General features: G+C 48.4%; 1 protein-coding gene across 1 annotated transcript; it reads right to left on the bottom strand.

Annotated features, from left to right (window-relative positions):
• Positions 1 to 22,804: 22,804 nt before the first annotated feature.
• On the bottom strand, positions 22,805 to 44,306 carry LOC144175638 (cytoglobin-2-like). The gene is made up of 2 exons (XM_077704689.1): positions 43,848 to 44,306; positions 22,805 to 22,963 (listed from the first exon to the last, which is right to left on the bottom strand). Exons 1-2 carry the CDS (start codon positions 44,304 to 44,306, stop codon positions 22,805 to 22,807), a joined length of 618 nt encoding a protein of 205 aa, XP_077560815.1.
• Between the last annotated feature and the right edge of the window lie 27,783 nt (positions 44,307 to 72,089).

The following is a 72,089-nucleotide window of genomic DNA, read 5'->3' as shown; positions in this document are numbered from 1 at the left end:
TGAGGTAGTTCAGATGCGGCATTGAAGTACCCCATGGGTCCAGAATGATCCCCAGCAACTTCATTTCGTTGACTCGTTTTAAGCTTATTCCATCCAATCGGATTTTCGGCAACCGGCGCACCATGCTAACTCGTCCGTTGGGTAAAAGCATGTAGGAACATTTGCTCACGTTAAGCGTAACCTTAACGCTTGTGGCCCATTCCTGAACCGTCTCTAACGCAAGGTTGGCAACGCGTTCGATTTCGCGACGCTGGTTTCCGGAAACCACTAGAACGGTGTCGTCAACATATGCCTGAACATACACATCCTCTGGAAATGGAGTGTCGAGAAGGCCATGAATTAAGATGTTCCAGAGAAGGGGGCTAAGCGGAGATCCTTGTGGGCTACCAATGGAGGCGGAAGCGGAGACATCCTCGGTATGCGTACGATAAACCACCTTGCGGCAAGAAAGAAAACACTGAAGCAGACAGTACAGGTTGCGTGGGCAAGTATGTCGGCGCAAAAAATTCAAAACAACGGGATGCCAAACCGAGTCGAAAGCGCCCTGAAAATCCAAAGAAATTAGAACTGAATGCAGCATCCTTTTGCGACGATCCTGGAATGCCAATCAAACTGTAGAGAGCCGATGTAGTGCTTTTGAGATGAGTAAAACCGAATTGCGACCGATGTAACAGGTCATTGCTGGCTAAAAAGAAATATAAACGGGAATGCAATAGACGCTCCAGCACTTTCCCAAAAACCGAATTCATAACAATAGGCCTGTAAAAGAGAGGATTACCCGGAGGACGCCCCGGCTTCGGCAGAAAGACCACGCGCCCCTGCCTCCACGAGACAGGAAAGTGGCCCAACCGCAACGCCGAATTAAAAACAAAAAGAAAAAAGGTAGGGTGCATAGAGTAAAAAGATTTAAACATAACGGTGTCAATTTGTCTAACCCAGGTGCTGTACGTAATTTAACGGAGCGAATGACAGCCAGTACCTCAAGTTCAGAAAATGGAAAATCATCGCGACAACCTGGATAGGGTGACAACGCTAGATTTCTTTCCTGGGCGTGCTCCTCAGTGTCCAAATTGGGATCGTCCTGCCTAATCTGCGCATCGAGCAAAGCCCTGGCAGACTCTTCAGGAGATGTCGTACGACTTCCATCCTGGCGCAGAAGGGGAGGGATGAGGATAGAAGAACGGAATTTTTGAAAAGCAAATTTAAAGGGGTCCGAATACAAGAATTTGCGAGTGTTCTCGTCACAGAAAGCACGCAGGTCCGAATCCTTTGCTTTCTCAATTGCACACCTGTATTTTCGCAAAGCTGAATAATAGATATCCCTCCGCACTAACCGCTCCGCCGGGTCTCGTTCGCGCTGAAACCGGCGCCGCAGGGATCGGACAAACGATCGCTTCCGGGCAATGTCCTCGCTCCACCACGTCTTTGCCTGAGGATACCGCCTAACCCTCCACTCATATATCTTATAGAGGGTATTGAAAACATCATAGAAGTGTTGTAAAATTAAGTCTAGAGTCCGGGAATCCGCGATCTGACAATTCGCCACCTGCCTAAACCATCGAACACGTTCCAATTCTGATAACACGCGCTGTTCACCAGTCGGGGTGAGCCTGTAAAATAGGCCTGTAAAAGAGAGGATTACCCGGAGGACGCCCCGGCTTCAGCAGAAAGACCACGCGCCCCTGTCTCCACGAGACAGGAAAGTGGCCCAACCGCAACGCCGAATTAAAAACAAAAAGAAAAAAGGTAGGGTGCATAGAGTAAAAAGATTTAACCATAACGGTGTCAATTTGTCTAACCCAGGTGCTGTACGTAATTTAACGGAGCGAATGACAGCCAGTACCTCAAGTTCAGAAAATGGAAAATCATCGCGACAACCTGGATAGGGTGACAACGCTAGATTTCTTTCCTGGGCGTGCTCCTCAGTGTCCAAATTGGGATCGTCCTGCCTAATCTGCGCATCGAGCAAAGCCCTGGCAGACTCTTCAGGAGATGTCGTACGACTTCCATCCTGGCGCAGAAGGGGAGGGATGAGGATAGAAGAACGGAATTTTTGAAATGCAAATTTAAAGGGGTCCGAATACAAGAATTTGCGAGTGTTCTCGTCACAGAAAGCACGCAGGGCCGAATCCTTTGCTTTCTCAATTGCACACCTGTATTTTCGCAAAGCTGAATAATAGATATCCCTCCGCACTAACCGCTCCGCCGGGTCTCGTTCGCGCTGAAACCGGCGCCGCAGGGATCGGACAAACGATCGCTTCCGGGCAATGTCCTCGCTCCACCACGTCTTTGCCTGAGGATACCGCCTAACCCTCCACTCATATATCTTATAGAGGGTATTGAAAACATCATAGAAGTGTTCTAAAATTAAGTCTAGAGTCCGGGAATCCGCGATCTGACAATTCGCCACCTGCCTAAACCATCGAACACGTTCCAATTCTGATAACACGCGCTGTTCACCAGTCGGGGTGAGCCGTTTGATGGTAGGAAGCTGGTGCGAGTGCAGTGAGAAAACTATGTATCTGTGATCGGAGAGCGTAACCGAGTCGCAGACACTCCACCTGATTGCAAATTCCGTCATCGGTTGTGTAAATATAGTGAGATCGATCCACGCTTCTGAGTAATCCATCGAGCATGTGGGTTTTGACTGAGGATCATTCGCTACAGTTAAGGAGTGAGACGCCAGGAATTGTAGCACCTCAGCCCCTCTGGGATCCGTGACAGTTCCTCCCCATAGCGGACTCTTCGCGTTAAAATCCCCACCAATGACCACGTGCTGGGTCGTTGTCGCTAACAGCAATTGGGAAATTTGGTCTAATATGATATCAATCGGGACAGAAGGGGCTGCGTAAACAGCAATTAACAGAAAAGAAAAGGATCTAGAGGAAAATTTCACAGCCAGGACAAATTGAGAGATGAAAACCGGGAAATAATCAAAGGGAACCGATTTCAACAAAACCAATACTTTGGGATCTGTAGTTTGTGATACCTGCGTTATTGCATTAGGCAAACCTGGCAGCGACCCGGACCTCACGCAGGGGTTTCCGACAATGGCAATGTTAATATCAAAAGCATCTATGTAATCAACCAACTGCGAAGTAGCGGCTCTCATATGGTCCAAATTAGCTTGTAGAAAACGGAGTCCTTCCAGAGTAGCCATAATATACACACACACACACAAAAGGAAACTAGGAAACTAGGAACCAAGAAAAAAAAATTGAAAACTAATGGCTAACGGGAAACTCGCTCTGCTGCAGGTGCCTCTCCGTAATCCGTGCGAGCACGCAAGCGGGCGACCCAGGCAGACACAGAGGAGCAGGAGCTCGCGGCGAAGTAATGATTAAACGGCCTTCTCCACCGGCTACACTCGCCGCAAGTGTACCCCTCATGCTCAGCCAGAGTGCAGGCAGCAGACACATGATCCCCGGCACAATTGCTACAAACAGCTTGAGATGCAGGGCATCGTCCTGTCACATGTCCCTGTAAGAGCAGGTGCCCAGCGGAGCTCATTTGAGCTTCGCCGCACGTGCCTGTGCCGACTGGTTCCACTCAGTTCGGCCTTGCACGGCACGACCTCCTAAAGAGAGAAGGTCGCCGGTGGTTAGCGACACTGCATAGCCGGAGCTTCCACGCGCAAGTTGTACCCAATCTTGACGAGGCGCTGAAAGGCCACGGAGAGTGGTCGTTAACGGTGGCTTCCGGTGGCCTGGTCGACCGCCGGTCGTAGTACAGACCTTGCTGCGCTGAGCAGGGTTACAGCGCAGTTGACAATGCACCCAGCCGCCCTGAGTTTAAACTTGACTTATGGAACGATTGCAAGGCCAAGTTGACCGAGTGAACATCTGAGGCTGCAGACAGGTGTGGAGGCCTCCATTATGGCCGTGCTCGGTTGGCCAGTGAATTGACAAACCCTAAAGAAGGCGAGATTACTCATCAGTGGCTCTATATGGAGAACAAGCTGATCAATGTTTCCATCCAGGCGGGTGAAGAGTTGTAGGGGACCAAACTTTGCTAGTTGGGAACTGGAGTAACTTTGAGATCTATGAATATATGGAGGGGGATCATCATCAGCATTCCCGAGGATAAAGAAGGCTTTTTGCTTCGTGGTCTAATTTTGATGGAATTTCGGTGAGTTCGTTCCGATTTGTGGCTTTGGTGTTAAGGATTAGGTTGATAACGCATCAGTGCTTCTCTGTGCAGCGGTGGGTTGTTGTAGAAGGGTTCCTGTTTAAAGAAAACAGCGCTGTTCCGAGGTTAGGCTTAGGCATTGCTTGGAGGTTCAGGCTCTGGGGTCGGTATTGAACTGTTGTCGGGTGTGTTTGTGTGTAAGAGAGTTGTAGCAATAACTGATTGCGGTGCGGGTAGCAGAGCTCTTTCTCCATCCTGCAGTTCGGTGGGAACAGAGGAGGCTGCGGTTTTGGTTGCTGCGGTGGATGCAGCGGAGGCGGTTTTGGACGACAATCCCCCGGGCTCGGGGGGCGCTGCTGGTGAGGGGGGCGTTGCTCGGCAGGTCAATCCCCTAGAGGGGTGTGTTGATGCCAATCCCCCCATGGACAGCGATATGTCGCTGCACGGGGATTTTTCTTCTCTGGGCCGAAGCCTTTCTTTAATGCTGAACGATCCCCGAAACAAGGTTCCCTGCTCAGTGCGGGATAAAGTTATGGATAGCTACTTCAAATTACAGGAAATAATTGTCAATTTAATTGCAGGGAAGGCTCGAGCAGATGGCCAGGTGCTTGAGTTGCGTCGGCAGCTCGTGGCTTCGCAGGCAAGATCTCCTTCGGCAGAGGGGGGTGTTCCGGTACGGTCGCCCACGCTCGCGGAGGTGCTGGTGCGGCCGGCGGGGGCTGCGACTGTGCCTGCCCGCCCTACTTCCCCATCACCTTCCCGGTCGGCGCCAGCCGCTGGTGGGCGTGGCCCGGAGCATGCTCTCCACATCAGGCTCACCACCCCTTCATGATCGCCGGCAAGTGATATAGCTACAATGTTGAAGTCAACTTTTAACCCGTTTGAAATCGGGGTTGGACCAGTAATGTTCAGGCCGTCCCGGGTGGGCCTTACAGTTACGGCCCAGGTAAAGGAATATCTGGACAATTTGGAGCAGGCAATTAAATCTTCTCCTGCTACACGAACAGCATTGGAAATTGGAAAACCGGTTTGCCGCCAACCCCAGGTTAGGATTTCGGGGGTTGACCCTTCCATTGTCCCTGCTATGTTGTTAAACCAGATTAACACGCAGAACGAACTGGACTTGCCTGTGGAGGAATTTCGCCATCGCACTGCGTTTATGGAGCGATCGGGCACGAAGTCTCACATAGTAGAGATCTCCCCTCGTGCTTTTGCAGTTTTAATGTTGAGAGAAAAGCTGCACATTGGGTGGACCTCGTGTGCGTTCTCAGATAACTTGTATGTGCCAATGTGCTTTAAGTGCTCTTCGCTGGAACATGTGACAGGACGATGCCCTGCATCTCAACCTGTTTGTAGCAATTGTTTCGGGGATCATGTGTCTGCTGCCTGCACTCTGGCTGAGCATGAGGGGTACACTTGCGGCGAGTGTCGCCGGTGGAGAAGGCCGTTTAATCATTATTTCGCCGCGAGCTCCTGCTCCTCTGTGTCTGCCTGCGTCGCCCGCTTGCGTGCTCGCACGGATTACGGAGAGGCACCTGCAGCAGAGCGAGTTTCCCGTTAGCCACTAGTTTTCAATTTTTGTTTTTTTTTTCTTTTTTCCTAGTTTCCTAGTTTCCTTTTTTTTGTGTGTGTATAATATGGCTACTCTGGAAGGACTCCGTTTTCTACAAGCTAATTTGGACCATATGAGAGCCGCTACTTCGCAGTTGGTCGATTACATAGATGCTTTTGATATTAACATTGCCATTGTCGGAGACCCCTGCGTGAGGTCCGGGTCGCTGCCAGGTTTGCCTTATGCAATAACGCAGGTATCACAAACTACAGATCCCAAAGTATTGGTTTTGTTGAAATCGGTTCCCTTTGATTATTTCCCGGTTTTCATCTCTCAATTTGTCCTGGCTGTGAAATTTTCCTCAAGATCCTTTTCTTTTCTGTTAATTGCTCTTTACGCAGCCCCTTCTGTCCCGATTGATATCATATTAGACCAAATTTCCCAATTGCTGTTAGCGACAACGACCCAGCACGGGGTCATTGGTGGGGATTGTAACGCGAAGAGTCCGCTATGGGGAGGAACTGTCACGGATTCCAGAGGGGCTGAGGTGCTACAATTCCTGACGTCTCACTCCTTAACTGTAGCGAATGATCCTCAGTCAGAACCCACATTCTCGACGGATTACTCAGAAGCGTGGATCGATCTCACTATATTTACACAACCGATGACGGAATTTGCAATCAGGTGGAGTGTCTGTGACTCGGTTACGCTCTCCGATCACAGATACATAGTTTTCTCACGGCACTCACACCAGCTTCCTACCATCAAACGGCTCAGCCGGACTGGTGAACAGCGCGTGTTATCAGAATTGGAACGTATTCGATGGTTTAGGCATGTGGCGAATTGTCAGATCGCGGATTCCCGGACTCTAGACTTAATTTTAGAACACTTCTATGATGTTTTCAATACCCTCTATAAGATATATGAGTGGAGGGTTAGGCGGTATCCTCAGGCAAAGACGTGGTGGAGCGAGGACATTGCCCGGAAGCGATCGTTTGTCCGATCCCTGCGGCGCCGGTTTCAGCGCGAACGAGACCCGGCGGAGCGGTTAGTGCGGAGGGATATCTATTATTCAGCTTTGCGATAATACAGGTGTGCAATTGAGAAAGCAAAGGATTCGGCCTTGCGTGCTTTCTGTGACGAGAACACTCGCAAATTCTTGTATTCGGACCCCTTTAAATTTGCTTTTCAAAAATTCCGTTCTTCTATCCTCATCCCTCCCCTTCTGCGCCAGGATGGAAGTCGTACGACATCTCCTGAAGAGTCTGCCAGGGCTTTGCTCGATGCGCAGATTAGGCAGGACGATCCCAATTTGAACACTGAGGAGCACGCCCAGGAAAGAAATCTAGCGTTGTCACCCTATCCAGGTTGTCCCGATGATTTTCCATTTTCTGAACTTGAGGTACTGGCTGTCATTCGCTCCGTTAAATTACGTACAGCACCTGGGTTAGACAAATTGACACCGTTTATGGTTAAATCTTTTTACTCTATGCACCCTAACTTTTTTCTTTTTGTTTTTAATTCGGCGTTGCGGTTGGGCCACTGCCCTGTCTCGTAGAGGCAGGGGCGCGTGGTCTTTCTGCCGAAGCCGGGGCGTCCTCCGGATAATCCTCTCTCTTACAGGCCTATTGTTATGAATTCGGTTTTTGGGAAAGTGCTGGAGCGCCTATTGCATTCCCGTTTATATTTCTTTTTAGCCAGCAATGACCTGTTACATCGGTCGCAATTCGGTTTTACTCATCTCAAAAGCACTACATCGGCTCTCTACAGTTTAAGATTGGCATTCCAGGATCGTCGCAAAAGGATGCTGCATTCAGTTCTAATTTCTTTGGATTTTCAGGGCGCTTTCGACTCGGTTTGGCATCCGGTTGTTTTAAATTTATTACGCCGACATACTTGCCCACGCAACCTGTACTGTCTCCTTCAGTCTTTTCTTTCTTGCCGCAAGGTGGTTTATCGTACGCATAGCGAGGATGTCTCCTCGTCCGTCTCCATTGGTAGCCCACAAGGATCTCCGCTTAGCCCCCTTCTCTGGAACATCTGAATTCATGGCCTTCTCAACACTCCATTTCCAGAGGATGTGTATGTTCAGGCATATGCTGACGACACCGTTCTAGTGGTTTCCGGAAACCAGCGTCGCGAAATCGAACGCGTTTCCAACCTTGCGTTACAGACGGTTCAGGAATGGGCCACAAGCGTTAAGGTGACGCTTAACGTGAGCAAATGTTCCTACATGCTTTTACCCAACGAACTAGTTATCATGGCGCGCTGGTTGCCGACAATCCGATTGGATGGAATAAGCTTAAAACGAGTCAACGAAATGAAGTTGCTGGGGATCATTCTGGACCCCTGGGGTACTTCAATGCCGCATCTGAACTACCTCAAGACAAAAGTGGAAATCGTCACTCAAAAATTGATGAGATTTATGTACTTGCACTTCCGTATCCTAAAGCATAAATTTCAACAGCTCTACAATCAATTGGTTCTGCCTGTAATAACCTACGCTCGCCTGCCTGGTGGCCAGAGTCGCCATCGCCTTATCTAAAATCTAAGGTAAAGTCAGTCCAGCGAATTCCTTTGCTAGCCGTCACAGGAGTGGTTCGAACGGTCCGGTCTGAATGCTTGGATGTGCCTACAGGCACGGCTGCTATTTGCGACGTGTTGCAAGCTAGGAACTGCATTTTTAAATTATTTGAGCTGCGGCAGGACGTTTCGTTTGGGTGCTTTGTTGCGAAGGCGGAAGAGGTCCAGCGGCAATTTAATCCTTGGATGTTCCATCCGGCGCAAAAGATTATTTGCCCTTTCTCACGGTTGTCCACATCTGTGGCTCAAGGCATGGCCAGGATGCTTGGAGTGCATATATACACCGACGGGGCTTTTTCCGGTAGCTCCGCAGGTGCGGCATTCGTTGCGTTTTCGCAGTCGGGAAGTATTGTAGAGGCAAGGCGCTTTAAGATTGTTCCGGCCACGAGTGCGTACAGTGCTGAAGTGGTGGCACTAAGAGAGGCCATGCTATACATGAATGATCTCTCACTTTTCTCACCGGTATTCTTTAATACCGATTGCCTGTCACTATTAAAGGCTCTTAGCTCCCTTCAGCCGGGTACTGCGAAGGTAGCGGAATTAAGGACTTTATATTTGCGCTTATCGCAAAGGGCCGACGTGCATCTCTTTCACGTAAGAGGTAACCGGAGGCTATTGGGCAACGAGGTGGCGCATCACCTGGCGGTGCGTGCGTGCACAGTAGGCGAGCAGAGAGTGGACACATATTCAAAACATGTGATCCGGTCTGCGTTGTCAGAGCAAATTAGGAAACATTGGCGATTAGATTGGATAGAAAACAATCAAAATACAGAATTGTTCAAATGGGTCCCAGATGTTTTGCATATGGCACCTGATTTCCCCCCACCAAGGCAGGTGATTTTTCTAATCACTGGACACGGCCGCTTCCCATTCTATTTACACCGAATTTCACTTCTGCCTTCTTCCACGTGTTTTTGTGGGGCGGAGTGCACCAGCATAGATCACTTCATGCAAGCGTGCGCCGGCGCAACGATGTTCCGCAATTGCTTGGAACAGGAACTTGGGTTGCAGCTCTCTCCCAGCAGCTACCCGGCCATTTTGAGGGACCGAAGGGCTGTGGAGGTATTGCGTGCCATGGTGCGCCACATCAATGAGCTTATGCCCTCCACAGATGTTTGACAGGTTGACCTCGTGGTCCCTGATGCTTGGTTTGTTTGAGCGGTCAGGTTGCTCCCCCTCCCCCAAGCGTGACGCGAGGGTTCAAACCCTTGAAGGGAGCTTGCTGCCCGCTAGTGTGCCTGTAGGGCTACGGTTCGTGCGTGCGGAATGAGCGGGTTAGCCTCCGACAGCCTTTTGGTCTGCGGACCGGCGGTCTCTTTCGCCCCCCACCCTGGCCGGGGGGCATCCGGCGTGCTTGTGCGGCTCCCCTCGTGACGCGAAGGATATGTGTCCTTCGAGGGAGTTTTACTGACCGCCGCTGCGCTTTTTGCGCAGCGGTTCGTTCGAGCGGGTAGCCGGGCGCACTGCGGCTGGTGCTGCTGGCCGCCGTGGTGCTGGGGAGCGGCTGGCTCTGTGGTTTGCTCTTGGATCTGCGCGCCTGTGGTTCTTGATGGCTGCGTGTCTGCTGCCGAGGAATTGCCGAGGGGTTGATTTGAGGTTGTGTTGAGCGGAGGAGCGGATCTGGAAATCGCTTGCTGGCTCCATTTATCATCTCATTGCTGCTGCGTATCATTGGCCTATCTATGCGGTTTCCGCAATGCTACTTGGCGGTTGGTGGGGGGATATGGCAACTGTTTCGGGTTGGGATTCCTGCACTATCTCTTAGGAGTCTCAATTCTCAGGTTTGTCTCTGTTCCCTATGTTGCCTTTTAGCCCCCTCTTCTGGCCTCGGCAATGCGCTTAATATATGGGCGCGGTTGCCTACGGTCTAGGTAATCTTTTGCTAACAGATCTGGGCGCGTTAGCCGCGTACTGCGGTCTTCATTACGGTCTGTTACAGCCCGATAATCGTACGTCATCTGTAAATCACAACTAGAGAGTTGCTTGGTAACTGGATAATATGGTTTGGTTTCGATTTCGCTCTAGTGGAAAGGCGATGACTAGCAGCTCGATGGTTATGGTTTCGGGTGACGTTTTCGAGAGTGGTCTGTGAGTTGCGCTTGATGTGGTTAATAGCTTTCATTCTCAAGCATCATTCGCATGGGATCTTCAAACACGTTAGAAGGTTCATTGTGGGGCCTCTTTGCGTCTCTTTTTGTCTTGTCTTGGCCAATCCCTACTTCGCCCTTATCCGTTGGCTCTTACCTACATTGGTCGTTTCTCCGTGTGTATGTGGTCTAGTTGATCTTTACTGGGCAGTCCTTTCTCTGGAATTTTATGGCATTTAGTCTTACCTCTTTGGGATTCCGTTTGGGTTCTTGGCAGTGGCGTTGGCTAATCCATTCAGCGGGTATGTTGATGCTAATCCCTCATTGCTGGGTAAATTAAACAGGGCGTTGGGGATTTAATCCTGGATTGTGAGGTCAGCCAATATTATTCATGCTTCCCGCTAGGTTCATGTAATAATTGCCTCATATGGTTGTTAAAGTGTTTCAGGGTTAAATTCGTGTGTGGCTTTGGGGATTGGCCAGTGGAACAATTTTTCTTTCTGATAAGTGCATAGCTGCATTTTGGGGGAGAGTTTTTAGGCGTATAATCTTGCTTAATGGTTCTGTGGAGGTTTGCTGGGCGGGGGATGGTTTTGTTTTGTTTTGTTTTTGAATTTTTCAGGGTGATGTCCATCAAACCGGATAGCTACGATGGAGGTGCGCTTGACGTTCTTCGCTGGCCTACCACCTGTTGACGTCTGCACCCTTCGAGGTGGAGCTGGCGCGAAGCCCAGGCGCGAAGCCCATGCGCGAAGCCCATGGACACAAGCACAGCTGTGGCTTTCCACAGGAAGGTCCCGACGCTGGTCCGGGCTCGGCCGCACCGCTTTTTACGGCGGCGAGCCTCGCCCAGTCCCGGTGCAGTGCCATTCCTGCTTCTGGACCCCAGGCCGACCGGCTCAGCCCCCAGAGCCAATCCTTTTCCCCGAAGTTTACGGATCCGTTTTGCCGACTTCCCTCACCTACATTGGTCTATCAACTAGAGGTTGTTCACCTTGGAGACCTGCTGCAGATGTGGGTACGGTCCGGCACGAAAATCACACTCCCTCACTCGGATTTTCAAGCGCCGATAGGAGCGCTCCGGACAGCGCAAGAGCCGCACTGCTACGGAGCCACCGTCCCTATCTCGGGGTCAACCCATTCCAGGGACCCGATCTCCTTACAGAGAAAAACTCTTCCCGGGACTCCCATCGGCGTCTCCGAGCTGGTTTGCGTTGTCGCAGCAGTTAGCATGTTCCCGGGAACTTCCCGCGCGATCGAAGTAAGCCCAGTAGCGATACGTGACGTAGCCACTCCCTGCTTTGAAATTTTTTTCAACTTGGCAGGGGAGTGCGCGTTGTGGCACAGGTGTCCGGGTATAGAGGCGGGCGTTGAGGATTGGCACCTCCTACTTCGGCGTAGCAGGGGAGTAGCAGAAATAGCAGGGGGGTCCTACTAGTCGAGTTCGCAGAATGGAATAATCTATGCATTATGAACACCTTCTCCTCCAAACTAAGGAACCGGAACTGGACATAGAGGAGCCCGTATGGGGAGCATAAAAATGGATTGTACTTCATAATCTGCGATAACACAGGCGTCGTGCAGGATGTGGAATTGCTCGGAAGGGCAATGTGTAGTGACCACTGTATGGTAAGATCTTGAATTAGGCTAGATTTGAGAATGGACCGCAGCAAGCTAGTACGTAAGGAGCCGATCACTGAGCTAACACTAAGACGCAAAATTGAAGAATTCAGGATCGCGCAGCAGAACAGATATTCAGCTGTTAATGAGGATGCAGAGTTTACGACACAGGAAGAAAGCGAGAATCTCACACCCATTATCACGGAGTGGGCTGTAGAAGTTAGGGGCACAATGGCTAGACCGATACTGTTAAACTTTCACAGGAGATGAAAGATCTATTTAGGAAATGCCAAACCATGGCAATCTCCACCGCAGCTGACAGAATAAGACTAGCGGAGGTTTGGAAGTTAATGAATAAGCGTAAGGCAGCCGACATACCGAAGTGTAATATGGAGACGACGGAACATGCGGTAACCAACGGAGGCAGCCTGAAAGCAGTGAATCGTCGTTTAGGCGTGACGAAAAATCAGATGTATGCATTTAAAGACAAGAAAAGCAATGTTATCACAAACAGGAATACAATAGTCATAATATTCAAGGAATTCTATATTGTATTCCAGGGTCATTTTTCTTTTTGTTAATTATTGCCTTTAGCTCTTTTGAGAACGGAAAACGTATATTTTAAGAGAAGAAACGCGCCCGAGTCACGCAGAATCATTAAACGACGTAGAACCCAAGCGGGAAGCTCCTTGACTGGGTCTATCTACTGAACGCCGACGTTGATTATGGGCATGGAGTTAGCCATACAGAGCATTCCAGCGACGGCGCGGCGGTGGACGCCGTGTCTTTTTAGTTCAGCCCGACCATGGAGGAAAGAAAAGCTGATCCCCACGAACTTACGACGTGCTGCCACGGGGGATTTTCCGCCACGCGAACTTCGTCGTGAAAGTTCGCTCCATGTATTTTGGCCTTAAGACGTCGGCGGCGATCTCGAAGATCTCTCGCGTCAACGGTGAAAACCGACACATGGGGTGTACCCGCCAAGAACGGGCGGGCGACTGAGCGATCGCGCCAGACCGTGATGTCCCGCAATCGCGGAATACAGGGCTGCGCTTTGTAATCAATGTGCTAATCACGAAGTGGGCTTTCAAACAGAGGCGTCATGCAGCATGGAAAGTTGGACCTGCCCTTATCGTCATACTTGCTTCGACACAGTACGACGCGCGTTCGCGAACTGCTTGCACGCCTGTGCGTCACCGCTACATCATGAACACGCGAGCGCACCGTATATTCCGTACTTTCGTACTGCGTGCTTCCGTACGTAGAACTAGTTTTTTTTTCAGACGAACATACAGCGGTGGCAGTGCGGACGCCGATTCCGGAATTATGTGCACTGTGCAGCGATGCGCACGCAATTGGCCGGACTGTATTCGTGGCCGTCCAAGGCTTTGCGCCTTAAGCTTGAGATCTTTCGCTGCTAAGACGACCTTAGATTTATCTATCGGACGAAGAAGGGTTGCCGGGAAGTAGAGGTAAGCCATTAGTTAACTTCGTATTTTTGTCTTGTGTATTTAGCGAACCAGAGTTGCTCTCTAAGTTCGCTCCGCGGAAGCGTTAGCCGTAACGTTTTTGTGACTCATTTCGATGGTTGCTTAGATTTGAAGGGCGGCTTTTGTACCCGTGTGCAAATACCATCGATTCTTGCACCATTTCAACCCATTTGATTAGTGAAGTGTGGGTAACCTAGCCGAATGTTTTTGCAGGTAAGAAGCACAGTGGCGCGAGTAGTGGCAGCGCTACACTGCACTCTTAGCTCGGCGGCTAGGGTCAGAGTGGCCGCCGTTCAGTAGCTGTGGCTACCTGCACGGCTCGAAAGAATTGCGTACAATAGGCTGAGCGATAGGAGCGTGTGTAACGCGTGGCAGACATTAAAACTACAATAATTTAAGTGACCGCAGCGCGTACAGCAGCGGACTGACATGCTGTCCAGACAGGTTTTTTGGGCAGGATGGACGGAAACAGGACGTTTCGGGGCGTACGCTCCGCACTGTTAAGGGGTAAGTACATGTGTCTACGGCGATGAGGGGCGGGAGCAACCTCCCTCAATTGGTACAGGAAACAGGTATTGTGAGCGACACAGACAAGCGAAAAATTTTACACAGGCCGCTGACGACGGCAACTGCGGCAGGCGACAGGCCGCCGCCGTCGCGGGCTTATTCCCGGCCAGAAGCAGCCAACAAGCGAGCGGCAGCAACGACGACGGAGGGCTTTGGCGGCAATGCATTATTTTTTTCCGTTTGTCGCTGTCGCCCACAATGTTTGTTGTAACCATTACGTTACGCTTTTAGCGTCGCTTTTTGGCGTCGCTGCATGTCGTTACCTCTTTATGTTCGGGCGTTCTGATCGTTCAATAACGAGCCTATTGGTTCTCATCAAATGTTGCGACCGGCCGCTTGTATGCAACGAAGCGTACTCGAGAATGAAGAAAACAGTAGCTCTATGACCCACTAGCAACTTTTCCACTCTGGACTTGTGAACGTATAATTGGCCGTACGTTGCAGTTGGCTGAGGACAAAATCCAATGCAACCTAATTGGGGATTATAACGTTACAAAAAGAGTTACCTGTACTTAAATTTTGTGCAATGTTTTTATACCGGGAACGATAGCGGGGAAAACAATATAAGAAGCTACGGACATATAAGCACTAATGGGTTTGATGATGGTTAGTGTTTAATGACGCAAGGCCAACGAGGGCAAAGAGCGCCAAAGAAGAGGTTATTTAATAAAGAGAAGTGATTACCACACAAGGGTAGGTATAACAACGTGTAAACCGAAAATAGTAAAATCAATTAAAGATAATGGTGAGGGCTGGGGTATAGGGCCGGTTTTGATTATGCGTGATAGGAAATGAGGTTTAAAAACTTGACGTCTGACAAATACTCAAACACACGTTTCACGGAAACCATTGCATCGTCACCCAGAAACATTGATGGATGTAGGGGAATATGTTGTCTGTAGAGTTCTCTAAAGTGTTTGTGAGGAGTTGTGTGAAGTGCGTTGCATGTGATTAGTATGTGCACTACGGATAGGGCCTCTCCGCACCTACTGCACTGGGGTCCAGAAGATCCCGTCAGCAGATACAAGTTCGTTGCATGGGTTGCCCTATCCGCAGCCTACCCAAGGCGACTTCCATGTGTCTGTTGTGTGAGTCAGATGTGTACCGTCCCAAGTGTGGCTTTATAACATGTAGTTTGTTGTCTGTCTGTTCATTCCAGTGTGTTTGCCATGTTCTGCGCAAGTGTTGTCTTATGTGTAAGGTAGTGTAAGGTAGTGTTGTAAGTAGTGTGTAAGGTAGTGTTGTTATGTCTACTGTGTTTCGGACTGCAGCATTGGCGGCCATTTCATCAGCCAGTTCATTTCCGCCGATGCCAGAGTGGCCTGGCACCCAACATAGTCACCTCAAGGTTTGAAGAATATGACAGCACAATTGATTTCAAGACAAGGTTAACTACATGGTTTATCGAGGACTCTCCGGATGACAATGTACGTACGACACTCAGTGAATCTGTATAGATGATGGATTTATGAATATGATGTTCAACTATGTGACTTACAACGAGAAAAATGCCATGTGCTTCTGCCGTAAAAATACTTGTCTTTACATTGATTGTTCTAGTATATGCTTCAAAATTTGGCCCATGCGCCGCAGAAGACAATGCAGTGAACGTTTTCGATGCATCGCTGAAAAACTCTGCAGCCTTGTATTTATCCTGCACATAAATAAAATGCTGCAAAATCCCACTTTTTGGTGTCCTGTTCTTATTGTATTTTAAGAAAGACAAGTCACATGCGACAGGACGACGATGCCATGGTGCTACAAGATCAGTGATAGATGCCTTGAATGTGTCTACAAAGGAGACCTCATGAATAGTGACCTCGTCCCTTACTCTGAGCGAGAAGGGAACAGGAATGGATGGGTGATTTAAAAAGAGCTTTGATGTGGATGTATCATTAAAAACCGGTTTAAAAGGATGGTTGTCCATTGATGAAATTTTAGAGGCATATAACAAGTCAACATAGGTTCGCTGGTGTGATAAGCACCATTTGTCACACTCTGCGTAAAGACTCTGTGCAGAGTTCGTGCGGAATGCGCCACAAGAGAGGCGAAGCCAAAAGTGAAGCACTGGGTCGAGCATTTTAAGTGCTGTTTTATTGGATGACCCATGCACAACACTCCCATAGTCCAATCTAGACCCCACTAGGCTTGTGAAAATACGTAACAGGAGTTGCTTATCCGTTCCATACGACTGGTGGGACAAGATTTTAAGAATGTTGAGAGCCTTTAGACATTTATGTTTCAATCGTTTAACGTGAGGGATGAACGTAAGCCTTTCATCCAACACCACACGTAAAAACTTGTGTTCCTTCCTCGCAGGAATCAATACGCCATTAAGGATAATGTCTGAGTCCCGATGGATCCCACGCCTCCTGGAGAAGACAACACAGGTGCTTTTTTCTGGGTTAAGTTTAAAACCGTTCTTGTCTGCCCAGCTGGCAAGTGTTTTGACAGCGAGCTGGACTTGACGCTCACAGATGGACATATTAGATGATTTAAAAGATACCTGGATGTCGTCTACATACATTGACTAAGAAATTGTAGGTGGCAATGCCTTCCCAAGGGAGTTCATCTTAACTATGAACAGAGTGCAGCTTAGCACTCCACCTGGTGGAACGCCGTTTTCTTGCACATGAACTCTTGAGAATGCGCTACCTACTCTCACGCGAAACGTTCGTTCGGACAAATAAATAGCAATGGTGTTGAGCATATGGCCCGAAACAAAGAAAGACATAAGGTCACTGAGGATCCCGTAACGCCAAGCGGTGTCATAGGTCTTCTCAAGGTCAAAAAACACCGTTGTGCAAAACTGTTTGTGAATGAAAGCGTCCTTTATGTATGATTCAAGGGCGACAAGTTGGTCATTTGTAGGTCGCCCCGCCCAGAAGCCTGCCTGGCAGCCCTCGAGAAGACCGTTGAACTGAAGGAAGTACACAAGTTTCTGTTTATCATCTTCTCGAGGAGCTTGCAAAGCCAGCTTGTAAGGGCGATGGGCCTGTAGCTAGCGGAAGAGGAAGGGTCCTTCCCTTCCTTCAGGAAAGCCACTACTATGGCCGCCCTCCATGAGCGAGGAATGTGCTCCGAAAGCCATATGTTATTGTATAGATGTAGGAGTGTTTCAAGGGTGTCTGAGTGTAGGTGTTGTATCATTGTGTATGTGATTCTGTATTTCCCTGGAGCTGAAGGCTTACATTTTGTCAGAGCTGCCTTCAGCTCATGAATTGAAAAAGGAGAATTGTAAGAAGTGTGTGACTTGTTGCTATCACGCAGGGACTTCTTTTCCGCAGATATTTTGTGATTCATGAAAGTGTTTGTGTAGTGTGCTGAGCTGGACACGTGTTCGAAGTGTTGTGCAAGTGTGTTGGCCTGGTCTTCGAGTGTGTCCCCTGTTGTGCTAACCAGGGGCAGGCTGTGTGTCTGTTGTCCTTTCAGCTTGCGTATATGTGTCCAGACTTTGTGTATGTCTGTGCATGAAATAATGGATGTCCAGAAGGTGCGCCAACTCTCTCGTTTTGCCTCACGGCGCAGACGTTTTCCCATCGCCTTTGCCGTTTTGAACAAGAGGAGGTTTCCCGGCGGGGGGTACCGACGAAGGATACCCCACACCTTGTTCCGGGCCTCCCGCGCCCGCCTACAGTCATCATTCTACCACGGCCTCCGCTGGTTGCGCGGAGCACCAGAGGCGTGGGGAATGTACTTATCGGCGGCGTCGAGGATGTGCGCCGTGAGTAGTTGGGAAGCTTCTTCAACGTGTAGGTGTCTAATGGTTGTGTGGTGTGGTGTGGTTGTGTGGTGGTTTGAATGTCTCTGTAAATGTACTCCAGTTTGCTCTGGCTTCATTGAACCTGTTATGGGAAGGTGAACTGTTCGGGCCTTTACCTATGTATGTTAATGTGGTTGGGAAGTGGTCACTACCATATGGGTTAGGGCCAACATCCCACTCTCGAGATGGAAAGAGAACTGCGGAACCAATAGCCAAGTCGAGGTGTGAATATGTGTTGGGTCCTATATTATGGTATGTAGGCTTGTGTTTATTGAATAGGCATGCTCCTGAGGATGTTAGAAATTTTTCTATAAGGCGACCTCGGGCATCCGTGCGAGAAGAGCCCCATAGTACATTGTGTGCATTCAGGTCGCCTAAAGGATAAATGGTGCAGGTAGCTCATCCACAAGGCCCTCGAAATACGAGCTCGAGAGCTGGAAATCAGCGGGGATGTAAACGGGGCATAGTGTTACGAGCCTATTGAAGATTATCGTACGAATGGCAACAGCCTCAAAGATGGTCTGTAATTGGATAGTGTGACACGCCAGGGACTTTCGGGCAATGATGGCCACACCACCGGAAGATGTAGCACCACCGTCCCTGTACTTCCTAATTACAAGGTAACTATTCAAAAGTTTGTATGTTTGGAATTTAAATGTGTTTCTTGAATACACATGACACTTAGCTGATTGGAGTGCACTATTTCGTACACATCGTCAAGATTTTTAAGGAGGCCTCTACAGTTCCATTGAATTATGTTTTCTCATCCTATTATTTAGTGTGACAGCTACTGGAGTGTGTATGCTTATGTGTCGTCTTTCGGGGATGTGACTCTCGTCTTTTTGGGCTTGTCTGGAGGCTTTGGCGTCGGGAGAGAGAGAGAGAGAGATGGAACTTTATTCAGGCATCCGGCGTGCAAAGGACACGATTCCCGGCCACGCAGGGCTCGGTCGCGTCCCCTCTATCTAACCACCCTAAGTCGCAAAAGTCCTAGGGCGTCGGGCTTAGACCCCGAGGCGGTTTGTCTCGGCGTCCGCTCGAGCTACTCGGAGCGCTCCCGGCCGCCACCGTCGGCCCCCGACCCCCACCTCCCGCATGGGAGGGCGGAGTGCCGGGAGGGACGGGCGGGCGCGGGTCCCCCTTTCGCCTTTGCAGAGCCAGAGCCGCCTCGAGCCGCTGGATGGCCCTCCTCTGTTGTTGGGGCTCCGCAGAGCCCACGCATTCGCGCACGTCCGGTGGGTACGGGTCCTGTGGGTCCTGTCTATCCCCCCACCGTCGCGCACTGCACAGTCACAGCCCCACATGATATGGGTCAGGGTAGCAGTTTCGCGTTCACACACACTGCACCGAGCACTCTCGTAGAGGTCCGGACACACGTGCCGCGCGAGCACCGGCGTCAGAACAGTCTCTGTCTGTAATTGCCTGAGCTTCACCACCTCCGCCCGAGACAGGTCCCGGTGCGGGAGCAGAAAAGCACGCCTCTGGTCCCGATGCCAACGAAGCACCCCGCCGTAGTCGGTGAGGGGCTCCGCTTCTTCGTCGTCGTCGATGTCAGTTGTTTCACCGCAGTCCTCGAGGGATGACGACAGCGGACGGGATGTCGCGACCCGGCACGTGGCGAGACCACGGGCCGCAGCGTCCGCCTCCTCGTTGCGGTTGCATAGTCCGGGTGCCAGCTCCCGGCCCGCGTGGGCCGGGAACCACTTGATGATCGTAGTCTTCGTGACCCCCTGCGCTGCAGCCCCCGTCGTCCGCCAGGACTCCAGGAGCCGCGCAGTGCCACCACACACCACGCCGCGAGCAAAGTTGCGGATGGCTGTCTTTGAGTCACTGAGCACCGTGCGCACACCGGGCAGGCCCAGGGCCAAGGCGATCGCCGCCTCCTCTGCCTGGCTCGCCGACCGGGCGCACACGCTGCCCGCCGTCAGTAGTTCACCGGTGGAGGCCCGCGCGGCCACCGCCACGAACGTGCACGGTCGCCCACGGCACTTGGCCGCGTCCACAAGCACCGCACCGTCGTCCTCGCTGTACTGGTGAGCCAGCGCGCGCGCGCGCGCGGCCCGTCTGCCGGCATCCCTCTCTGGGTCCACGTTCCTCGGGAGCGGGTACACGATCAAACTTCTGGCGATCTCGTCCCGAAGAGGGACCAGCTCGTCCGCCTCCGAAACGCCGCCGGCAGCCGATGATGCCGTGGGCCCTCCGCAGCCACCCGTGTCAGGAGGCTGTAGGCCCGCTCGTGCCAGGATACGGCGTCCTACGGCAGTGCTGCCCAGGCGCGCCATTTGCGATGCTCGTTGCGCCTCGCTAATCTCCGACAGGGTGTTGTGCACCCCCAGAGACAGCAAGGCCGACGTCTTCGTGCCGTTCAGGAGCCCCAAGGTCCCCGTGTAGGCCTTGCGGATGGCCGCGTCGATGCGCTGCCGCTCCCCCTTGGTCCAGCGGTGAAAGGCCCCCGCGTACGCCGCGTAGCTGACCACGAAGGCCTGCAGCAGCCGCAGGAGACTCGCCTCCCGCATGCCTCGCGAGCGGGAAGACACCCGCTTCACCAGGCGCGTCGCGATGCCCATCTTCGTCACGATGTGCTTGACCGCCGTGCCGTTGGTCCGGTTAGCGTCCATGAACATGCCCAGGACCCGAAGGCCCGAGACGTGCGGGACTGGCGCCCCGTCGCCGGCACGAACCACGATGGTGCGTTCCGCCTCCTCGGCGGCCCGCTTCCTCCACCGACCGGGCGGGGGCAGGATCAGGAGCTGCGACTTCTGCGGCGAACACCGAAGGCCCGTGCCCGAGAGCGCGGCCTCCACGGCGTCCACCGCCGACTGCAGCCCCGCCTCGACGTCGCCGTCGCTGCCGCCCGTTGCCCAGATAGTCACGTCGTCCGCGTAGATGCAGTACTTGATGGCCGGCCCGAGCTCCTCCAGTCGCCGCGCCACCTCGATCATAACTAGATTGAAGAGGAGCGGCGAGATCACCGAGCCTTGCGGGGTCCCCACGCTGCCCAGCTCGCGCTCCTCCAGCTTCGCTCCGCCGACCTCCAGCCGCGCCGTGCGCCGGGACAGGAACGAACAGATGTACTCGTAGGAACGGCGCCCCAGACCGAGGCGCGACGCCTGAGCCAGGATCGCAGAGTGCCGCACCTTGTCGAAGGCGCTCTGCAGGTCCAGGCCCAGAATCGCACGATTGTCCTTCTTCGGGAGTCCCCCGGGGGGCTCCAGGACCTCCCGCTGTAGCAGTAACATGGCGTCCTGGGTGCCAAGCTTCGCGCGGAAGCCCAGCATCGCGTCCGGGTACAACTCCTCTTGCTCCAGGTACCTCTGCCACCGGGTGTTCAGGACGTGCTCCAACACCTTGCCCACGCACGACGTGAGCGAGATGGGGCGCAGGTTCTCGATGCCCGGCGGCTTGTTCGGCTTCGGTAGCCGGATGGTCGTGGCCGTCTTCCACTGGCGCGGGAGACGGCCGCTGCGCCAGCACTCGTTGAAGTACCGGGTCAGCGACGAGATGGCCGCATCACTCAGGTTCCGGAGCGCCTTGTTGATCGCCCTGTCGGGGCCGGCGGCCGATCGACAGTTCAGGGACTGCGTCGCCTGCCTCACTTCCCACTCCTCGATGTCTCGGTCGAGGGCGGGGTTCGGCGGGCCCGCGTATTCCGGGTGGTCTTCGTGCGGGGTCGAAGGGAGGTAGCGCTCGTTCAGGCGCTTGTGCATCTCTTCTTCGCCCAGCTGCTTGGTCGCCGTGTGTAAGATCTGCGCCATGCGGTTGCGCTGATATTCCTTGCTCTTGCTCTGGTCCATTAAGTGGCGCAACAGCTTCCACGTGCCTCCGCGGTGGAGCTGTCCGTCGGCCTCGCTGCACAGCGCGAACCACTGCTGCGCGCTCAGTTGACGGCTGTAACGCTCGATCTCGCGACCGAGAGCCGCCACCCGCTTGCGCAGCGTGCGGTTGTGGCGCTGGAGCTTCCAGCGGCGCTGCAGCGAACGCCTGGCCTCCAGCAGGTGCGCGAGGCGAGGGTCCACGCTCTCCGTGTCGTTCGACGTCTCGATCTCGGTCGTCGCGCCCTCAGTCGCGGCCACCAAGTCAGCCGTCCACTTCTCCACGTCTTCGACTTCGCCCAGCTCCGCGTCCCGGAACTTGTGCCAGTCGGTCAGTCGATGCTTGATGTTCGTGCCGGCGCCGCCGCCGTAGCCACTGCCCTCGCGGGGATGGCTCAGCGGCACCGTCACCTCCACGATGTAGTGGTCGCTGCCCAGGTTGTGGCCCGTGTTCCGCCACCGCGCCACGCCGCCGTCAGGCAGGAGCGCGAAGGCGAGGTCCGGGTTGGTGTCCCGAGCAGTCGACGTCCCTATGCGCGTCGGGTGCGCCGGGTTCGTCAGTAACGTTAAGTCGGCCTCGCTCGCGTCGTCCAGCAGGCATTTGCCCTTGGCCGTCGTGCGCGTGTAGCCCAACTCCATGTGCTGCGCGTTGAAGTCGCCGCAGACGATCGCCGCGGCGTCTCCTCCTCCCACTCCGTCTCTCCCGGACTGGTGGACCGCGTCTCTGATCTTGTGCAGCAGCGTCTTGAACTTCTGCTTGCCGTGCTGCGGGTTGCTGTAGACGTTCGCGACGAAGACTGTGGTCGTCGTCGTCTTCCTCCCTTTAGCGTTCTTGTCTCGACCTCTGCTGTTCCTGCCGGCTAGCACCAGCTCGGTGACGCAGAGCTCGATGGCGGTGTCCTTGTTGCCCAGGATCTTCTCGTGCTTGATACAGGCGATGCCCTTGCGGACGAACGTGCACACGCCCTGCGCCGCCCCCTTCCCGCATGCGCGGGCGCTCGGCGGGCTGGCGTGCGCACGGTAGCCGGGCAAAGTCATCACCTTCGGGTCTTCGGCGTGCGTTTCCTGCACCGCTATCACGTCGGGAAGCTCCGACGGATCCAGCGAGCGCAGGTGCTGCTGCAGTACTGCCTTCCGACACCGAAAGCCGTTGGCGTTCCAGTGCCAGACGCGTAGCACTCCTTCTCCGCGGCGACCCCCCATTATGGCGATGGCAGTGGAGACTCGGATGCGTTGCAGTAACGTTGCACGGCGGTGTCGACGAGCGCCTGCAACCTCTCGGGGCTAATTTGCTCTTGGATCTGCTGTTGGAATTGCTGGAACTGCTGTTGCATCTGCTGTTGCAGCTGTTGTTGCTGTTGCTGCATAACTTGGGTGATCTTGTTGAGGAGACGGTGCTCGAGGTTCTCGAGATTCTTCCCCCAGTAGTTTGTGATGTTGGTCAGTTGACGGATGCGGTTGGCGTCGGGACACGTTCCTTGCGGTGCACCGCAGACAACAACGGTCCGACATCCGTTTCGTCGTCTGATGTCCTCGGAGTGCCTGACTGATCAGGCCCCTTGGACCGCGCACCGTTGTGGGCGCGCTTTGACTGACCCACAACCACCGAGGGTTTAAGGAATGCCTCGGATAGCGCAGGCGGTGCGGTGGGGGTGGGAGCTGCCGCTGGTTCTTCCGTCTCCATCTCGTCTGCGCCCTCGCCTGTGGTTTGGGACGCTGGAGCGGAAGTGGAGGATGCAGCATCGCTCCCAGCAGACGTGCTGCCCCCACAGCCGCTGCTTGCTCAGCGAGCGGCGCGGAGGCGGGTTGGGTTGCCTGAGGCAACCCAGGGGGGGGGGGGGCGGCACCAAGTCCGACTCGCAGTACTGGGTCCCCGCCGAAACCAGACGCCGCTCTGTCCCCCGGCGAGCTGCGTCGGCGTACCTCCCCAGAGGGAAAGAGGCGAACCGCTTCCGCGCCTCTGGGTAGGTGATGTTCTCTGTCACTTCCACGTTGATTATTTTCGTTTCATTTGAAATTTCCTGGAGTAGGCCGCATGTAAGCCCCTGCAGTTTGCGCAAGTGAGGTTATAAGAATTGCAATTGTCGGTGGGGTGGTCCTGCGCTGCTCATTAGGCACAGGTTGTTTTGCCGCGGCAAGAGGTTGTACTGTGCCCGAACCGCTGGCAGTTAAAGCAGCGGCGCGGGTTCGGTATGTACGGGCAAATCGAGCATCGGATGTAGCCTGCATTGATATATCGCGGAAGTGTCGATCGGTGGAAGGTCAGGATAATGTGCTTGCTGGGGATTATCTTATCGTCCCTGCGCATCGTGATTCGGCGCACGGATGTGACGCCCTGGTCTTTTAACCCTTCAAGAAGGTCAGAATCTGTTTCTGTAAGGAGATCCGACTCTGAAATCACACCCTGGGAGTTGTTCAGGCTCCGGTGGGGCGTGATCCTGTGGTCCAGGTCATGGATGCGAGTTTGGGCAAGAAGTGTGCGTGATTGTTTTTCAGTATTGAGTTCGACAAGGATTTCTCCTGTCCTGAGCTTTATGGCTTCATACTTTTCACCTAATGTGCTTTGCAGAAATTTCGAGACCAGGAATACCGACAGTGAAACGACGGGTCTCGTTGGGTCAGCTGACTCGATCGCAAGAAAACGAGAATAGTTATTCACGTTTGTTGAAAAGACAGTTGTTGCAAGAGGTGGGAATGAAACTTCGGTGCAGCCCCTTTTCGGGGGCCGATCACGCCTGGGGGGGTGTTTAGAAAATGCCATATATCGTAGTATAGAAGCAGGGGACGGGGATACTTTCTTCTTTGACTATACCCTGATGGTCAAAGAGGTCCCGGAGCTCCCTGCCTGGTGAACAGACAGGGAGCCCATCCGCCGGATCTTGACCTTGGCTCCGACGGCCACCGTTCGTGGTTTCTAACCCTCCACCTATAAACACATCGCCACGGTTGGATCCAGCTTATGTTTGGGGGCTCGGGGTCCGCAGTGTCGCCAGTACCGTCACCAAGATTGCTCAAGGTGCCCCGTGCGGGGACTAATGGGTTTGGCGCGCAGTGCGTATGCAGACAGCTGCAGGCCGCGCTGTCTGACATGACATTGGGCAAGTGGCACAATGAGCATGGCTTCATCCAAGGTCACCGCACTTTCACATCTAGCCTGGTGACTGCGCCAAGCAGTATTGCATTCCAATACTGGTTTCATTCCCGTACTGGTTTCCAATACTGGTTTCCAACACTGGTTCCAAATTTCATTTAACGTTCTTCAACCTGGTCAATTTTTTATTGTGGAACTCACCTTTGCTGACCCCTCTTTCTGCCGATGTAGGAACCACGGGAATACGCTGCTTGCTCGAATACTTGTTTTTGAGAGAGAGATCTCCTAGGAGTCACCAGGAGTGCCGGTCGCATTCAAGACAATTCTGTTCACAGCCTTGGACATCGTGGAGATATTGCCATTTCTGCTGTCAGTGTTTTGGCTGTTCAGTGAGTAATACGCTTCAAAGGCGAAGCGCACCTTCTTCCTTCTGGTGACGCTACTTCGGCTCAAGCCCAGTGCCCTGGTCCGCACAGTTCTGAAGGCCGCCAGCAGCATTATGAGGCATTCAGCTCGAATGGGTTTGTTTTTATTACCAAGTTATCCTTCTTTTTAATCTTACTAGCACATCCCCATTTTAGAACCACCCCGACTAAAAAACCCAGTGGCAATGTTTTTGCGGCTTGTTATTTTCCCACCAACACGTATATGTTGCAAAGTTTAGGTGTCAATGGCTTTGTAGCTTTGCGTTGATTGCACCTTGTAATGTGTTAGTAGTAACCCACACTGAATCGTTTTAGTGCCAGTTTTTTGTTTCCCAAAATTTGTTTTTAAATATTAATAATGTGTCCTAAATAAGAGCTGGCTTTCCACTCCATGTGATGCACCCACTAACGTAATAAGGCAATTTTGTTTTATTTAAATACTGATAACTATTCTCCCACTGCGGTTGTTCTACTGACGCTTTTCGTGGTAATGCCAGTACCATTTTATTTGCAGGTGATATCATTTTTATTGTCTGAATTTAATGTTTGTATTTCAGTGTGTTGAGTTGATTTGCTGCATTTTTATTTGTGAATTTTTCTAGGATGTATCCTAAATAGGCGCCACGTCTTCTTTGTGCATGTGGAGTAGGAACCGTTTTTATGCTTAAATATATTATTTCCAACTAAATTGCGTTTCGTGCGAAATTGCAGAATGAACCGATTGTTGTTACGTTTTCTTGGAAAATAAAGTCTGACCGCGTTTTTTCTTCTTTTCTATGTTTAAAAATAGCTTAACCAGTACTGTTTCCTTATAACTGTCTATAGTACCACCGCGGTGACTAGTAGCAGGCGGAGCAAAAGCACGATTCCCCGTGGGGAATAGCAGAACGCTCATGGGGCATAACGGGATGCTTTCCACGAAAGAGTAGTAGTACCCTTCTGCAGTATCACAGAACGCCGCAGCCAATAGAGCTTATTCACCCCTAAAGGGAGTGAAGGAACGCTGCCTTGGAGATAAAATTGCAATTTCCATCCAGGGTTGAAGTACTCCGCCTGCAAAGCATCTAAATCTCACGAGGAGTATTTGGTCTCTAGTTTTGAACGGCACGCGCTGCTCCTCGGAAGAGTAGCCCAATGTTTTCAAAACGAGTAAAATATGGGAGAAAAGTTTCTTCTCCCAGATAGAGTGCCCAGCCCTGCTAGACTTCTTAGTGTGTAAGAAAAGTGACATGAAAGGCTTGCAATAATTACAGGCCGATCATCTTACTGTCAGTCGTATACAAGGTACTTACCAAGGTAATCGCTAACGGAATTTCCGCCACCTTAGATTTCAGTAAACCTAAAGAACAAGCAGGGTTTTGTGAAGGCTATTCAAGAATGAACTATATTCACATGTTCGAAGAGGTCATACAGGCGTGCGTGGGCTATACTGAACCCCATATATAGCCTTCATAGATTATGAGAAAGCATTTACGCGGTCGAAGCCTTAGGAGTAATTCAGGCATTACGGAACCAGGGTGTAGACGAGCAGTATGTAAGTATACTACATGATATTTACAATGGGTTAGCAGCTACAATCATCTTCCTTAAGGCCAGCAATAAAATACCGTTAAAGAACTGCGTCAGTAAAGGAGACACAAGCTCTCCAGCGCTATTCACAGCATGTTTACAAGAAGTATTCAGAGCATTGCATTGAGACCAGGTGGCAGCAAGGGTTAATGGAGAATACCTCATTAAACTCGGATTTGCTGAGGATGTTGCCATCCTAAATTTCTCGGGGGACGAAATGCAAAGCATGCTTACCGCACTCGACAAACAGAGTAGAACCGTGAGCCTGAAAGGTATTATGCAGAAAACTAAGTTAACGATCAATAACCTCGGGACAGCGAAGCGGTTTGAGATACGCGGCGAGGCAGTGGAAGCGGTGACCGAATATAACTACTTAGGACAAGTTATGACCCTCTATCCAAACCATGAGGCAGAGCTAATAAGAAGGTTAGAATGGGGTGGAGTGCATACGGCAGACATTCTGAGGTAATGAATGGCAGCCTGTAATTGTCCCTGAAAAAGAAAGTGCATGACAGCTGCATCTTACCGATACTCACTTACGGGGCAGAAACTTGGATGCTCGCTAAGAGGGTCCAACTTAAATTGAGAACGACTCAGCGAGCAATGAAACGGAAGATGATAGGTGCACCGTTCAGGGACAAGAAGAGAGCGGAGTGGGTCAGAGAACAAACTCGTGTTAAGGAGATTAGTAGAAATTTAGAAGAAGAAAGGGACGTGGGCAGGGCATGTTATGCGAAGGCAAGATAACCGTTGGTCACTAGGGTAAGAGAGCGGATCCCTACAGAGGGAAAGCGTTGCAGTGGGCGGCAGAAAGTTAGATGGGTATATGAGATGAGGACATTTGCGGGGATAAATTGGTTGCAGTTAGCACAAGACCGGGAGAATTGGAAATTATTGGGAGAGCCCTTTTCTCTGCAGCGGGCGTAGAGGGGCTGGTGATGACTGCGGCGTGAGATATGGGGTGCAAGTTTTCTGTTTGTTGAGAGAGAAGGTGTGGACTTCTCGGCAGCGTCGTTGTCCGAAATACCTGTAAGATGGGGAGACCCAAGAAAGCGTTCTCTCCCGGGAAAGAAGCGCAGCTTCGGCGAAGCTAGGGGGAAGGCGACCGTGAGCATGTCAACCGGTGTGGAGAAGATCCGGAGTCCTGGGCGAGGACTTCGGAAGCTAAAAGTAATTGAAGCTACACTCGGGTACAACTTCACGACAACGGAAGTCACCCCTATGCCTCGTCACAGCATCGACTGTTCCTCTGCGGGCTGCACAGTGCCTTATTCCGAGTACTTTAGGCGTTACACCAGTCGTTTTTGTGATTTTCTGGACCTAACCTGTCTATAAATTACTGCACCGACATAAAAGAACTAAGTGAGAATTAGTAGACAATGGCACGCATTACCAGATATGTATTTTCAGAATACCCGCGGGTGCTGGTGCCCAGAGCCGTTGGTTTGATACACCACATTAGCCATTGCCATTCTTACTTGTACCCGAGGATAGTGAAGACCACCAGCTTCGGTGATTCCTCGCTTTTCGTGTCGCAATTGCTGAGATTGCTGGGTTTCTATTGCACGGCAAGGAACGCGCGCACTGCGACGGCTTCCGGCTACTGGGCCACACTCCTAGTATTCAGTTGTTGTTCAGCAACGCCTTTCTCGGTGGTGTTGGCTGTTTTCTGAGAGGACCACGGTTGAGAAGATTCACAGCCGGGCCGAACGAGGTTGCCTATCTGTGCTATTTCTCCGGTTTTACGACCGACCTTAATACACCTCCAAATTATACATCTCCACAGTTTTAACACGACAGTGTTTTGTTCTCGGATACACGAAGATTTAGATGGCGCCATATCCGTCACGGACGTGTCGCCAGTACAACGACGCAAGCGGCCTGTGAAGTTTGAACCCCTACACAGAGGGTGTTCTTGCAGGAAAGCAACCTTTAGTTTTAAGGGTAAGTTACGCGCAGGGGTGTTGGTTTTCGGGATTTATATTTTAACACGAACATGTTTTATGTCGCGGTAACCAAATATTTTACTGACGTCACATCCATCACGCGTATGACGCCAGTACACCTATGCCTAAGCGACCTGCAAGCCCGACGTCGCTCTCCAAGCACACCCACAAGACAGCCGCAGACCGTAAATCACGCTGAGCTGCAAATTTCGCTGCCCAGTTCACTTTGGTGTGTAACTGATTCCTATGACAGGAGAATCAACCACAGTTTTTTCTGTACCACGGCCATTTGAGGCACCTGAGAGAAGTGAAATGGGCCTAGGAGATAGTAGCAATCTACTACATTTACAAATCCAATTGGCGTTCGAAAAACATGGTTTGTTTTACAAGTTGAACCTGCGGGATTACTGCCCTATGAAGTTGTAAAATGCGCCGCCCTGCCACTCCTGTTTAAAGCGGCTCATTAGTGGCATGGTTGACAGGCCCCTGGCCCATATTAGGATATATTCCTGTATAATACCTTGTTTGGGGAATTTCGTCAGACACGCTTTAGAAACCGCGGGGTGAAGATTTCAGGCTACACCTCATGTCTAAAAATGACGATGACGATGATAATTGTTTTCTGATAGGCCAATCCTAATGATTTCCGGAAAAATTTTGTCTCCCAAAGACACACAAGCTAATGAATTAAAAGCTGCTAATAAGAAATGAGCGGGCAAGCATTTTTATTATTATTAGCTTATCATATTTAGCGCATACAAGCTAGCCAGGATAAATTATAGCTGCACCACTAAGAATGATATGACTTTAATCGTTGCACAGATCACGTCTTCTTGTCGATATGTTCATTAGTGTCTATTTTGTAGGTCTCTTAGGTAAGGTCCCAGTCTAGGGGCTCGTAGCAGACTTCTGTAGGGGGCTCTCCGCTTTCACAGCCCTTCGAGGTTTCGGTGACGGGGATGCTGAAGCTTTCCCAGACGCAGTTGCTGTACTCAAGCAAGTCTTCTGAGGACTGCTTCCTGGGGTAGGCGTTGCTCCACCGGAAGACGATCGCGATGAGGAGGGAGAGTGGACAGGCGAAACCGACACTGAGGCGAACACCGGATACTTTGGCGAGCGCCGCGCGAGGGGTTCAGAGCTGTCGTCCTCGGGATATCCGCCACCTGTGCTTCGGGGACCCGGTGCCACCGCCTGTGCTTCCTCGTACACCCGCCTTGTCACGTTCACCATGAACTACAGATACCGATAAAAAAAAAACAGCCGTTTGACACACGCATTACGCAGAATTTCCACAAATTGAAATTAACAGTTGTTCACCAAAGAGCTGCGTTCCTGTTCCAAAGTGCTTGAACTTTACTGAAATACATCCGCGTTAGCTTACCAATGGCCTCGGATTTTTTATTGAGTGCCGAGATGACTTGTTATGAGAAATGGCATTCTCTTACTGCGGAAGCTAGGCCTTATTATTCCGCGAGGAAACGTAACAGAGTAACTGTTAAGTGACAGCGAATAGTATAAATTATTAAGCTTCTATTGTCTATAGTAGTACCCAAACTCCGTCAATATTTCGTTCTGGCTAATGACGGCCTCTCGAAAGCAATTTTCTAACTTTATCTGCCAGCTCTATTTGCGAGAGTTCATATACTTGTGAGAGCTCATCAAAGAAAGAGCCACTAGTTGAAAGAAATTAGGCCGTATGTCATGATAACTGGTTTTTGTTATGGTAGAGCAGAACCAACAGAAAGGTAACTGCAAACTACAAAATCTCAGTGGTAACTGGAGGAAAGGAAAAACATCTCTAAGCGTTATTTTTTGTGTCAAATGCTCCAAAGCGGTGTAAGAAAAACGTTTTCTAGAAGTGCGAATTACGGAATAAATAGTTTCGAAACACACGGACATATTTTCCAAACATCCAGAACAAGTAGCCACCCTGCCTCCGAGGGCCAATTTATAATTCCTCTCTCGCATTACACATATGGAGAAAGCCGTCTCATATACGTCAGAGGTAAGTTGGGAATGGTCTTTCGTGATCAGTTTTACGATCAACCAGGTGAGATCATGCCTTGAAGCACCTTTTCTTGGAAATAGATGACATACATACCAACGATGAACAAAAAGTAAGAAAGAATTGAAAATACTATCGACTTCCAGTGCCTTGTACGTGATTTTAACTGCTGCTGTTTTGGGGACAACAATCTTATCTAGCTCTTTACCAGTCGTGCAGGTGGTAAAAACCACGGTAGCAGAGTGGCAAAGGCGTTGTTTTGCTGAGCACGAGGTCGTGGGGGCGGTTCCTGGCCGCGGCGCCCGCTTTGTTGATGGAGGATAAAAGCCAAAATGCCCGTGTATACGAGATTTCGGCGCACTATAAAGATCCCCAGGTGGTCAAAATTATTTCGTAGCCCTCCAGTACCGCACGCCTCATCGCCTGCGTTGCGTCGGGGAGTTAAACCCTAGAATCAATCAACCAGTGACGATGTACTTCATTCCTGAGTGTGATCTCTAGCGTGTGTGTTATTGCAATGTGAACTAGACACAGCTTTCGTATTCATAGGTTTATGTGTCTGTATAGAACCAAATGTGTTCTTAGTACTGTGATCTGGAATGCGTCTTGTCTATTCCTAGCCATGTTTTTTCTTCACGAAATACATACTGCATCTCCTTCAAACGTGTGATCGTAGGTAGCATAACCCCTGATTCCTCTGTGATGTTTTTAATGGATTCATTACTAACCAATAGTCTAAGGATTAGGACATTCATGCATGTATTTGGTGAACAAGAAAAAGAATCAACAAACTTGAAATATTGCATGTGCTCAATCGATCATCTCCAGTACAATATGTTGTCGGGCTAGTTGGTTCATATCACAGCAATATGAGTTAGAGCAGCGAAAGACCCAGACGGTGAAAAGGATGGTGCGACCGTCAGTCCCATCCTTTCCAGCGTCCGTGTCTTTCGCTCCGCTGAATTATATTTCTGCGTCATCTTCAGAATGTTTGCTGGTTAACTTAACTCTCATTTACACCGTTTGAGTCTGATTGACGGTGCTTGCCACAACGGAATATGCGATTAACGATAGAGAAGAGGAAAAGACACATGAAAAAAAAAATAATTTCTACTATTGGTTAATAGGAAAGGTTAAGTGCTCGTGCCCAGGGCATGCAGGAGCCAGAATAGCCGAAACCACTATCGAAGTTGTGCTCCTGTAAACAGTGAAAAGGTCCAGTTAGAAATTGCTAAGTTTGCGATAGCGTGCCAACGGACGCAGCCTAGTCGGTACCACACCACTGGTTGGACAGAACCCAATAAAATATTTTTTTTATTGACGGAGCGTGGTTATTCAGAAAGCCGAATGCTTCTAGCCTGCGGGTAAGGTGAAACTCTGTAAATATTTTCAAACCTCTGAATACGGATGAACACTGGGCAGCAGAGATCTGAGATGCAGGTGTAATTACTGCCTATGTGGCATACCTAATAGTGCTGGCCGAAAAGCAGAGGAGAGCTCACTGCTTACGCAGGAGAGCTACGAACGGTAAGCTTGCTCACGAATTGCTTTTTCACGAAAGCACAATGAACTGCGTATATAAAAACTATCGCTTTTATCACCCACAAATTGGCCTCCAGATGAAACAGAAGTTGGCCGAATGCTCGAAATATAAAAAAATTTGAATGGATACAGACAATATCGCGAAATTACTCGGGAAATTTTACGAAGAACGAAAATAGTCTTTCTCAAAGCCATAATCGGTCACGTTATCCCAGGGTCGGATTCGACCCACCATCGTGTAAAATATATGATGAACACGGAAACCCTAGACCACGACTGATCGATTAATAGGGCTGACTGAATGTCGCCGTACTGGGTGTATTCTAGTCTTTAACGTAGACAAATGATTTAAACACAGGCACTGGGGAGTGGTGTTGATATTGCAGCGTTAAATTAACACACAATTAGATTGAATGCAACATTTGTCAGTGGCAGGTGAAAAATCAATATTGCCACAGCGAGTCCCGACAACAGATAGGGGTAATTAGCAAATACTTTTGCAAACTACTGACGCAGTAGCGCGTATCGCAAAGGCCACATTGCTTCAGGCAAAGCAAATATTGAGTAGATAATAACTGCAACACACGATGATAGACAACTTACAACCGTGTCTTATTACAAGCGTATCTTCAGATACACTCTTACGTGCAATTGGTTTATCCTAAATTACATAAGAACGGTGAGTAAAAAAGAGCCTCCAAGGCATTCGAAATTGAAGACGAAAAGCAGTACACGAAAAAGGACTGACTCTTGCATGCGCAAGGAGCACACAATGGACGTAGACAAAGCAACATTATCAAGCGTAATATTTTGCTTCCCTGCAAATGTCATCGACAGATCATAGCCATCTACCGCCTCTGCCCCGCAGCTCCTTCACTGGTCACAACTCCAACTCGTCACGCTCGTCCTCTCGAATATCCCTCCTCTTGAAATTAATTCAATGGACGTTTGTTCCATGAATCCAGTTTTCCCAACTTCAGACGGCTCAAGCACCATGCTTTGCGGTAGTACCCATCTTTTCTATGTGCCTGGTTACTTCTTATGCCTGGACAGCGCGAATGAGAGACAGCTCTGTTCTGTTTGATGCAGTTATCTCGCGCGTGCTGGAGTCTTTCTGGGAAATTTTTAACCCGTTGTTTCTTCCCATGCTACCTTAAAAGCCATGCCAACCTGTATTCTTAACTAAAAGAAGGAGGCACTACTCGTAGAGAACTTCCGTTTTGCCTCAAATGCGCATTAGGCTTCCCTTGGGCTTAATAACGGGGACATGTAACATTAACGCCAGCCCTTGTAGTCGTTTGGAACGGTTCTTCCTGTGTATGCTTTCTGTACGAACGCTTTGAAGATTTGTCCTGAATGGCTGAATCGTCGGTTTCATGGACAGATGGATGCACGGACGGACGGACAGACAGATGGACGGACTGGTGGATGGACAGAGGGACAGACAGCGAGATAGACAGACACGCAAACGCGAGGAAGACAACAAACATTAAAAAAATTACACCATCTCTCCGAAGGCAACTATGTGGTAATGCAAAGCAGAATTGTTGGCGTCCATTCAGCTCATCTAACTGTGCATCGTGTCTCCACCGAAACCGCAACTGAGGAAGCGGCGCGCGGACAGGGTTTATTATATAGAGCAGATGGAGTGGAGAGGAGAAGATGAGAGAAAAGACGCGCATGCGCGCTTATCGCGCAACTGGCGTGTTGCCGTTATGTTGAGTGATATGGTGTTTAGTAGCGCCGGAGAGAATTCCACGTCCGGGTCCACGCTGGTGGCAAAGGCACGCAAGTACTGTTGTGTTACAGTGAGTAGGCCGTGGTGCTCGAGGCGCCGAAACTCGTCCATCATGTTCTTGTCGATGTTGTCGTCTCTGTGGTAGAATCGGTAGTCTCCGTCAGGGTTTGGTGAGGTAAAGGTTGTTGATGTTGGTGCACCGGCTGAGAGCAAAGTATACGCCCTCGTTTTCGCAGCTTTGTCTTCTCATTCTTCTTCTTCAGCGGTTCCCCTACGGGAAGATCACGACGGTGGTTGAACGCGAAACTATCTTGTGGTGGATTCTTTGGTTGGCCAATCGCTAGGGGCATCCTGCCAAAATCATCATCAGAAGCGCTGCGGACGAGCGAGAGCAACGTACACACCCTCCTCTTCGCAGCTTTATATTCTCCTTCTTCAACTTCAGCGGTTCTCCTACGGGTAGATGACGATGGTGGTTGAAGGCGAAGCTATCTCGTGATGGATTCTTTGGTTGGCCAGTCCCTAGGGGCATCCTGCCACAGTCATCATCAGAGGCGCTGCGGACGGGGCACAGACACGGGACATCCCCCCGAGCAAGAGACGCTAACATCCTCTTCTAAAGTTTTCAGTTCGTCGTTTCTATTGACGTTCAGCTTCGCGTGCCTTCAATGTATCAGTAGCTTCTTGACGTAGTTTGAATGAGTCAAGGACATAAGGCGTGTTCGTAGCACTTGACCCTGTCTCGGTTTTGTAGCGCAGCGGGAAGAGCACCGCGTACATCCCGTTGCTGGCAGAGAGTCGTGGGATCGAAACCGGGTGCCGCTAACAATTTCTGTTTTTTATAGTGTAGGGGGAAAGGTGCGGAGAACAGACGGACGCTGGACATAGCCACGAGCAAGACATGCTTTGTCTAAAAAGTAGCCGCATATCGGCTCACCTCTTTGCAAAGGTCGCCGAAAGAGAACAGTGGTCTGGCGCCCCTGCAAAATCAGTGCCCCCCTTTTTATTTCGCTTACCTCTCATGGTTTTCCTCTCCCCTCTTGCCCCTTCCAAGATGAGCACAAGTCTGATTGCATTTACCGCGTTCAACTGCTCCATGTTACGAGCCTGTATGCCTGCGCCGCCGTGCGACAGAGATGCGCGTGCATCGAGGCACTGTACCACCGCTCTACACCACGCACGCTCAACGGGCGTTCTGCGCGCCATATGGGGAACCGTTCGTTACTGTTGGCCCCACGGGCGGCCGAATTTGTATTTTTCTTGGCGTGCCGTCATTAAATCAAGCATTAATGTATTTTAATAAAACAACCCTGCAAATTCCAATTAGGTATTTCTGTGTTGCTGAGATATGTGTAATGCTCTGGTGGTAGTGGTGGTGGTGGTGATGTTTATTGACGGGTGGACCTAGCCTTGCGTTGTATGCCGGCAATTGCTCACCCGATCAGCACCTTTTTACCGCTATGCGCGGGAATTCACCGTGCCTCGCTGAAGCTTGTGACACGTAAAAATTGCAGGATCAAGCGAAAGATGTCTCTCCTCGTGATCCAATAGCCTTCCGGGAAAACTATATTGTTCAAAGAGGCATGCGGAGCGGCCATCCTCCGCAGTTCTTTAAACAAAGCTAACCGCTCCTCCGCATGTTCTCGGCAGTCCTGTTTGTACAGCAAACCTATATTCCTCTATCCCCAGCGGTTTGATCTCTGTGGGCAAAAAATGGCAAGGGGCGAAGGCCTTAGTCGCTCAGCGCATGCGTCAGGCTAATGAGGTACTCAAAGTAGAGATCAGAATTCGTTTAAAGAAACCACAAAAGGGGCATATAAACCGTATAATGGATGATAAGTCGCCTGTGAACAATAGGACCTCTACACAATGCGTTCCTACTAAATATTATGTTTGCAGATTATCTTTGAAGGCTAGGCCGGAGTAGCGTCACTTAAAAGAGCAGCACTTGCCCAGGACGCCGAGCACATGCATCTGGCTAATTAGTACCAAGCTTTGGCCACCAGAGAAGCCGAGGGTGGTGTCAGTAGATAAGGTGTTAGAGTACCGTCACTTAGGCACCCAAGTAAGCAACGACGGCCATTTTGGCATTTTCCGCATCTACGGCCGGGCCGTAAACATAGACCGGGTCATTTGTTAACAACACTGCCGAAGATGGAGCAAAACGGCATCTTTGGAAACACTTCTGCTGCTCAAATGCTGTTGCATTCTCAACAACCTCAGCCGCGCGCAGCCACAGAGCAGGGAGGATATGCTAAGCCTACCAGAGCTGACCGACTGAAACCGATAGAGAACAAAATGGTGGCGCACATGAACCGTCGCAGCTTAAACAAAAAGGTCGTGCAATGCGAACTGCCCAATGATCATGGTGGTCGCACCAAATAATATGAGGAAATAGTGCCGATTCTCTGTACTGTTATCTAGTGACACTAGCCGAGCACAAGCGACAAGCCCGCCGAGACGACGACAAACATTGCTTACCGTCATCCATCCCCTGTGTAGTGGTTTACAACAGCTTTGGTGGACATCCATTTTCGCAGGATAGGGTGGCGAACAATTTTTTGTTCAACAATTTTAGAAGTATGATTATTGACAACGGGCAGAGATGTTTATATGTGGCTGTGAGTGCATAAAGGAATCGCTCATACACAGCATCAACTTTTCCCCAGTGGCTGAATCTACGCACAGGCAGACAGACCATGACCATCTTGATAGATAGCGACCTTCCCATCGCAGGCGGCGACAAAGGGAGCCAGCGAGCTAAAAAAAATGGCTGTGTAGGGAAGGCGCGGTCCGTCAGGTGGGGCTAAGTTTAATACTGAAACTGGAATGCTCCATGAAATGTAGCGGTCGTATGAAGAAATGCTGACTGTACCGATCACTACCTACAACACCGGCCAGCAAGGATAATTCAGGGTTAAGCCTAGAACCCTTTCGTAGCTCTGCAAGCGTCAGAGTACACATATAAAGCACACTGCTACCATAAGTGCCGGCTTGGCTGCCATTCTTCTTTTTTCACTATTTTTATTCTTTTGGAAATACGATAGCGTTGTCGACTTTCTCTTTACTGGGAGAAGATTTCTTTTGACGTGACGCACGCCTATGCACGTGCAATGGTCCAAAGTAACGGCTCCAAGTAGTATAAATACCACAACAGAGCGATTTTGTTCGTGAAAGTGCCGTCATTCTCGCATGAAAAGGATGTTTTTGCAGCGACGAGAGCAACAACTGGCAACAACCTTTTTAGCGGCTGCGTCATTTTCTCCATAAATAGAACGCTACGTTTGTAGGAGCTCCGTCATGGTGGGGGTGAGAACCTGACACTATCTTCAAGATATCTTTCTGCGCCACTATCCCGTACCAAAGCGATTGGGACGTGGTGAAAGCAAATTGCTTTTACTGTGCTCCTGCCGAACCTGTCCAGCCCTAGGCTACAAATACTATCAATTGCAATACGTTCACTGAAAGTACGATACAAAAATATTGCAGAATCTTTGGGCATATTTGTTCCAGAACGCAGTTCATTTGGTTTGGTTTGTCCCCGAGCCTCTTGCTTAAGTAGGCTATAACCGAAAACCTCGGCATCAGACTCACTACAGCTACTTTCTCAGTAATCACTATTCATGCTTCTGGTACACGTCATCAGGAGCTGAAGACCCACCAAAACAGCGCGGAAAATTTCTGACGCCCGCAACCTTTTTTACACTCATGCTAAGTGTCGTAAGGCACTGCGGATAAACAGGGGGCTGAGCGTGTATTCCCGTTGATCCTTTTTTTCGTGCCCTACATTAAACAGTGCGCACCAAGTGCTTCTTCCTCTTCATTTTTTTTCTTTTCCATGCTCTAGATCAAAAGACAGTGAATATTTTTGTTTTATTTCTTCGGTTGCAAGCCTGCTATCAAACACGTGGAATGCCGTGGAAGGCGTCAGGAGAAGCACAGCAGCTGTGGACAGTTTTCTGGGGGGGATATTCAGGTGGGTGCGAGTTCTGTGGACGCCGATCAGGTGCGTGCTTTTGCCAGAGTTGGTGTGTAAAAATTGCAAGTTAAAAAATCTATTTTGAGCACAATGACAATCCCACAGAAGGTGTGCGCTTCCGCCAGTGTGAATCGGCAAAGGCTGTGCGCCAGGGACTGAGACAACAACAAAATAACAACGACGAAAGGCCAAGCAAGCGCCTATACAGGAGAGAAATGGCCATCCTTAAGCGCCATCCGGTGCAGTGGCGTCAGGGAGAACTTCAAAAAGCTGAACAAGCCATAACAAATTCGGCACGCGGAATCGGCGCATGTGGTCATGTCGCTATCCATATAGTCGGCTGTGACACTCACATACATACCAAAATGTGCCCGGTCAAGTAGCCCAAGAAAGGCTATCGTCATAAAATAAAAATGCCGGCCCTTGTTCTTCGCTTGAGAGCAATGTCTGTCATGGTACTTGTTTGAATTGGGTTCAAGCCTTCCTTGTGACAGAACTCACGATGAAGCAGCGAAGATCCCTACGCGGATTCACTCTTCCTTCAGGGGACTACAATAAGCAGTACCGACGATCTGTATATCACATACGGATGGCCGTATGCGATATACAGATCGTCGGTACTGCTCATTGTTTAGGTTGATCGTCGGTACTGCTCATTGTTTAGGTTCAGGTTGTTTTGGTGTGCAATAAAAAAATATTACAATCTTGAAATTGTTGTGTGGACATATATTTAGCGCTGCCTTGGGTACCTATTGCAATGTTTCTTGCGTCTTAGCTTAAAGGGGCACTGACACAAAAATTTTGCATCTTGTTTTTTTTTTTGTTGCGATAAGTAGCTAGTGACCTACTTATAACCTGTAGAAACCTCATTTGCTTCAGCGTGCGACGGTTGTTTATTTAGAGGCATTTTAAATGCGGCCAGTCGCAGTTTCGTTTTCAGCGAGTGCCGCGAAACGATGGATGTTGTGGATTTTGTGTGAACAAAGCTGACCACGTGACCGTCGGAGGGATATCACAGAGCAGAGACGCCGTAGCACTGTCGCATCCGCATCGACGGCAGTTTCTGCGAATGCCCCCACGTACTGATCTCGTGAGGCGCTTAATTGAAAAGCGACCGTGGATGTGACGCAGGCGCTGCGAGTGCAAATGCTACCGCGGCTAAAGAACGACGCGCGACGCTCGAGACGGTGGGTGGCAAGACGCGCGCTGGGAGCAGCCGGCCGGTCTGCCTACAGGTCCGCCTACAGATGTGTTCGGCTTAGCACTGCGGCGGATATTCGAGTGCCGCTCTGGTAAGCGGTGCAGATGACAATTTTTAATGCAACCCGCCATCACATCATTCACTCCTTTCTCATACAAGCCACCATGGTCGGGACTTTGGCACAATTTCGTGCAGCGGTAACAAGCTATCACTCGAGCTACCTGCGCCGGCCTGGGCCACTTCGCGGCCGTGGCCGCCGCCTGCACAGCGACCGTGCGGCTAGCTCAGTGGGCTTTTCGTGCCTCCGGCGCGTTTTCGCATTCAATGGTAATAAACAGTAATAGAAACAGAATGCCTGGAATCGCTGTAGAACTTTGGTCGCGGCCAGCTGCCCGATGAGCTGACGAAATCACGGCGCCTCCGCCGCCAACGATCGGGTCGTTCGTTCTCGACAGCAGAAGCTCCGCCCTCCGGCCCTCCGATTGGAGCGGCGAGCCGGGCGAGCCGGCGAAAAACGACGGCAGTGCGAAAGCAGCAAACAGAAACTCGTGACGTGTTTGGATATTGTTTATTTACACAATATCCTCGGGATGTCGATTGCGCGAGGTCCTCTTCTGGCTGCTCGGTTGCGTTTCGCACACTTTAAAATTGATTTTAAATATGCTCTATGCTGTATTCCCGCTGATATTTTGCAGATGATGTATATGTGTTCCCACCAATCTATCACCGAAGTTATCTCGCCTCCAAAATTTTGTGTCAGTGCCCCTTTAATATCTCTTGGTGTCACCCGTAGCCTCGCCTATTTAAACGACGCTTTTAAAGACAATATTCTTTCTCAGGCGAATAAAACGTAGACATTTTGGTCTGTCAGTCTGTCTGTCTGACTGTCTGTGACTCGATTGAAACACCGGGTCAAGGTAAAATAAAATCTGCACAAAAGCATTATATACTAACAGCCAAATCTAAATGTCAAAGTCTGGTGTCAGTGTTCATACTTGCCAACATTGTTAAACAAGACCAACAGATTACTCAAATATAAGGCAGAGAATCAATACATAAGTGATATTGTCAGGGTTCATTCATTAGAAAAATTTTTTAGGTGCTTGGCTCTTGCCATAGACAATGAAATGCAACCTCAACGGCAGAAAACCGTCGCCTGCTGTTGCCAGCGCAACCTCCTGGCAGCATTTAATAAATCGAACGGCAATAGCAACGAAAAGATCCACGTTCCTCTTGGAACGCTCCTGCAGTAGGGCATGGGGGCTCTAAAACTTTTGTAGTAGGGTGCCTCAATTAACGCCCGTTTCCGCCCTACGGCGGCGCTGGCATCGAGACACCAGACTTAGCGCATGAAAAACGCGGTAAATTGAAATTGACTTGAGCAAACCTTTAGCTTGTTATCTAGGGAGGAACGAGACAGAAAGGTAACCACGGGAGAGAGGTCAGCGGGAAAGAGAATAGAGGCCTTTACTTAGCAGGTGCACCAGTCGACTATAATCCTTGGGTGACATTTGCAACGAAAGAAGCAAATACAGGGCAATTTTTTCAAGCTAGTTTGTTGCCACAATGATTGTTTGAAAAGCCTTGTAAACTAGAGTTTTGTATTTCAGAATTCAACTTATTCAACTTTATTTACCAAGAAGGCAATACATTTTGATATGCAAGACATCATCTGGGCCTATAGCAACGTTGCTAGTGGCGGGCCAATGCATTAAATACATCATAATATAGCCAATCATCATACATCATAATATATATAAATATCATATAGTAATACATCATAAGATATGATATAGTATTACATCATATTACATAGTAATGATCAATAACCTCGGGATAGCACAGCAGTTTGGGATAGGAGGCCAGGCAGTGGAAGTGGTAAGCAAATATATCTACTTAGGCCAAGTTGTGAACCCGTATCCAACCATGGGGCAGAGATAATTAGAAGGATAAGAATGGGGTGGGATGCATACGGCAGACATTCTGAGATAATCAATGGCAGCCTACCATTATCCCTGAAGAAGAAAGTGTACGATAGCTGCATCTTACCGGTACTCCCTTGCGGGGCAGAAACTTGGAGGCTCACTAAGAGTGTTCAACTTAAACTGAGAATGGCTCAGCGGGCACTGAAGCGGAAGATGATAGGTGTAACATTAAGGAACAAGAGAGCCGAGTGCGTCAGGGAACAAACGCGTGTCAAGGACATAATATTAGAAATTAAGAAGAAGAAATGGACGTGGGCATGGCATGTTATGCGAAGGCAAGATAGCCGTTGGCCATTAAGGGTAACATAGTGGACCCATAGAGCATTGCAGGGGCGGCGGAAAGTAAGATGGGCCGATGACATCAAAATGTTTGCGGGAATAAATTGGTCACAGTTGGTACAGGACCGGGGTAATTGGAGGTCTATGGGATAGGCCATTGCCCTGCAGTGGGCATAGATAGGCTGATGATGATGATGACGTTGTTGATGGTGAGGATGGTGATGATTATAGCAATCAGCTATAAACTAATTCACTACAGACAACATAACTAAGCAGTCATGAGAACCGTAATACACCCATAACCATCAATGTACTTAAACATAGCACATATACAATCACACACACGCATACATACAAGTGCACATACTCAGATATATATATGTATGCTCACGAGAAAGAGAAACAACGTCAAATCTAGTCTCGCAACTAATTGTAGTACATATCTTGTCGAGAACGAAGCATTTAGGAAGAGATAATACAGCTTTTACAGGTGGTAAACATAGTCTTATGAAGGTCAAGCTAATGATTCGAAGTTATAATTTTTGATAATATTTTCCAAGGCTCGAGAAAAATTGCGGCTTGCGTTGACGTCAACAGAAATAGCGTTCGATATCTTAGTACCAAGCTACTGTAATGTACGTCTGCCATACACATTCTGTGCAAGCGGTATGCTAAAATTGATGTTTGTGTGACTTCGTATCACTCGATGTGATTTTATAAAAATATTTGATGGTAAAGGGCTCTTTCTTGACAAAATATTATGAGTGACGCAGGCTGCTTTGTAATCTCGGCCAACCAAAAAAGGCATTGCTTGTTTACTGAATATAGGGGCTGTGTCGTCGGTACATTTTTAAAAGGTTATAATGCGGAGTGGCCGTTTTTTGTAATTTTATAACAGAGGAAGATACGATAATTATGTGGTGCCCCAGGTTTTAACGCAGTATATTAAGGGACAGTGAAAGACAGCTAAGTAAATTGCTTTTAATGTTGGCAAGTGGAAATGCTGTCATGCCTGGTATAACGCGAAACATGCAAAACATTCTTTTTTAGGCAGGTCACTGATATGCTGTTTATACTTCATGGCCGCATCAAGGACTCTTACGAGATATTTATATGTTTCTACTTTTTGAATCTGATCCGTTCCCTGTTTCAGGTTTATTGAATTGTTGGTCTTTGTGCCTAAAGAGGAAAATAGAATATATCTTGGCTTGGTTACATTTACGCCAGCCTGTTTTTATCAAACCATTTCGCGGTATTTATTAAGTTACTATCGCACCTATTTCTAGCTGCTCAATGCTATTTCCTACGAATGAGAGAACCTTGTCATCCGCGTAGAATATGGCTTCCCCTTTTACTCAGCAATTTGGTAAATCGTGTACACAAAGAGAAAATACAATAGGTCCCAAAATAGAGCGCTGTAGCAATCCAGCTGCTATGGCTAGAAAATTTGAACAAGTCCCATTTATGCAAACACGTTGTTTAACTTGGGAGGAATGACTTCTAGTGAAATTTAGAGAAGAGTCCCGGAAACCATAACAATGAAGTTTCTTGAGAAGTACATCATTGTCTACAGTGTCAAAAGCTTTATGAACATCTAATAATATACCAACAATAATTATTCCTTCATTCTGCGCGGTATTAATAATATACTCAACGCTAATAACAGATGCGGATGTTGATTTGTTTGGACAGAATACACACTTCTGGTGGGCTATAACATTAAATCTAACTTAAAATTTCGGAATGCGCTTTGCTATCACCTTTTCAAATAATTTATTTATTGCAAAACGTGCAGAAATAGGTCTATAGTTTTCAGTTACGTTCGCATCACGATTTTTATATACAGGTGTTATTTTTTCAATTTTAAGCAGAGGGGGGGTGCACACCATCATCTTGTGCCTTATTAAAAATTTTTTCAAGGAATGGGCTTATTACTTCTGCATTGAGTTTTAATATTCGCGTGGTTATGCCGCTCTACGACGATGCTTTGCCAGAAGGCATAGCGTTTATAATAGACATGATATATTCGGAAGTATTACAAAAAAACACAAAAGAATTCACAATGCGGGAAGGCAATCTAAAGCTGCTCAGAGGGGGTAGTTGCGATGCAAGATTGCGGCTAAGGTTGGTAAAGTACTCATTATTGGTCGAATTTGATCGAACCTACAAGGATAAACCAGAACGTGGTGAACAGCGCGTGGTTCCGTTAATTATTTTCCTTTAATTCGCTGCGCGTAGGTAGTGATTGAGAACCTCCCAAAAATCGGTCAATTTAATCGTGTATAGGCGGCTGAAGCAAGCGAACACTGGACGCCCGTCTGTTTTGAGGCTTCAGTTAACCACAATTTACTACCTTTTGCGGGGTATTTCCCTTTGCGCTAAGCGGGGAGACATTGATATCCAGAGTACAGCGGGCGAATAAGGTCGGGCGAATGTTAGGTAAGAAAGGTGGTTTGAGTTTCTCGAGTCCAAGGCATGTACTCACTGCAAACAGCTTCTCCCAGGCAGCGACCGCTTGCGGCGTCATCATCTTCTCGAACTTCAGCGCAAGGACCTCGATAACGCAACTGCCGAGCTCGTGGAAGTGGGGCGGCGCCACCCCTCGCCGCTTAGTGTGTGCCATTGCGTTCTTCTGGATCAGGGCGTCGAGGAGTCTCACGTCGTCCGCGGAGCCCACCATGGACGTCAGCTGGTTGCCGACGGCGCATGCGTGCGCCCGGAAGTGCACGTCGTCCGGCAGAGAGTCCACGTCCTTGTCCTTAAAGCGACTGAACATGGGCAGGAATTCGGGATGCCGGATGAACAGGGCCTGGAACACGAGCACGCCGTAGTCGCTGTCCAGGCTGCACAGGCTGCGCCACGTCTCGCGGACCAGCTTCGTGTCACTCGCGGTCAGGCCCGTGGTCGGGTCGGGAACCTCTTTCTTGCGCAGGCTCAGACCCATTCTTCAAAGGCAGGCGATGGGCTTGCCTGAAAACTGACCTGATCGCACTGCCTCTTCTTCTCCTTCTCGTTCTTTCTCTTCTCACCCCATGGAAGTGGCTGACACTCACAGCGGTTGGTTAGCAAAGGCTTGAGAGCAGCTTTTTAATGAAGGGTTGCAATGTTAGGAGCCGTATGAGACGCAGAAAAAAAAACACAATCACACCGTTAGAGCTGGGGAGACAATATAAAAAAAAAGTTTCAACAAAGGAGTGTTACGATGGCTAAAATAAAATTGTGAAGCAAAGAGCGCAGTTCGTTTTGTGTTTCCGAGACGGATGGCACTGAATGAAAGAGGCACAGCGTTGTCTGTGTTGTGTTGTGTTGTGTTTTATGGCACATAAGCAACTTAGGCTATCATGCGCCAAACAGAAGACCTCGTGAATTTTGTGGATAGTTGATTGTTACAGCACGTACAGCTTGTTTAGAAGCCTTGCTTCTTTTACAAAACTAACAACTCAGGAAATTTTAACAAGAGTGTTTTCTCCACAAATAGACTGGGGTGAAAGGGAATGTGTTTGTCGTACAACTGCCTAAAATGTTTTTTTCTCAGGACCTCAAATTTCGTACATGAGAGAGTAACATGTGGTTTACTATTAAGTCTCGGCGCATTCCTCACATCTCGTTTTATGTTCTTTCATAAGAAGTAAGTTATGAGTCAGATGTGTATGTCCAATGCGGAGACGGCATAAAATAACTTCAGCGAGGTGTTCTTTATGTTTGCTTGATTCCCACTCTGTTACAGTGGGTTTGACTACGTGGAATTTTTTTTGTTTCGTTATCCCATTAGGACTGCCATGTTTCTCTCAGTTTACTCAGTACAAATTTTATAAAGTGGCTATGAGGAATATGTGCTTGTTTTAATGTTTTGCTACCAGATTGTGCAGCACATGCATCGGCGCTCTCATTAACATTGATCCTAACATGGGTGGGAACCCAGCACAACTTAATTTCCCGTCCCTGTGTTTTGGTGTCACTAAATTGTGTATCATGTCTCCTATTATGGGTTCAGCTGCATGTTTGTAATGTAGGGCTGTGATCGCGCTGAGGGAGTCTGTATTTGTGTATAAATGCTTCTCTTACGGCATTTTTGAGGCGGGCAAGATGGTCAGTTGTTGAGCATGCTATTTTGGAAGCCGCACTGGTGAACGTCTAGAAGTTCATTTGTTTGTAGGACAAAACGGATTCACAACAAGTTCAAAAGTCTTGGCCAGACAGCTCGTAAAGGCTACTGGTCTATAGCAACTTGGGAAGGTTGGTAGCTTTCTGGGTTTTAAAAATGCTACAATAAAAACTTTTTTCTAAGCTCCCGGAATTTTTCCCGATACCCAAATTTTGTTTAAAAACTCAGAAGTGCTTCTACAGCAGGACCAGATAGATGAGCGAGCATTTCATAATGTATATCATCTGGCCCGGGGGCGGTCTGCTTACCAGCCAAAACAGCTCTTTCTATTTCTTGGAGTCTGATTAATGGGATGTATATTTCGTTTGTGCCACAGCATGTTGGCAGTACTTGTTTCTCGGCTGTGTTTTTATAGTTTAAGAACGCTTGTGTGTAGTGTGCAGAACTTTATACTTTATACAGACGAAGTGTCCACCCAGTATATCTGCCTGTTCTTCTATGCTTGTTTGCACATCCGGTGCTGTTAAAAAGGGAAGTGTGTAGGGGGAGTACGTCCCGGCTAGCTTATGAATGCCCCCCAATTCCTTCTTTGATGTTACGGAGCTGTTTATGGAGGAGACCTAATTTTGCCATTAGGCTTTCTAAGCTTTTTGGAGAATGTACCTTGATTTAGCTCTTACATTTTTAAAATTTATTTGATTTTTCTGTGTTGGGTACCTTCTAAAGCCCCCTATTCTTTATTTTGCTGCTTTTTTGCCTCCTTACATTTTTCGGTCCACCATATTTTGTGCTTTTACCTCACCACTCCCGTACACTTTGGGATAGCAATGCGTGCAGCATTCACAATGTGGGATGTAAACACTTTATTTAATTCGTCAATACTAAGAGTATCTGAAAAAACTTGGTCTAAATTTGCTTCCGAAGTAAAAAGTCCCTAGTCGGCAAACTGAAGTTTTCACCTGCGTAGTTAAGTCGGGATAATGGTTAGAGATGATGTTACGCTAATGAGTACAGGTAGAGGATCGCTCCCATATGAATTGTCTATAATATCCCATTTAAAATCGCTAAAAACAGAGGGTGAACTAAAGAATAAATCCAAGAAGCTCATCTTTCCTGAGCTTAGGGAGCAGCATTTAAGCTTGCCAGTATTCAGTAAGGAGCCATTATTAGATAAAATCAAACCTTCTACACTCTGGCCTCTTACATCAGTTTTTCACTTCCCCAAAAAGATGAGTGGGCAATAAAATCACCTACTTTTAAGAACTGTTCTGGTAACTGATTTACAAATTATTCTAATGAAGCAATGTTACTGTGAGTTGTGGTGCCAAGTACACACAGCAGATTGTGATTGTTTTGAATACAAGCAGGGTGGCAGCCACTGCTTCTAGACTAGTTTTCAGTTGTGTTCTTTAGCTGCGATACCATTTTGCACAATTATTGCGACACCACCAGAGAGCCTGTTCGCCTGCTCTCGGCCACAACAAAAGACCTGGTATTCTTTAGGTATGTTCTTATGTTTAGGACCCAAGTTCGTTTCCTGAACGCACAAGGCTACAGGTGAATTTGTTGCGAATATTTCTTTGACGTCATTTTAATTATTCAAACGTCCTCTACAATTCCAGTGGAATAGGAATGATATGTTATATTTGTATCAGGTAAAAGCTAGGTTTTCGGTCTGGTGATATGGTTTCTGCCTTTCTTTCCATTTTCTAAGGAGTTCCTACACACCTCCGAAGTAGATGGCCGAGAATCTCCCTCAGTTGTGTCCATTGTCTCATCAGAGACGCTGGATATTCGTGGAGGATGCACGGGTGTTGAAGAGTTGGACCTCGCTGTGTGGGGTGAGGCCTTCGGGACTAGCAAACCAGGGGTCCGTGCAGCCCTCTTTGAGGGTGATTAAGCAGCGCTAGCTGCTTCTACTGGGGGTGCGGGGAGCCTTGCTTCAGCCTTACTCTGTATGGTTTCAGAAGCCGCCGAAGACAGCTGTGATGCCTCGCCCTGTTCCACCACAACGGTGTAGGATCGGGTATGCGCTGTTTCCAGTCGCCTCCGTGTTTCGTGAAATGTAAGGTTTTCGGTTAATTTCAGTGTGATGATCTCTTTTTTTTTGCACGCTGGGCGAACACGAGACTATGGTGCGTGGTTTTTGCACGCTGGGCAAACACGAGAGTATGGTGCCTGCTTGCCCTTGCAGGTCGCACAGAGTTGTGGTTCGGATTCACAGTTCTCGGCAAGGTTGGAGGCAGATTTGACGCAGTTGCCTTGGCCCCGGCAGCTTAGCGAGCGGTGACCGTATCGTTGGCGCTTGTAGCATCGGCGAGGATTTGGAATATACGGTCTCAGTTCCATTTTTGTGTATCCTACCTCCAAGGATTCTTGAAGTACGCTGGATGCAATGGTAAGGACGATGTGTTTAGTCTGGATTTCTTTGTTTTTTCTTTTGGTTTTGATTCTATATACATTTGGGACGTTGTGTTCTTTCAGACCTTCCAGAAGTTCCTCCTCAGACACCTACTTTATGTCGTCATTGGAGATCACTCCGCGGACTGTGTTGTGTATCCGGTGTTCACTTACACAGATAGGAATCTCACCAAAACGCTTTAGTCCTGGCAGTTTGTCACACTGGTCTTTGTGCAGCAATTCGAATAGGAGTTCTCCATTACCTAGCTTTTTGACTTTGTAGCCTTCACCTATGATGGATGTCAGAGTCTTCGTGACTACAAATGGTGAGACAAGTCTTGCGGTTTTTTTAGCGTGATTGCTGTGCACCACGTTGAACCGAGGAAAATTGTTGACGTTTTTTGCGAAGAACTTCGCAGTTGCGTCGGTGCCCCCTTTTACGAGAGAGATCAGTAGCGTGAAAAAAGAAGCCAAGAAATGAAAAATCTATTAGGCGATGGTGCCAGCGGCCCACCATAAGCCCAACAAGGGAACTGGACAGGAACGCGCGAGCAAGTCCTGCCCACACCAGCTGTAGACGACGACTATAACCTAATATAGCTGAACTCAGGGTCGTCCGCCGCATAAGGTTAACCCTAGCCGCCAGGAACAAAGGGAACTGAGAAAGAATGTGACGACAAGAAAATTGTTACAAAGGAGACAGGAAAGCGAAAATTGAAGGGGATGGCAGGAAGAGGCAGCTGCCGATTCGCCCTGGGCGGGTCAGACCGGAGGTACCGTCTACAAGAAGCGTAGGCCAAAGTAGTGTGTTGCCTTTGCCAACGGGACTTAAAGGTCCAAGCACTCGGCGCCAGCTCAACCACTAGGACCCACCTTTCTCCGGTCACGGCGCTGCCACGCGCGGCTAAATGTGGGTGCTCGGGGCCCGTAGTGTCGCACAGTACACGCAAACATCTGTTTTAGCAGATGCCCCGTGCGGGGAAAGAGGTACACCGGCTTCTAGCTCAAGGGCGAGGAGTTGCAATGGTAATAGATCTATGTATCCATTTTAATGCGAAGCTTTAGTGTTTTGACTTAGTGGCGCCTGTAACGCAAAAACACCGACTTGAAGAAAACGGCAGCGGTCCCCAGCAGGCATCGAACCTGGATCTCTGGCTTTGGGGATCCGGCGTCTATGCGATTGCTCCGACAAACACCTTCCCACACCTCACACGACTTGATGCCATTCACCCCACACTCTATACTCCCTGTGAAATTACTGCGGCCAACGCGCTAATCTATACGATATAGCCTCTCAGTGCCAGAAAAACCGAGGCTTGAAACCAATTGACAGTCCTACCTACAAGCAGTGAGAAAGTGAGCTTGCCAACTCTGACCTGAATAGGCAGTTATGGTTGACCAAAATGGCGAAGACGGCAGGTAGAACCAACGGAGTCCTGGAATAACGACCCCACCCACCTACCAGCTCCTCAGTTGAATAAAGTTTTCCCTCCTCATTCGCATGCCCCTTTTCCTCCTCCTCCATTCGACATAGTGGAAGCGGTTTGGAAAACGTGGACGACAACCAAAAAAGCCGTCACAAGAAAACTTTGTGGTGAACCATCGTTGCCTTTTGACGCAGGATTCCATGATTTGTTTAAGTTGAATTGCTGATGATTACCGAGGACGGTGTGGCTAACCGGCCGGTCGAACGGGAGTGATCGTCTTGTAAAACATTTATTATATTATGTACGCACTTGAGGCACACGAAGGCGTTAAGTAGAATATTGTGCAAAATAGCATCGTTTCCTGTTAAACAAAATGGCCGCCCCTGTAAAGAGTAACTGACAACATATTAGAGTTCGCCTGGGATGCCAAATCAGCTCTACACAGTACGTACGCAGTGCTCTACAAATGCGTAATCTTCGAACATTGCCATTGCAAAACCGTTCCGATCGCTGAACATAAACGAGAGACGATGAGAGAGAACAGGGACACAACAAGGACTACGAAGATTACGTAGAGCCACCGTGTAATTTTTTTTATTTTTCGTACTCGTGCCCCGAAAACCCCACGCAGCATTCCTGGATGGCTATAGGCCTCAAAGCGTACACTGAGTTATGGAAAACAACTCGGAAATGCCTAACATGAACGGCCCGAAGATTCCGCGGTGGGAGGAAATACGGTTTAGCATAGACTTGAAAGTTAGGCAGGAGATGATCTCCAGGGCAGATGCGCCAGCAATATCCAACGGCCTCCCCAGAATAGGGGGACCCACCAGCAGTGTTACATTTAAATAAAGAATGTTTTCATCATCATCGTTCACGCCGTCTTCTTCGTTGTTGTTCTTTCTCCCCGAACGCTACTAAGAGGGAAAGTTGACGAGAATCGGAGCCTTGTGAGGATGATGCGGCAGCTTCACGAAACTGGGAAATCTAAACGCTCAGGTCAACTAATAGTGGGTGCGCATGATTGGACTTGAGTTAAGCAGGTGCAAGTCAGCTGAGAACTTTTATTCCAGTTATAGAATGAGCGTTGGTGTGACTTGGAAAGAACAATATATGTGAGTTTAAATCAGTTAGAGTTAAATCAGGAACCATTTAGCGGTGACTTTTCCGGGCGTTTTGTCTCTAGCAGAGCATTTCGCATTTAGGACTATTCGGTATTAACTCGAGCGTACATATACGTGTGGATCGACCATCTTAAGGTATCTAATACTCCTGGCGCTGATGGACTGTCACGTGAGTTTTATAAGGCCCTGTCTTTTACTTTAATGTCTTATTCTGCTTGAAGGTATTGGTTGTTTGGAGATATGTTTCACTTTCCCCGTTACTCTCGGAAATGCATTCATGACTAATCCTAAGAAGTAAAGAAGGAAGAGTCTTGCTGACCCGGCGAAAATATCAGCCATAGCGAAATTCCCAAGACCGAAAGACAAAAAGAGCGTGCGAAGATTTCTTGGACTATGCACAAACTACCTTCGCTTCGTCGCAACCTTTGCACGCATTGCGGAGCCACTCACGCGCATGACATAAGATAACACCCCTTTCACCTGGGCAAACGCTCAAGAAAAAGCATTCTGCGAGCTTCAACAAGGCCTGCAAAACCCGCCCGTGCTCGCTCAATTCGACGAAAACGCCGAAACAGAAATGCACACGTACGCCAGCGATATAGGTTTGGGTGCCATCCTCGTCCAAAAGGAAAGCGGTTGCGAAAAGGTAATCGCCCATGCAAGTCGTGGTCTGTCGAAGGAGGAGAAAAACTACTCAGCGTCTGAAAAAGAGTGCCTCGCTATTACACGGACGATTTCAAAATTTCGCCCATACGTGTATGGTAGACCATTCAAGGTTGTGACAGACCACAATGCGCTGTGTTGGCTCGCCAATTTGAAAGACCCCTCAGGCCGTCTTTGGCGGTAGAGCTTCCGCCTGCAAGGGTTCGACGTTAGAATCGCCAATAAATCCGGCAGGAAACACTCCGAAGCCGACTGCCTGTACCGCGCTCCCGTCTACCCACAAGCTCAATACTCTGATGCAGACAGCGCTTTCTTCAGAGTCGTGACGGAGAGCTACCTAGACGCTTAGCAGCGTGCCGACACCGACGTACGCTTCATAATCGAATACCTCGAAGGATGCAACGTCGCCGCGCCTAGGACCTTCAAACGCAACCTACCAGCATTCAGCCTGAAAAACTCCGTACTCGTGAGGAAGAATTTCAGCCCCGGAACGAGAACGAATTATCTTTTTGTCATCCCCGCAGACCTTGGCGACGAAATTTTGGAAGCGTGCCACGACGACCCTTCTTCCGGACATCTGGGCACAGCCCGCACAAACGGAAAAATCAAGGTGAAGTACTACTGGCCACGACTTACATGCGACGTCACCCAGTACGTACGGAGCTGCCGCGACTGCCAGCGACGAAAAACACCACCGACGAGACCCGCCGGACTTCTGCAGCCGATCGCCGTCTCATCCAGGCCCTTCCAACAGATTGGAATGGACCTTCTTGTCCCGTTCCCTACATCCTGATCCTAGAACAAGTGGATTGTCGTAGCGACAGACTCCATGACGCGCTACGCAGAGACCGCCACTCTTCCGAGGGGGACTTCACAGGAAGCCTCAATGTTCTTCATAAGTCAAGTTGTGCTGCGACATGGAGCCACGGAAGTCTTAATCACGGACCGCGGAACGGCCTTTACTGCGGAGCTGATGCAAGGAATATTACCCTACAGCAACACGGATCACAGAAGAACGACGGCGTACCACCCCCAAACGAACGGACTAACGGAACGTCAGAACAAGACAATCTAAGATATGCTGTCAATGTGCGTTGACGTTGAACATAAGACTGAGGACGAAGTGCTCGCGTATGTCACGTTTGCGTACAACACGGCTATCCAGGAGACTATGCAGATGACGCCGTTCGAGCTTGTCTACGGAAGACGGCCGACTACGATGCTAGACGCCATGCTTCCGCATGTATAAGACGACGACCTCAACCCCGACGTCCAAAGATACCTTCAGCGTGCGGAAGAGGCCCGCCAGCTCGCTTGAGTTCGTACAACGGACCAGCAGCTCGTGGATGCCGGGCGCTACAACCTCCGACACCGAAACGCCGAGTACCACCCAGGGGATCGTGTTTGGCTTTGGACTTCCATCCGACGACGCGGACTCAATGAGAAGCTTCTGCGACGGTATTTCGCACCCTACCAGATTCTACGACGTGTCGGCCAACTTACCTACGAGGTGATCCCCGATGGTGATTCCGGAACATCACGACGACGCACGCGGCCCGAAGTCGTCCACCTGGTTCGCTTGAAATCTTACTATACAAAATGACAGACTTCTTTGTTTGTTGTTCGGACTGCCTTTTGTATCAGTATCGGGTCGATGCACTCTTACAGGGGGGGGGGGGTAATGCCGCGAACCATGTATGCGTTTGTTTGTTTATTTATTGTTTGTTTTTACTGCCCGGCCACGCCCGGCCCTGTTATATGTGTCAAGCGAAGCGCGTCTTGCATTCTGTATTTTTATGCCGCACGGGCTATCTCATTCAGATAACCAGACTGTTTCGTCTTAACGTCTGTAGCCCAGAATACTCTTCTGTGATCTCTAATAGAGAGTTTTAGCTAACCGTTTTCGACGGTCCGCTCCGGTATCAGCGGCACGCTCAGCGCAACCGGAGCCAATGCCGTTCGCGGCCAAGCGCGGCACGCATGCGCAATGGCGCTCCGCTTGCTATCGGAGTGGAGCGAACCGTGAAAAACGGTCAGCTAAAACTCCCCAATGTTCCGGTTGTGAAACGACGGTTCCGAAACACTCGCGCCGAAAGATAAAAGCCTGCAGAGCAGACGCCACTGCATTCCGTTCGTCGACGCTCGCCGGCACACGTCACTTTCTTGATTGCTGCTTCGCCGCCTGTGTATTCTTTGAGTTGTTAGGGGAGTACAAGTTCGCTCCAATAAACGTATTTTCCTTCAAGACAACCGCATAGTCTCTGGTTCCGTGACAGTACGCTAAACAAGGTATTCTCGAAGGTGTTATCTCAATCTTCTGCACTACGCCATTTCTCTACCTATTTTGCAGCCCCAAACTTTGTTATCGCATATCTGCTAGCCTATAAAAGAACTCCAGAAAAGCACTGTGGCAAGGGCGCACAGCTCTAGCCACTGCCCTCTAAAAGCCACAGCCTATCTAAAAGCCACAAGCATTGATCAGACTTTGTAAATACAGTCGAACACGGATATATCGAACTCCAAGGGGATCGCGAAATAGTTCGATATATGAAAAATTCGATAAATAAAATAAAAAATATGGGCTCTGAGACCTCACCTATGGCGGACGATCACTTACCGATCATCGCATTCAAGAATGACAACTAATTCCGCACTCACGACGCAACAGGATGCTTTAATTCCGTGAAAAAAAAATCGCTGATCATGGCCTGCTTCTTCGTCCTGGAAATGAAATTAAAGACGCTGGTCTCGATCTTTTCGAGGCTGCACAACTAGAAAATTCCAACAGTACGCTGGGCCTTCGCACACCATGCACAACACGCATGCAAAAGAAGAACAGCGCGCACGTACCACAAGAACTTTGAAGGTAACAATTCCAAGGCTGTCTAAACGGACTCCAACAAAGCGCTCGCGATGGTCATCTCCGAGAGAAACAGTGATCTCCGAAAGGTTCGGGACAACTCGCCAAACAGCAGCAACAGCAGCAAAATGCCAAAGAAGGAGGAGGCCGTCAGCGCCTTCGTTCCCTCTTCCCTTTCCCGAGACGACATTGGGGGAAGACAGACCCAGAGACAGAGAAAAAAAAATCTTTTTCGGCAAGCCGGGGAACGTACGCAGCCGAAAAAAAAAAACGTGCGCAGTCGGGGCATCCTTACCTCACACTGTCACATTTTCCGAGCGTTCGGGCTTGTGTGCCTAGAGAGATGTAGCATACCGGGCTCCGTTCGCTCACGCTGCGGCGGCCAGTAGCGGGGCCCGACCGGGCAAGCGCAAATTCGTTCCGGTAGGGGGGATTAGTTCCGCGAGCCAGTCTTCGCCATGCCCGCGCATTCCTCCACATCCTCCTCAACCTCAATCGGGGGTGCAGCGACCGCCGAAGAGCACCTTCCAGCTCGTGCGTCGTTCGATATACCGAATGTGGGGAAAAATACGGTTCGATATAAACGTACGAATTCCTATACTTTTACACATAATTTTCAAGGGGATAATTTATAAGTTTGATATAGACAATAATTCGATATATCCGTGTTCGAATGTAGTTCAAATCATGTGTTCCTCTTCATGTGTTCCTCTTCAAGGGAAGAGTCAACGCCCTGACGGCCACTGAACGTTACCGCGCCGCCATCGCCGGCGCCTAGCTTACTGAGGGCTAAGTACTACTAGATAAGGCCAGATCCTCAGATTAGCCACCACAAACGCGCGCCGCGTCCGCTGTCAAACGGTGTCGAGCATAGATCAACACGGCGACGTCTCGCCCCGCTAACGACGGAAGCACTCGGCGTGTCTCGCCGCCCCGCACCCCGGCACCGTCTTCAGCCGACAACAACAACAGTAGGGGAAGCAGCAAAGCATCGCTGCCGCCGCCGCCGGCTTTAGGCGCCGGGCACAACTTTTTGGCAATTTTCCTCTCAAGGAGCCCCCGTCCGAGTGAAAGCGGTGGGAGGTGAACAATGCACTCTGCCGTCGCGTTGCAAAGCGGCTCGGGATACAGGAAGGACGTACGCTGAACGTCCAAAACAGCGCAACGTACCCTCTCGATGTTTTGAAAGGTCCATGCAAATAATAGGCTTTGGCGACAAAATTTACGCATATGATGCAAATTCTTCATTGCTTTTGGGCTCACATGCACCGAATACTTGGGTATTTCGAAACACCGTTTGTCTGCTCGTGTGCAGTGGCAAACTGGGCTTAACTCTTTTCTTTGCGCTAGAAACAGTTGCCCGTTTCTCCTTTCCGTTGAGACAGATGTCCTTCTCTTTTTAGGGATATTTTGCTCGTCAACTTGGTCGATGTTTTTATATATTGTGTCATCTTCATTTTCGGTGATACTTTGTATTTTGGGGTTAGCGTATAAAATCTACAAGTCAATAGGTAATTCCTGGTTCGCTTTTTGACGTATGAAATTTACGAGGCGTCACCTGCTAATCTCTACAAGAAATTAGTTATTGTACTCTTCTTTATTCGTTTTTATTTATTTATTTATTCATTTATTTATTTATTTATTTATTTATTTATTTATTTATTTAAGAACGCACTGCAGGCCATGCACGCCCGGGCAGGAGGGGACAAGGTTGTTTACAATATCAATGCTACAAAATACAAACCGCCCGCTCTTATTCTCTGGACCAGACCAAAGAATAATCTCCAGCCTTATTCTGTGGTCAATACTACAGGGTTGTTTTCTCTTTTGCGCTACTGCTAAAAGGGCTCTGCTCGTCGGCTTCGCTGCCGCAGTGGTAGAGTGTCGGGTTTTGGAGGGAACGCCCTAGGCTCGAGTATAAGAGCGGTCGTAGTTTTTAACAGCGAATATTGTGAGAAAAACATTTGTGTGTGGTGTTTGCAGTTAAAATACCTATAAAAGTCTGAGCACCTGTGCACGAGTATATCGAGCATATCTTATTCAAGCTTGCAGGGAGATTGGCCAATTTTGACCAAAAAGGACCTTCAGCGTTCACCGCGTGCCTCTAGCGGGCGTTCCTCAAAGCAGGTATACCTACTTGTAGAGATTGGTCTACAATGGCCACACGGCGGCCGCTTCTCTGATGGACGTGAAAAGCAAAAACGCGCGAGTGTACGAGATTTCGGCGTACGTTAAAGATCCGATTGGGATCAAAATTAATCCGGAGCCCACTTCCACTACGGCGCACCTAATCGCCTGCGTTGCGCCCGCGCGCTAAACCCTACAATCAATGAATCTACACTGGAAACAGAAAAACTCCATACTTCGCCGTATCGTGGCAATACATGCTCGGAACGAGAAAAACACAGCTTAGCGTGCGCCCCTCGCTTCTTCGTCCTCGTGTCGTCGTGCGCATGCGCTCGGGTCCGTTGAAGAGCCGCAACGTGAATGCCGAGGCTGCTGTAGGTGATTACGGCCTCTACAAAGCCCGGCCCCGGTTATTTCGCACAGCCGAGGAAGAGGCTGCACTCCGAGAGGCTTGGCGTGCAAAGCATCCGCTAGACACGATAATTCGCGATTGCAGAGTGTAGTACGGAAGCGTCGACCAAAACAGCGAGCTCAGTTTAGCCTTTTCCATCTAAGCTGATTGAAATGACATGCTACCAACGTGAACCGCGTCCGCACAACTATACCGCAATGAACTTTGTGTCTGTCAATGATCACCTACTACCTTCACCATTCAAGTCATGCGCGTGAGGCTATTTTCACTGAATTTTATTTTCAATCGAATACTTTTGCTGTAACCTGTTATCATATGTCAATTGTACGCATTATGCATGTAAAGAAGCATGGATTGGTATTTTATGGTTGCTTTAGACGAACAAGGATCAATCCTACCGTGGTACGGTCCACAAAATAAACGCAAACAATGCCCCATGGTCTTGTCGAAAGAATAATTCTGCCCGTTATCCTGTGTTCATGATCATCATCATCCGCTGGTCCATCGAATAGGCACTGTCGACAGAATAATCTAACTGGACTGGAGAAGGTGTGCTCTCGGGTCCACAAGCTGCCGGCTTCTCATTCGATAAAAATGCACTCGAATGTGGTAACCATAACTTCGCATAATTAGACATTAATGCACAGAAGGGATGCTTTAATGTGAAAACTTTAGGTGCCCTACTTTCCGAAGATGCGGCGTGTTGCTTGCGTAGTTCGTTGAATAAAATGGCCGCTGCTCGCAAGAGGTAAGAAAAATAAGATGTGTAGCACAATGAGATTTGAACCCCGGTTTCTATGGCAGCAGAAACTGAGTTGTCTACCTACTGGGCGAGCTGAGCTTTCTTTGTCGTTGTTTCATTGAATTCAAACCACACCTACGTAAAACAACGTATCTTCACAGCTAGGGATAAAAAAATCGGTCACATCTGCATCCCACAGATGTATACCTGCATGCATGCAGAATACAGAAAAATGTGTATATATTTCTAGAAAAGTCACATAACGTGAGGCGTCCATAAAATATATTAACGAGACCGGAAGCTAATAAATCGTAGTACTTTGGACTCTGCACGCAGAACTACTATTCTCGCTTGTAATACATTTACACTCGAGTTCTATGTAGACATAGACCTTGTGGACAAATGCAGCCTATGCTCCGGCTACCAAAGCTCCGTTGGTGTTCTTGCAGAACAACGGCTTGTACGAACTCTTGTGATGACTTTGTGAATATGTTTGAAAATTCCTGCGAATCACATCCAGTTTTTAATCAACAGCTCCATGTTTTTTTTCTCAAATAGCGGTATGGCAACTACGTAGGAGCTTCTCCTACAGAACGCTAGCGAAAAAAAAAATTAAAGCCATTTAACTCAATGTGAAACATGTCCGAAGTGCATAGCAGTGCTGCGCCATAATGTGCTGTTGCGTCAGTATCCGCTCTCTTACCACGCATTACGCTCTTCGCCGCCCTGTCTCATTCCTCTCCTGATGAATTCAACGCAGGTTCCACCATCGCTTTTCAACTTTCCCACCTTCACAGTGCTCGCATGCCCCCTCCCTGAAACTGCGCCAGCGGGAGGTCTCTTCTTTTTAAGTGCGATGCACTTCTTAAGCGACCCTGAACCTGCGTCCACCGGCGTTGTCCGCATAGCATACCCACGTGAGGGATTGGCCAGGAATCTCCTCTTCTTCCTTGGCAACGGGGGGAGATGGGGATTGGCCAGGAATCTCCTCGTCTTTCTTAGCAACGGGGGGAGATGGGCGCGCGCTGCCTGGCCGCTGACATGGCACATACCTACGTGGGGGATTGGCCAGGAATCGGGCGTGAGAAGGGCTAATGCACCCGCTTAAAGGAGTACTGACACGAAATTTCAAAGCTGAGATCCGCTCCGGCTACCAAAGCTCCGTTGGTGTTCTTGCAGAACAACGGCTTGGACGAACTCTTGTGATGACTTTGTGAATATGTTTGAAAATTCCTGCGAATCACATCCAGTTTTTAATCAACAGCTCCATGTTTTTTTCTCAAATAGCGGTATGGCAACTACGTAGGAGCTTCTCCTACAGAACGCTAGCGAAAAAAAAAATTAATCGCCGCCTCCTCTGCCTGGCTCGGCGAGCCAGGCAGAGGAGGCGGCGATCGCCTTGGCCCTGGGCCTGCCCGGTGTGCGCACGTTGCTCAGTGACTCAAAAACAGCCATCCGCAACTTTGCTCGCGGCGTGGTTTGTGGTGGCACTGCGCGGCTCCTGGAGTCCTGGCGGACGACGGGGGCTACAGCGCAGGGGGTCACGAAGACTACGATCATCAAGTGGTTCCCGGCCCACGCGGGCCGGGAGCTGGCACCCGGACTATGCAACCGCAACGAGGAGGCGGACGCTGCGGCCCGTGGTCTCGCCACGTGCCGGGTCGCGACATCCCGTCCGCTGTCGTCATCCCTCGAGGACTGCGGTGAAACAAGTGACATCGACGACGACGAAGAAGCGGAGCCCCTCACCGACTACGGCGAGGTGCTTCGTTGGCGTCGGGACCAGAGGCGTGCTTTTCCGCTCCCGCACCGGGACCTGTCTCGGGCGGAGGCGGTGAAGCTCAGGTAATTGCAGACAGAGACTGTTCTGACGCCGGCGCTCGCGCGGCACGTGTGTCCGGACTTCTACGAGAGTGCTCGGTGCAGTGTGTGTGAACGCGAAATTGCGACCCTTACCCATATCATGTGGGGCTGTGACTGTGCAGTGCGAGACGGTGGGGGGGGTAGACAGGACCCACAGGACCCGTACCCACCGGACGTGCGCGAATGCGTGGGCTCTGTGGAGCCCCAACAACAGAGGAGGGCCATCCAGCGGCTCGAGGCGGCTCTGGCTCGGCAAAGGCGAAAGGGGGCCCCGCGCCCGCCCGTCCCTCCCGGCACTCCGCCCTCCCATGTGGGAGGTGGGGGTCGGGGGCCGATGGTGGCGGCCGGGAGCGCTCCGAGTAGCTCGAGCGGACGCCGAGACCAACCGCCTCGGGGTCTAAGCCCGGCGCCCTAGGACTTTTGCGACTTAGGGTGATTAGATAGAGGGGACGCGACCGAGCCCTGCGTGGCCGGGAACCGTGTCCTTTGCACGCCGGATGCCTGAATAAAGTTTCATCTCTCTCTCTCTCTCTAGCAATCAATTGGCGATGTCCGCATAGCATACCCACGTGGGGGATTGGCCAGGAGTCTCCTCGTCTTCCTTGGCAACGGGGGGAGATCGGCGCGCGCTGCCTGGCCGATGACATGGCACATACCCACGTGGGGGATTGGCCAGGAATCGGGCGTGAGAAGGGCTAATGCACCCGCTTAAAAGAGTACTGACACGAAATTTCAAAGCTGAGATCCGCTCTAGCAATCAAGTACAACGACAACACAAATAGGCGTCTGTGAATAAATGCATCGTTCTTTCTTTGTAGTTGTGAGTGATCTCTCTTTCGCGAACATTACCGAACCGCGCAAATTGAACTCGTGCATTCGCACTTTCACATTCTTCCCCTCGGGGAAATGCGGGGAATTTTTTCTGCTTGCTTTTGCCCCCGCACGTGCCGGCAGGGCGCTGTCCACACGGTCACTAACGGGTTTGTTGAACGGCTATCTGTCTAGCTTGAATTCATGCTTGGCAGTATCCACTGATGCGTCTCAACTTCAGGAGAGAGTGGCCGTGGGGATTTTCAGTACACAACTCAACTGGCCGTTTTCAATCGACCGAACGGACCAATCTTCCCTGCTAAGTTTATGGCAATAATCTTAGCATTGAAGAACTTACCTCCTCTGATACCAAATGTCGTTATTGTGACCGATTCATTAGCTGTTATTTAAGCCATAATATGCCTGCAACTATCAATGTGGCGAATCTCGCCAATGCGAGATTACTTCAGCTAGTTCACGTTGTAGAGTTCCACAGGTCAACTTCTACGTGCACCGCGCTGGTCTCATCTCCTCAGGTCGTTGTGCTCTTTGTGATTAACCTGCAACCACAGAGCATTTTTTCTTACACTGCTACGGTTGCTAATTAGTAAGAGAATTCCTCGCGGAGCAAATTTACCAAATTGGACTTACCCTGTAAATGCCGGTCTTACTTTCATTTAATGTCATTTTGCTTGGGTTTACTCACAGCAATTTGGTTACTTCTGCCCACGCCTACCTTGGAGCTTGGAGCAACTCTCGACTTTATTTGAGCTTTACACGCACCAAAGAGCCTTCCCTTCCAACTGCCCGCATAGTATGGACTCTTATTCTACAAATTTAGGTTTTTTGTGCGGTTATTCTCACCATTTTTTTCTCCAAACCTTAGTTTATTAAATCTGGAACAATAGCTCCAATAAAGCTCCCGATCCTGGCCAATCCCCCAAGTGGGTATACTCCACAAACAAAGGAACAACCACAACAACAACACTACCGCTTTTTCTTCTCTTACTATCGTAGAAGCGAGCCTAACGAGCGTTGCTAACTTAGTGAACCCGGGCGCTGCAAGGTAATTACGTATATTTTGCCTCAAATGTACCTGCAGTTTCCTTGGCGCTAAACAACAGGGAGATGTATGACAAGCGCCAGTGGTTCACAACATTCGAACACTTGTGACTATATAAACCGCGTGCCTTTCGAAGCCTCAGTGGGTGCCACGACGACAGCCGCAACAACGGAACACCGTGAGGCTCTACTTTGGTCCAGATAGCGAGATACGACGACAAGGCGAGCCCCTAAAGTGCTCTGCACTTCAAACGGCGATACGCGCCCGCTCTGGAATATCGATAATCTCTTGCTGCGATATTTGTGGACACCATGTGCTCAGTCAGGTGCGCGAAGCTTGCGTTCCACTACAAAGACTACAATGTACGGACCACGAAAGAGAGGCAGTTGCTGTAATGCGCTTCATCTAGAAGCATAAAGCCATCCTTCTCCACATGCGTAGCCAAAACACTAACATATCGCGCCGTTATGCCCGATCTGGAAGCCCTCACCGCTCTCTGTCAACAAGTGCAACCAGTTACACACCAACTATGATCGCTGAAGACGGTATGATCACTGAGGACGTGTGTCGCCGACGTCGGCATTTATTAGTGGGTTTGCTGTACACTGCTTTCGTAGGTTCTACTGCGCGTCCACACGTCTGCAGCCGAAGCGTGCGCTTCAATTGTCGTCTGCTCGCGAAACAGTTTCGGACAAGGCCTGGCATGACCGTGCATTTTGTTTATCGTCAGTGTGGCAGACAGTTTCCCGGGAGGTGTTGCGTGACGCACAGCTTTTGTGAAAGCGTCACTGGCAGGATAGCTGATAGGGATATACGTAAAGCCTCAACAGAACGTGTCTACTGTCAGATGCGATCTCTACACATTTCAACGGTTTTCATTCAGCGTCACCTCCGTATGACAGGAAGCTTGTTGTCTTGTGTTTGGTTTTATGGCGCATAAGCGACTAAGGCCATCAAGCGCCAAACAGAAGTTTGTGTGATTAGTTTTGTGAGTGTGTACATCTGTTTAGGACAGTAACGCTTGTTTAGGAGCTTTGCTTCTCTTAAAAACCAATAACGGAGGAAATTTCCACAAAGGCAGTGTCTCCCAGAAGTACACTGGGGACAAAGGGGGTGTGTTCGTAGTAGAACTACCTAAAATGTTTTTTCTCGGGACTTCAAATTTCGCACATGTGAGTAAAATGTGGTTTAATGTTAGGTCTTGGTCATTTTCTCCACATATCGGTTCATCTCGTTTCATTAGGAGAACGGCATGTGTGAGATGTGGGTGCCCTATGCGAGTGCGACATAGAATGACTTCTGTGAGGTGATCTTTATGTCTGCTCGTTTGCCAATCAGATATAATAAGTTTAACTGTGCAGTTTGTTGTTATTTTCGGTATCCTATGAGGACTGCCCTTTGGCTGCGAGTTTACTTCGTATAAAGTTCATGCAGTCGCGGTGAGTACTGTTTACGTTATTTATTGTTCCATTAGTGGCCTGTGCGGCACATGTATCTGCTCTCTCGTTTCCATTGATTCACACATGGCTAGGAACACCACAGAATACAGTTTTGAGTGCGAGAGCTCCGGCTTTTACCATATTGGGTACTGTCTCCTACTCTAGACTGGGCCGTATTTCTATAACTCAGTGTTGTGATGGTGCTCAGTGAGCATGTGTAGATAATACTGTTTTTAATTTTTTGTCATTATTCTTTTACAGCCAGCACAATGGCGTAACATACCGCTTTGAAAATTGAGGCACATTGAGGTACCTTGATCACCTTGTCCCATTTCCTTTGCTCTACTGCAGTCCCAACGTAGCGTGAGGTATTTGCATCGTCCGTGTGAAGATTTGTGTGGTCTTTCTATTTTTCGCTGAGTGCTAAACCCTCCTGCATGATGTGTTCACGCGGTGTGTTGGTTTTTTGAAACTGTGTTAGTGGAAAGTCACATACAATAGGAAAAGTACAGCAAGGTGGTAGTTGGTCATGTCTCCTTCCAATTTCAAGTAATGCATCCAACATACTCAGCTCTTGGCATTTTTCTTCAAATCTGAGAAGTAATGTTTTATTTGTTTGGGGTTTCTTAATAAACTGTGTTGTAGACGACGATTTTGTGAATATGGGATGACACAGATGTTTAGTAGTGAAGGGATCATTAGGATGCGTGAGCATGTCAGCGTCGTTCTTCTGTCTGTGAGTGGCGATGCATTTGTTTCGACGTAAAGACTGTTGATGGGTTATGTCCTATATGCCCCAGACGAGGGACGTAGACCTAGGACTACGTCCCTCTGTAGTATAGTAACAGTATAGTATTTAACTGTATAGTATAGTATTTAACACATCTAGTATTTAACACATTTAAAACTGTATAGTATTTAACACATTTTTTTCATCAGTATTCACTAGAGAAGATTATTCCAGTGTTCCTTGTTTTGATGACCTAGACTGTCCATACATGCAACCAATTACCATAACTGCCGAAGGAATTGAATGTCATATAAATAACCTTAAACTATCTACCTCCGCAGGAGTTGATAATATTAATTCGAAAATACTAAAAAATACCAAGTCTATTTCAAGTAAGATTTTGTACCACATCTTCTTGCAGTCCTTATCATCCGGAAAGTTGCCGAGCGACTGGAAAACTGGGAATAAATTCTGGGAATAAAATCTGGGAATAAAAATTCACCCGACAACTACCGTCCTATTTCACTAACGTGCATATGTTGCAAATTGCTTGAACATATTATCGCTTCTAACATTTACTCTCACCTCGAAACCAATAACTTTTTCTTTGATAACCAGCACGGCTTCAGAAAAGGTTTTTCTTGTGACACGCAGTTATTTGAATTTACCACTGACTTGCACAATAACATGGACATTAACTTGCAAACTGACTGTATTTTTCTTGATTTTTCTAAAACTTTTGATCGTGTCGCCATTGCCGTTTAATCTCTAAATTGTCCGCCCTTCGACTAGATTCTTTAACATTATCTTGGCTTCGTAACTTTCTTTTTATGCGGAAACAGTTCACGGTAGTGGATGATTATACATCGCCGCTGTCCCCAGTCACTTCGGGTGTGCCTCAAGGCAGCGTTCTCGGTCCCCTACTCTTCTTAATATTTATTAATAATTTGCCTTCACGCGTCACATCTTGCATGCGCCTTTTTGCTGACGACCGCATAATTTACCGGAAAATAAATGACCCCACTGACCACGTAACGCTTCAAAAAGACCTCAACCTTATCTGCGATTGGTGTAACACATGGCAAATGTATTTAAACTTAACTAAATGCCAGAAAATATCCTTTAGCCGAAAACACAATAACTCTAACTTTTCGTATTTCCCGAACAACCATTTAGTTTCTGAGGCACTAACATATAAATGCCTAGGAGTGCTCCTAACGGCAAATCTTTCATGGTCCACCCACATTAACGCCATATGTGCTAAAGCCTCACGATCATTAGGATACTTACGCCGAAATTTGCATGCTTCTCCGTCTAACATTCGTCAACTAGCCTACAAAACATTTGTATTACCACAACTAGAATTCACGTCCTCAGTTTGGTCCCCCTATCAAAATTATTTAGTTGACAAACTAGAAGCCGTACAAAATCGCGCAGCCTGGTTTATATCCAAATCATACGACTTCAGTTCAAGCATAACAAAAATAAAACATAATCTTTCACTAGAACCATTGCATATCCGACGGCAAATCGCGCTTCTATGCATGTTCCACAAATACATTAATCGTGCCAGACCCTCCCCATTATCCACTGTAACCCCTCTTTCCACATCACGCAGATTATTTAATCAACGCAGCTTCACCAGAATCTACGGCACCACAAACTCTTTCAATTCATCTGCTCTCTCACGTGCTATCCGGTTGTGGAACGATCTGCCTGATAATATCGTATCGCTGACTAAACCAGAAACATTCCGCTATCAGCTGCACAAGCATTTTTACATGTGAAACCACCAAACAGGAACGCTGGCATTCCTTTCTGTTAGCACTATGATGTTTTCCTTTTTCTTTCTATTTTTTTTTTTGCGGTTGCGGCTACCACACTAGATGTTATTATTGCTTTTTCTTATTGTCTTGCCACTCTTGCTAGCTCTTATCATGTTCTTTTTTTCTTGTTTCACTGACGTGTTGCTGTATTATATATCTAGTTTTTGTATAACTTCTCTTGTTATTTTTTGTTTATCTGCTGTTTTTGCCCCCCTTACCCAATGCCCCCGGGCCTGTAAGGTATTTTGAATAAACAAATAAATAAAATTGTGAACTTGTGTAATCGTTTTAAATAGGATTGTCTGGCGCGAGCCATATACAATGCAGCCATATTCCAAGCTGGAGTGTACAACAAAGAGATAAATTTGTAAAAGGCAGGCCCTGTCGGAACCCCAGTGTTTGAGTGACAAGAATGTAACTGTTTAGAGCTGTGGATGCTTTTTCTTCGGTATCTTGATGTGAGGCAGGAAAGTGAGTTTTTGTCTAACATTACGCCAAGAAACTTGTGTTCGTTTTGTATGGCTAAGTCAATTTCGTTGAGGTATAGATTGGAATTGCTCTGTAAGCCTCGTTTCAGTGAAAAAATCCCGCCATCTCCACGAAGTGAATGATGATGAGAGGGGCGAAGCAAAAATGCTTATCGGTAAAACCGTGAAAAATTCGCCCACACATCATATAAAGACTCGACACGTCAAGCTTTCCACCGCTCCGTTGACAAGACCATCGACGACGTCGATGTTTGTGGTGATTATGTAGGGCTTGTTTGAGACGATGAGAATCTCCCTGGGAAAGTTGGCGAATTCGGTGTGTGACATTTAAACCACCTTGCCCGTGGCCTTCTTCAGAGCGTCTTGTGTCGCGTACCCCCGGTACGTGTCTTCAGCTCCCAGGCGACGAACGGCAGCATCTTCTTCCTCTCCTCCTTGTTGGGTAGCAACGAACGCGTTGAACGTTTTGACCTTTTCGGCCAATCTTTGGTTGGCCACTCCCTAGGAAGATCCGGTCACAATCATGATCATTCCGCTGTGTATGGAATCAACGAGCGACAGAACAGGGCCCGAGAAAAAGTCTTGAGCTCGCAGGCGACGAACGACAACCTCTTCTTTTTCCTCTCCTCCTTTTAAATGTAGAGCATTTCTTTAACTCACGATGTCACCCGTTCTAGTTGTGCGTCGTGGTCTGCACCCCTACCCCTACACTATATAAAAAAAATAATACTTACCGGCGCCTGGTTTCGATCCCACGACCCTGGGGGCGGAACGCAAGGTACATGGTGTTCTGCCCACTGCGCCACAAAGCCGACACAGAATGGAGGGCTACGAACGCACCTTATATCCTTGACTCATTCAAACTACGTGAAGAAGCTGCTGATACAACGCATTCACTACCTGTGGGCGGAACGCGAGGTACATGGTGCTCTTCCCACTGCGCCACAATAATCATACCCACCTGCTAATAAATGATGTCACGTGACCACGTAATTACGTCTCCTCATTTAATTACAATACAACAACTAACAGGAACAAGTGCTACAGAATTAACGTAACGCAAACTACTTAACGTCGTGCGCCCCCGGAAATGCTCTACATTAGATCGTGCCCCTCGCGAGGGGGATGTTTAGTTTCCTGCCGGAGCAAGAACCAGGCGGCCTCCTGCGCAGTTTGTGACGCATACCCATTTGTGGGATTGGCCAGGATCGTTTCACTTACTACATGCCGGTTACGGCAGGGTTTAGGTATCAATGAAAGCGTTGAACGTTATGACCTCTTCGGCCAATCTTTGGTTGGCCAAACCCTAGGGGGATCCGGCCACAATCATCATCAATGTGCCATGTACATTGGGCCGTGTACTGCCGGGACAGGGCCCGAGCAAGAGAAGCTTCGCCCCTAAAAAGAATAGGTGCTGTTTTGTGTGGTTAAAACTAGAAACCATTTCTGTCTGCCCATGCTGTTTGTCCATCTATAGTTAACTGTAGTTGTATCTCGCATGTTGCTACATTGGATGAAGTGCAAGGTATTTGGAGGTCGTCAACATAGAGAGAATGCAAAATAGACTTTGGAATCATTTTGGATATAGCGTTCATTCTAACAACAAATACTGTGGTGGTTAGAATACACCGCTGAGGGACCCTGTTCTCTTGTATTATAGTACTTTGAGAGGGTTGAGCCCAGGCGCACTTGAAAGAACGGTTTGCCACGGAGTCGTTCAAGCACTTCAGCCTTCTTCCACGGATGCCTACGTCTACTAAATCGCGCATGATTCCAAACCTCTATGTGGTATCGTGCGCCTTCTGAAGATCGAAAAATACAGCAAGGCAACGTTGTTTGTGTATAAATGCTTCTCGTGCAGTATGTTTGAGGCGAACAAGGTGGTCAGTTGTTGACCATGCTTTTTGAAACCCACACTGGTGAATATCGAGAAGCTTGTTTGATTTTCGAACCAACCTTAATCTGGTATTTATGATACGTTCGAGCGTTTTGGCTAGACAGCTGGTAAAGGTAATCGGTCTGTAACTGCTGGGAGAGGTTGGCGGCGTCCCCGGGTTTAACAATGCTACAGTGACTTCTTTTTTATAACCACCTGGCATTTTTCCCAATGCCCAAATTTGGTTAAAAAACTTCAAGCGTGCTTTAGGAGATGGGCCTGAGGGATGTGCAAGCATTTTTAATGTATTTCTTCTGGGCTGGCGGCGGTCTTCTTGTGTTTTGTTCCGGTGTATTTATTTATTTATTTATTTATTTATTTATTTGTGTTACCCTCAGGGCCCGAGTGCGTTACAGAGGGGAGTGGGAAATACACAATAATACAGACAAAAGCAGCAAAGCAACAATAATCATTACAAATAAGAGCTTGTTATGAAAACAGGTTGGTTATGGCTGAGCGAAAAGCAATCTCATTGCCGATTTCAGCTACGGACCGAGGAAGGCGATTCCAACTTGCACAAGTGCTGGGGACAAAGGAATCCTCAAACAGATTTGTGCGACCCGATGGAACGTGAACTTTGTGCTGGTGGTCGATCCGGGACGACATGTAAGATGGACTGGATAATAGCCTGATTCTGGGGATGGGATTACAATGATAAATCTTATGGAACAAGCATAAACGAAACGCTTTTCTGCGATTTTCAAGAAGAGGCAAAGATAGGCTTGCTTTCATAGATGTAACACTGGATGTGCGGTGATAATTTGAAAGTATGAAACGCAAAGCTCGATTTTGAACTCTTTCTAATTCAGAACAGAGGGACGCCGTGTTCGGATCCCAAACAGTGGCCGCATACTCCAGTTTTGGACGAACTAATGTTTTATAGAGAATAAATTTCAAAGAAGAAGTAGCCTGATTAAAGTTTCTGCGGAGATACCCTAAGGTACGATTGGCGTTGTTAACAACATAATTGATGTGAGTTTTCCAGGACATGTTAGATGATATGTGCACGCCTAGGTATTTATAGGACAGGACATCTTCAAGAGGAATATTGTTAATAGAGTAAGAGAAAGCTTGGATCTTACTTCGAGAAACGCGCATGCTTTTACACTTATTAATATTGAGTTTCATTTGCCTGACATCACACCACTGCAAAACACGGTCAATATCGGATTGAAGTGCTATAGCGTCAGAATCACTGGAAAGTTCCCTGTATATTACACAATCGTTGGCGAAAAGGCTGATAGATGAAGAAATATTAGTTGGTAAATCATTTATGTATATTAAAAACAACAGTGGTCCCAAAACGGAACCTTGTGGAACCCCTGAATTACCTGGTGAAAAATCCGAATTAGTGCCATTAACATTTACAAATTGATAACGGTTAGTCAGGAAACAGTGTAACCATGCAAGTACGTTTGGGTCTAGGTTCAGATTCGAAAGTTTGAAAAGCAATAATTCGTGAGGGACTTTATCAAACGCTTTAGCGAAATCGAGGAATATGCAGTCTGTGATTGACCCGCGATCAAGACCAGTATGAAGATCATGCGTAAAGCATATTAACTGTGTTTCACACGAAAACGATTTCCGGAACCAATGTTGAAACTTAGTGAAAAATGAATTACTTTCCAATAAATTTACAATATGAGAATAAATTACGTGTTCCATAGTCTTACAGCACAGGCTGGTTAATGACACCGGTCGATAATTATTCGGAGAATGTGTGTCGCCAGACTTGTACAGCGGGACCACCTTCCCGACTTTCCATTCATCAGGAATACCGGATGTTTCAAGTGACTGCGCAAAAAGTTTGGTCAAGATAATAGAACAGTACACTTTCGTATTAGCCAAAAACTTTCAGTTTATATTATCAACACCACATGATGAGGAAATTCTCAGTTTACCAATTAAACACTGAACGCCATAATTATTAAAAACAATCGGTTCCATGGAACATGCATGCGGACTTTCGTAATCAGGGTAGCAGTTGAAATTATTACAAGTAGAAAATGCAGAAGAAAACACATAATTAAAAACATTGGCACACTCTTCAGCAGGAACTGCTGAATCATCTGGATATTTAAGCGTTACAGCTACATTAGTGCTTTTATTAACGATGTTCCAGAATTGTTTTGGGGTATTTATTAGCATATTGGGTAGTGTTTTATTAAAGAACGTGTGCTTTGCATCTTTCAGCGCCTCTTTATATTGGGTAGCTGCAGCTCGATAAGAATCCCAGCGTGTTTCACTGTTCGAAATTTTGGCTCAGCGAAACAGGCGTTTTTTTTTGTTGCGCAGTCTTTTCAGAGACTTATTAAACCATGGTTCCTGGTTACTAGAGATAACCGTCCTAACCGGAACAAACTTTTCTATTAGAGAGGCAACCTTCTCTCTAAACAAAACCCAGTTATCGTTAACAGAACGCTGCGAAAAATCAATCAAGTAACTGTCTAAAAAAACACCAAGTTCTCTATTCATGGAACTAAAATCAGCCTTTCTGTAATCTCTAATTTTTTTCGGATGGGTTGAACGGGAATGTACGGGGAAATCAAGAGTGAAATGTAACAGTGAATGATCACTTAAACCGGCTAAATGAGATATCGGAGACACATTTTCCGGCAAAGTAGTTAGTACAAGGTCTAGAGTACTTGATATCGTTGGTGTAATGCGGGTTGCTTGAGTGACAAGCTGACACAGATTGAAATCGGCACACAAACGAAGAAAGCTCTCGCACTCACTCGAAAAAATGCTAAGTTGAGGAGGTACGTTGGACCAAACAATATGGGGATAATTGAAGTCGCCGACTAAAATAATGGGAACAGTAGGAAAGCGTACGACAATGTTATTAAGAGCGTCATGCAGCTCATCAACAAATGTGAATGTGGATGACGGTGGGCGATAACAAACACCCAAAATAAATTTCCTAAAGTACATGTCTATTTCCACCCAAAGAATTTCCAAATCACTAGCAGTATGGACAGCAAAAGAACTGAACTTATCCGCAACTGCGATCAAAACGCCTCCGCCACACCTTTGTCCTGTGTCACGACGATGAAGATTGAAACTTTTGCTGCAGCTGAAAATTTCACTGTTACTTACTTTCGAAGACAGCCAAGTTTCCGTTAAAATTACGATATCGGCATCACATGAATCAATGACGGAGTTGAGATCTTCACGTTTCGGCACAACGCTTCTTATGTTCGTAAAAATGTTGGCAGTCTTCTTATGTTGGCAGTCTTTTGTTTCTGCTGTGTTTTTGTACTAAAGAACGTTTCAGTCTAATGTGAAGAACTTGAAACTCTAGAGAAGTGTTCTCCCAGTATATCCGCCTGTTCTGTCCTGCTTCTTTGTAAACCTGGTGCTGTTAACCGAGGGAATGCGTACGGGAGTCGGCCCAATTTAGGTTATGAAGTTGCTCTGATACATTTTTTGGTGTAACAGAGCTATTGATTGACGAGACATATTTTTCCCATGAGGATTTCTCCGCATTGCGTTCGATGTACCTTGGTTTAACTGTTCCCTTTTTAAAATTTATCAGGCTTTCGTACGTTGGGTACCTTCGAAAGACACATCATGCTTTATTGCACTCTTTTTTCGCCTGCTTACCCTCTGCGTTCCACCATACCTTGCGGTTTTGCCTCAGCACTCCCGTGGACTGTCGAATAGCCACACATGCAGCGTTAACGGTGCAGGATGTAAATATTTAATTCAGTTTGTCAATGCTAAGGTTGTCCGAGAAAATGTGGCTCAACTTTAGTGGGAAGTAAACAGTTCCCAGTTGGCACTCTGAAGTTTCCACCGTCGTTGTTTCGTTGCGAAAATGGTTGGTGAAGAACTTACGCTGATGATAACAGTTAAATGGTCACTCCCGTATCAATTTCTATAATACCTCACTTAAAATCGGTAAATATAGAGCGTGAACTAAAAGACAAATCAATGCAGGTAATTCTCAATGAGCATGGAGAGCAGTATGTAGATTAGCAGGTGATTAAAATACAGTAAAAGGCAGGTCTGTTTACTACTTCGACAAATGCTTTTGGTAGTGTACTTTTGGTTTCTTCAGGCGGGGTAGTACCGACGCATCTTGTTCCGTGTGGAAATTACGAGGCCAAGGTGCCTTGGTAGCGTGCACAATTGTAGCACCGCTGCACAAACTGCACCACGGGGAGTACAGGCCGAAAAGAAATCCACGCACAACAGGGCATGAACTACGCCCAACCAGAGCCATTCAATACCGCTCTGGTCGCGATACGTCTGCGTCACTATATGGGAAAGCTTGATATGCTGCCAAGAACAGCCGCTGCGCTGCGCAGGCTGTCCGTAAGAGGGCCGTTGCTGCCGGCGGGCTCCCCGCAGCATAGAGTTATAACTAGGGGGGCAACTGGCGCTAGCGTCTATGCGAACACCGAGGCGGCACTTATGCTTGCATGGGAATGAAGGGTATTTTTGTAACCGGTTTTTGTAGGATCGAAACGGGCCTATGTCTCCGCAAATGGTTTTTTGACACTAAAACTCTTATTGCCCGGTTCGCCGTTTTCATATTACATGGAGAACAAAAAAATTAGTGACCAAAAACTCTTTTTGTACGAATTAAAACGGCGCGTTTAAATAAAAAGCAGACGCGGAGTCTGGGAAGTTTGCGGAGTAGGTTTGCCATTTTCCGCCAACTACAGGTGAACGCTGATGTCTTGAAAATACATTTTGTTAAAAGTTTC

Source organism: Haemaphysalis longicornis, unplaced genomic scaffold (assembly GCF_048455015.1).
Source record: "Haemaphysalis longicornis isolate Haplotype H1 unplaced genomic scaffold, Haemaphysalis longicornis Haplotype H1 scaffold_3, whole genome shotgun sequence".
Lineage (NCBI taxonomy): Eukaryota > Metazoa > Arthropoda > Arachnida > Ixodida > Ixodidae > Haemaphysalis > Haemaphysalis longicornis.
Note: the sequence above shows the minus strand (reverse complement) of the source record. Positions and strands in the feature narration are given on the sequence as shown.

What these genes read in the sequence shown, in the direction of transcription:
- LOC144175638 (XM_077704689.1), bottom strand. Translation starts at nt 44,306, where the DNA reads ATGGGTCTGAGCCTGCGCAAGAAAGAGGTTCCCGACCCGACCACGGGC. An exon ending in CCTGGGAGAAGCTGTTTGCA is followed by an intron (nt 22,964 to 43,847) that starts GTGAGTACATGC and finishes CAAGTTATGCAG; the next exon opens with CAACAGCAACAACAGCTGCA.